At 60.4% G+C, this 60,948-nt stretch overlaps 2 protein-coding genes and 1 long non-coding RNA gene across 5 annotated transcripts; 1 reads left to right on the plus strand and 2 right to left on the minus strand.

The window, feature by feature from the left end:
• Positions 1-4,910: 4,910 nt before the first annotated feature.
• Positions 4,911-11,980, minus strand: LOC118628923. Its single transcript, XR_004959321.1, has 3 exons — positions 11,540-11,980; positions 5,274-5,376; positions 4,911-5,117 (listed from the first exon to the last, which is right to left on the minus strand). It is a non-coding gene; the product is annotated as an uncharacterized LOC118628923 (long non-coding RNA).
• Positions 11,981-16,712: 4,732 nt separating this feature from the next.
• Positions 16,713-25,913, plus strand: CXCR5 (C-X-C motif chemokine receptor 5). Its single transcript, XM_036258967.1, has 2 exons — positions 16,713-16,789; positions 24,713-25,913. Exons 1-2 carry the CDS (start codon positions 16,730-16,732, stop codon positions 25,772-25,774), a joined length of 1,122 nt encoding a protein of 373 aa, XP_036114860.1. The 5' UTR covers positions 16,713-16,729; the 3' UTR covers positions 25,775-25,913.
• A 1,337-nt stretch (positions 25,914-27,250) lies between these two features.
• Positions 27,251-53,021, minus strand: BCL9L (BCL9 like). 3 transcript variants are annotated; one of them, XM_036258042.1, is made up of 9 exons: positions 52,826-53,021; positions 38,368-38,468; positions 36,782-37,167; positions 36,014-36,133; positions 33,896-34,100; positions 33,685-33,769; positions 31,320-33,603; positions 30,634-30,912; positions 27,251-30,251 (listed from the first exon to the last, which is right to left on the minus strand). In XM_036258042.1, exons 2-9 carry the CDS (start codon positions 38,391-38,393, stop codon positions 29,161-29,163), a joined length of 4,476 nt encoding a protein of 1,491 aa, XP_036113935.1. In that variant the 5' UTR covers positions 38,394-38,468; positions 52,826-53,021; the 3' UTR covers positions 27,251-29,160. The 3 variants fall into 3 exon arrangements, with proteins under 3 accessions (XP_036113935.1, XP_036113936.1, XP_036113937.1); XM_036258043.1 differs by lacking the exon at positions 38,368-38,468; XM_036258044.1 differs by lacking the exons at positions 38,368-38,468; positions 52,826-53,021 and adding an exon at positions 37,309-38,352.
• Between the last annotated feature and the right edge of the window lie 7,927 nt (positions 53,022-60,948).

Here is a 60,948-nt window from a genome sequence, read left to right on the forward strand (position 1 = left end):
TCCAAACAGCCACAGCAGTCTGAAAAAGGAAGAACAAAGCAGAAGGAATCACAAGTCCAGACATCAAATTATACTAAAAATCCACTGTAATCAAAGCAGCCTGGTACTGGCACAAGAACAGGCATATAGACCAGTGGAACAGAACAGAGAACCCAGAAATGGACCCAAGGCAATATGCTCTATTAATATTTGACAAAGGTGGCAAGAGCATACAGTGGAGTAAGGACAGCCTTTTCAATAAATGGTGTTGGGAGCATTGGACGGGTACATGCAAAAAAAATGAAACTAGACCACCAACTGACACCATACACAAGAATAAACTCAAAATGGATAAAAGACTTAAATGTAAGTTGTGAAACCATAAAAAACCCTAAAGAAAATGTAGGCAGCAAAATCTCAACCATCACACATAGCAGAATTTTCACCGATACATCACCTAGGGCAAGAGAAACAAGGAAAAATAAACACATGGGACTACATCAAACTAAAAAGCTTCTGTACAGCATCAAAATTAACCACCTTTGGGAAAGCATAATTGCCAATGACACATCTGATAAGGGGTTAATCTCCAAAATATATAAAGTACTCATAAAACTCAACAAAAGGAAGACAAATAATCCAATTTAAAAAGTGGGTGAGGGTCCGGCTGATGTGGCTCAGTGGTTGAGCATCGACCCTGCACCAAGAGGTTGCCAGTTTGAGTCCCGGTCAAGGCACATGCCCAGGTTGTAGGCCCGATCCCCAGTGGGGGCATGCAGGAGGCGTGATGTTCTCTCTAATCGATGTTTCTATCTCTCTCTCCCTCTCTAAAATCAATAAAGAAAAAAAAATTTAGCCCTGGCCGGTTTGGCTCAGCGGTTAGAGCGTCCGCCTGCGGCCCGGAGAGACCCGGGTTCGGTTCCCGCTAAGGGCATGTACCTCGGTTGCAGTTTGTCCCCGGCCCTGGTTGGTCGTGTGGGTGGCAGCCACTCGATGTGTCCCTTTCACATCGATGTTTCCCTCTCTCTCTCTTCCTCTCTCTCCCTCCCACTCTGTCTGTACAAAAAAATGGAAAAATGTCCTCGAATGAAGATAAAAAAAAAAAAGAAAATCTTTTGCCCTGGCCGGTTTGGCTCAGCGGTTAGAGCGTCGGCCTGCGGTCCTGAGAGACCCGGGTTCGGTTCCCGCTAAGGGCACGTACCTCGGTTGCAGTTTGTCCCCGGCCCTGGTCGGTTGTGCGGGTGGCAGCCACTTGATGTGTCCCTTTCACATCGATGTTTCTCTCTCCCTCTCTCTCTGTTCCTCTCTCTCCCTCCCACTCTACCTGAACAAAGAATGGAAAAATGTCCTCGGGTGAGGATTAAAAAAAAAAAAAGAAAAAGAAAAAAAATTTTTTTTTTTTAAAGTAGAAATTTCTACAACCATTAAAAAAAATGGGCTGAAGGTCCTGGCTGGTTTTGCTCAGCGGTTAGAGCACCAGACCACGAACGAGTTGTGCGTTTGATTCTAATCAAGGGCACATACTTCAGTTGCAGTTCATCCCCGGCCCTGGTCAGAGTAGTGCATGAGGCAAAGAGTTGATGTGTCTCTCTCATATCAATGTTTCTCTCTCTCTCCCTCTCTCCCTCCCTCCCACTCTATCTGCACAAAAATGGAAAAACATCCTCAGGTGAGGATTAAAATTTTTTTAAATAAAATGAAAATGGGCTGAAGCCCAGGCAGTGTGGCGTCAACCCATGCACCAAGAGGTTACCAGTTCAATTCCTGGTCAGGGCATATGCCAGGGTTTCAGGCTTGATCCCTAGTAGAGGGTGTGCAGGAGGCGGTCAATCCATGTTTCTATCTCTCTCTCCCTCTCCCTTCCTCTATCTCTAAAAATCAATTAAAAATTTAAAAAATGGGCTGAGGACCTGAATAGACACTTCTCCAAACAGGAAGTGTGGGTAACCAAGAGATATATGAAAAAATGCTCTAAGTCACAGGTCATCAGAGAAATGCAAATTAAAATGACAATGAGGTACAACTTTACACCTGCCAAAATGGTTGCCATCAATAAACAAACAAACAAGTGCTGGTGAGGGTGTGGAGAAAAGGGGACTCTAGCACACTGCTGGTGGGAATGCAGACTGGTGCTACCACTATGGAAAACAATATGGAGATTCCTCAAAAAATTTAAAATGGAACTGTCTTTTGACCCAGTGACCCCACTCCTAGGAATACATCCTAAGAATCCGAAAACATTAATCAGAAAGAATGTATGTACCCCCATGTTCATAGCAGCACTATTCACAATAAATCTGGAAACAAACCAAGTGCCCATCAGTATATAAGTGGATAAAAAAGCTGTGGTACATTTACACAATGGAATACTATGCAGCTGTAAAAAAGAAGGGTCTATTACCCTTTGAGACAGCATGGAAGGACCTGGAGAGTATTATGCTAAGCGAAGTATCACATAATCTCACTTATATGTGGAATCTAATGAACAAAATAAACCGATGAATAAAATAGAAACAGAGGCATGGAAACTTGGAACAAACTGATGAATCTCAGAGGGAAGGGAGTGGGGCAGGAAGAGATTAACCAAAGAACGTATACACATATATGCACTGTCCATGGACACAGACAATAGGGTGGTGAAAGCCTGGGGTGGGCGGGAACTGGGAAGAAGAGGGCAATGGGAAATAAAGGGGAGACATTTGTAATACAACAACAACAACAAAAAATAGTATATATGCCCGTCTCATATACTATTTACCTAACATGCTATTTAATTTGCATATTGATGTTGTTTATTATGTGTCTTTCCCCATTAGAAAACAAGCTCCGCGGAGACGTGAGGATTGAGGTCTTTGTCTATTTTGCTCACTGATGTACCCTTTGACCGAGAACGGAACTGGCACACAGCAGTTTCCTAGTAGTAATTGTTGAATAAATTGAATGAATAAGTGCTGGCTCTGGTTATTATTTTAGCTTTTTGGAAACAGTACGAGTCAGAGAAAGAGCGACTTGAAGCATTGACACTTCGTGCTAAAGCCCTCCACTGTTGACGGGATCTCACTACACGAACCAGCATGCTACCGAACCACACGTGTTCCGTGATCACAGATTTGCAAGGTGTGTGTAAGAAAAAAAGATGGTGCACAAATGTGTATTAGTTCTCGTCATTGCAGTATGACTAATTTTTCCTGCAATCTTCCAATTCTATGTAATGTTGGTTCTAAGATAAAATCAGAAGGGGGCGCCTTGGCCAGTGTGGCTCAGCAGTTAGAGCGTCCTCACTGGTGAACTCCTGGTCAAGGGCAGGCACCTGGGTTGTAGGTTCGATTCCTGACCTCTCTCACATCGATGTTTCTCTCTCTCTCTCCCCCCTCTGCCTCCCTTCCTTCCACTCTCTCTAAAAAAAAAATAAAATAAAAAAAAAAGCATGGAAAAAATATCTTCAGGTGAGGATTAAAAGCAACAACAAAAAACAATAAAAATTTAAAAATAAAATAAGACGGGGCTGGGGGATGTAGGAGAGGGTAAAGGGGAAAGAGATGGTGATGGAAGGAGACTTGACTTGGGGGTGGTGAACACACAGTACAATATACAGATGATGTATAATAGAATTGTACACCTGAAACCTATGTAATTTTATAAACCAATGTCACTGCAATAAAGTCAATACAAAATAAGTAAATAATAAAGATAAAGTAAGATTTTAACTTGCTGAAACATGAACAACATGACCCCCTTTACGTAAAAACAAAGCCAAACCCCACGGTATTTTCTCCGGGTGCCTGGAGAAAGCTGGAGAGCACACCGACCTGCCCCGAGTTCCTGGGGACAAGAAGGGGCACATTGTTGGTGTTGATGAAAGGGTTTTCTGGGTAATGTTTAATCACTTATGCAAGTCATGTGTAATTCAACTTAAAAAAAAAACTAGAGCCCGGCCGGTGTGGCTCAGTGGTGGAGCATCGACCCTGCACCAAGAGGTCGCCGGTTCGATTCCCAGTCAGGGCACATGCCCAGGTTGTGGGCCTGATCCCCAGTGGGGGGCGTGCAGGAGGCGGCCAATCGATGTTCTCTCTCATCGATGTTTCTATCTCCCTCCCTCTCCTTTCTTCTCTTTCTAAAACCAATAATAAAAAAAATTTTTTTTTTAAAGCTAGAAAAAAAACACTTAAAAAGCTGTAACTAAAGACCTGCCAAAGCAACAGAATTCTCGTCCTGCCCTGGCTGTGTTGCTTCTCTGAGACTCAGGTGTGGGGCTGGACAGAGGCCTGAAGAGCTCCACCTCCCCTGAGGATATGGCTCCAGGTGACACGCCCCAAAGTCCTTGGCCAGTTATGGGGGACACCCTCTCCCCCTCCCCCTCTCCCCAGCCACTGGGAAAGACTCCCGTCAGCAGGAGAAGAAAAGAGCAGATGGCCCCTCTGAAGGAGGAAAACAAAACTAGAGAGACCGTGGCCCCCAGGACCCTCCCACTGAAAATCCGTCCCGCTCAGCGACCTCTGGGCAGCAGTGAAGCCAGCTCCTCTCAAGGGCACCCCACACTGCCCTCGCGGTGCCCTCACAGCCGAGCCCGTGCGGGGAACCCCTGCTGTCTGCTCAGGCCCGGACCTGGGTGTGCGAGAGCTGCTGGGGCCAGTTCGGGGCTCCTCACCTATTTCCAGGCACCTCCCCAGCCACTCAGCCCCACTGCCCCGCTGAGCAGGACGCAGGCTCCTGGACCAAAATTCCGGACAGCGAGTTCCACAGCCAAAAAGCCTGGGCCGATGTCCATTTTCCACGCGCTGTGCTCCTCTGTGGGGCTCGGTGCATTGTGACCTTGTCCTCCCCCCAGGCCCAGCAAGGGCAGAAAGCACCAGCGGGTTTTGGGGTCAGCCACTGCCCCGAAGGTGACCCTGAGCCCCCCAGGGCCCCGCAGGATCGAGGGCGGATCACCACCCAGAGGACAAGAATCCCGGTGCCTGAGGCAGAACATGGGAACAGCCACCGCACAGTTCATTTAGTCCCCAGAACACCTTGCTTACCTGGAAGTAGGAGCTTAGACTCCAGAGGCTGCTGGTTCCGTGCTCACGCAGGTTTATCCATCCGTCCACCAAACCTCTGTGGCCTGCTGACCCACCTGCCTGCACAGGCTAGGTTATAACCTGGTAGGAAAGAGTCGACCCGTAGGTAGATATCTCTGCTGTGAAGAGGAGTAAAGTAAATCTCCCCCGCCCCCCCCCACACACACCCCTAAAAAGAGAGGCTAAAAAATTTCTCTCACTTGGATATCTAGTCAACAAACTTTATTGAGCACTTACTGTTTCGAGTGTGTTCACGTATTGATTCTACATTGATCCTCACAATAATCTGTTTTTTTTGTTGTTGTTTTTCATCCTCACCTGACGACATTACTGCGTTTGCCTTCAAATGGAGCAGGAGGGAGAGAGGGAGAAAGAGAGAGAGAGAGAGAAACATCGATGCGAGAGAGACACTTCGACTAGCTGCCACCCACACGACCCCAACCGGGGCCGGGGACAAACTGCAACCGAACCAGGGACTCTCTGGTCCACGAGGCGACGCTCTAACCTCTGAGCCAAACAGGCCAGGGCCCTCACAATAATTTTTTAAGGTACATATTATTACATCACTTACACTTGAAAAAGACAGAGACGTGCCCAAGGTCACAGCGGCTGAGTAAGAAAGCCCAGATTCAGAGTTCATGTTCTCTTCTCTGAGCCAGCCCCAGGAGAAGCACTAAGACCCAGGCCACAGAAGGCCACCAGGGAGAGCCAAACCCCCCTGGGCCCCCTCCTAGACACCCCACCCCTGCTCCACTGGCCTCACCCTCACTCCCTCCCCATCCATCCATCCATCCATCCATCCCATCAGTCAGTCAGTCACAGCCATACTGTGAACCCACAAGGGGCAAAGCTCTCAGAGACAAAGGAGAAAGGATGAGTCATGAATGATCTTGTCACCAAAGACTCCCAGAGCCTAGCAGGAGAGTACAGTACATCGACAAGGATAATACGATAATGCAGGGTAAAAAGGGAGAGGTGTCGGGGAAGACGCTAGACCCAGCTCCGGGGAGGGAAACCTCTCGGATTTAGGAGAAGCTTCGTGCAGGAAGGCGAACCAGGATGGCGTGGAGGGTCCTTAGCTTCTGGTCCAGCACAGATGCAGGGAAGGGTGGCCGCTGTCAGGACACACCTTCGGCAGAGGTGAGGAGGCAGGCAGGGAGGGAGCAGGCACAGAGGACCCTGGGGGTGTGCCGCTGGGGGAGAGAGCACCTGAGGCGGACAGCGAGACCTGTCCGCAAAGACGCACTGTTGACGGTTCATAAACAGCCATTACCTGGGAAACAGACACAGTACATCGGACCAGATTACAGAGGCCTGGGAGGCCAACTGCAGAGCTGGCCCTGGCTGCCCAACAGGGATTGTCCAGGGCCCCTCTTCGGTGGCTAAGGGCTGGTGGCCACTTTGTCTGGGCCCCGCCCCGCTTTTCCCAGGGCTGGTCTGTGTCAGGAGCCCGGGTCCCTCTGCTGTGTCATCATTTACTCTCTCTCAAGTGCCTGGCCCACACCCAGCAGCCCCCATTCTGCAGCCCGGAGAGCTTCCTTCCTGGGGCAGCAGGGCCAGTCATTTGGAAACCTTTCTCTGATGAGCTCCCGGATGACTGTGCTGACACGGCAGGTGGGCCGGGCTCCCCGTCCCGGCAGAGTGGGGGTGAGTTTCGGAGGGCCGTCACCTCTGCCCTGGCCCGCCTCACTTTCACTGCTGGAGGGGGTGTTGAGGCCTCTGACAAGGCCTTTGAAGGTCCTGCCCCACCGGCTCCTGCCTTCGCCTGTCAGGGTTGCCGGGGCCACCCAGGCCTCTGAGCCCGGCCTGCTGCTGACCACAGTTCCTGGCCCGGACCTCGCTCAGAGGCGCTCATGGGGGAGATGACAGTTTGCCACTTTTCTTGCCCTCTCCTCCAGACGCAGGTAACTGCCCCACTCGGGCCAGATCAGCCCTGGCTCCCTGGAGGGAAGAGAGCCGGGTCCAAAGTCAGATCAGCCGGGGCTGCCTCCCCGTGGACTCAGGTAACTCGGGAGAGCTGCTGAGCCTCGGTCGTCTCGTGGGCGAAGAACTCCTGGCCGGCTCCCCCAGCAGCGCGCGAGACGGTGCAAGGACGGCTCGGGCCGTCAGTTAATCCGGCTGCTACGGCTGCGGTCACGTTTGTGGAGGCTGAGTTCACGTTCTTATTCGCTGTCTGGGCGCCCCGTTCTCTGCTGTCATCGCACTTGCAGTTTTTACCTTGTCAGATAAACACTTGCAGAATGATCATCGTGAAGTTCTGTTGCCGAAGGACCTGCCACACGTCCCAGTCGCACTGTCTGTGACCCAAATGCCCATCAACACACCTCCCTGGCTCTTAGCCTTCCCTCACTCGCTCCGGATCACTGCCCACCACCCTGTCCCCGAGGTCGGCGTGTACCACCTGCAGACCCCTGCTGGGCACTTCCCCTGCCCTCCAAGTCCTGCCTAGACGTCCTTCCTTTCCAAGCCCCTTTCTAGCAGCGTGTGCACGCACGTGTGTCTGTGTGCGTGTGTGTGTGTGTCTGTGTGTGCACACGCACACACTCACGTGCCGACTAGGTTGTGATGTAAAACATATTTCTCGCCCTGGCCGGTTTGGCTCAGCGGTTAGAGCGTCGGCCTGCGGTCCGGAGAGACCCGGGTTCGGTTCCCGCTAAGGGCACGTACTTCGGTTGCAGTTTGTCCCCGGCCCTGGTTGGTCGTGCGGGTGGCAGCCACTCGATGTGTTCCTTTCACATCGATGTTTTCTCTCTCTCTGTTCCTCTCTCTCCCTCCCACTCTACCTGAACAAAAAATGGAAAAATGTCCTCGGGTGAGGATAAAAAAAAACAAAAAAAAATCATATTTCTTGCTAAGGGCCACGGTCAAAGTGACCGGTTACGTGCCTGCCGAAGGTTAACTAGCTTAAGTGCCAGCCCTTGGTGGAGGCCGAGATGGGCCGGAGCGGCTGGAGGCGGGAGGCCGCCGGAGCCTGGGAGCCAGGAGCTAACCCTTAGCCCTGCCCGCTTGGGCCGCACAGGCCAGGTGTTCTGGGGAAACCAGTGTGGGTTGTGGTGCCAGTCGTGCGAGGTGTTATGACTTGTTCTAGGGGTGTGACAGCATGTGGTGGGGAAGGGGGCTGAGAGCACAGCTGGGAGGCTGGGAACCCCAGCCTGGGACACGAGCGGTGTGAGAGCGAGCCTCTCTGTGGGCCAATCCCGCGAAAACAGCAGCGGCGGTTCTCACGGTGCGGCTCTGGGCTGCGATGGCCGCATCACCAGACACTTCGAAGTGATTGGATTCTCAGGTCCCATGCAGACCTCTGGGAGCAGGCCCCTGAAGGGGGACCCCACAATCTGGGTTTAACAAGCCCTCCAGGTGATTCTAAGGAAGAGAGTTTGAGAGCCACGTTCTGGCTTTCTGTCCGGTGTGTCTCCGAGTATCTAGGAAGGGCTCTGTCTAACGGCAGCCTTGCTGAAGAAAGGTGTCGGGTCCGGTCCAGGTCTTTGGGGTGCAATTCAGTTCTTTCCACAAGAGTGAGCAGGCTCACGCACAGCGCTCGGGGTGAAGGAGCAGGGGCTGGTCCTCAGTCTGTGGGTTCATCCTCAGTCTGTGGGGTGGTCCTCAGTCTGTGGGGTGGTCCTCAGTCTGTGGGGTGGTCCTCAGTCTGTGGGGCTGGTCCTCACTCTGTGGGGTGGTCCTCAGTCTGTAGGGTGGTCCTCAGTCTGTGGGGTGGTCCTCAGTCTGTGGGGTGGTCCTCAGTCTGTGGGGCTGGTCCTCACTCTGTGGGGTGGTCCTCAGTCTCTGGGGTGGTCCTCAGTCTGTGGGGTGGTCCTCAGTCTGTAGGGTGGTCCTCAGTCTGTGGGGTGGTCCTCAGTCTGTGGGGCTGGTCCTCACTCTGTGGGGTGGTCCTCAGTCTCTGGGCTGGTCCTCACTCTGTGGGGTGGTCCTCAGTCTGTAGGGTGGTCCTCAGTCTGTGGGGTGGTCCTCAGTCTCTGGGGTGGTCCTCAGTCTGTGGGGCTGGTCCTCACTCTGTGGGGTGGTCCTCAGTCTGTGGGGTGGTCCTCAGTCTGTGGGGCTGGTCCTCAGTCTGTGGGGTTGGTCCTCAGTCTGTGGGGTGGTCCTCACTCTGTGGGGTGGTCCTCACTCTGTGGGGTGGTCCTCAGTCTGTGGGGCTGGTCCTCACTCTGTGGGGTGGTCCTCAGTCTGTGGGGTGGTCCTCAGTCTGTGGGGCTGGTCCTCAGTCTGTGGGGTGGTCCTCAGTCTGTGGGGCTGGTCCTCAGTTTGTGGGACTGGTCCTCAGTCTGTGGGGTTGGTCCTCACTCTGTGGGGTTTATCCTCAGTCTGTGGGGTTCATCCTCAGTCTGTGGGGCTGGTCCTCAGTCTGCGGGGTGGTCCTCAGTCTCTGGGGTTCATCCTCAGTCTGTGGGGCTGGTCCTCAGTCTGTGGGGTTGGTCCTCAGTCTGTGGGGTTCATCCTTAGTCTGTGGGGTTCATCCTCAGTCTGTGGAGCTGGTCCTCAGTCTGTGGGGTTCGTCCTCAGTCTGTGGGGTTCATCCTTAGTCTGTGGGGTTCATCCTCAGTCTGTGAGGTTCATCCTCAGTCTGTGGAGCTGGTCCTTAGTCTGTGGGGTTGGTCCTCAGTCTGTGGGGTTCATCCTTAGTCTGTGGGGTTCATCCTCAGTCTGTGGAGCTGGTCCTCAGTCTGTGGGGTTGGTCCTCCGTCTGTGGGGTTCATCCTTAGTCTGTGGGGTTCATCCTCAGTCTGTGGAGCTGGTCCTCAGTCTGTGGGGTGGTCCTCAGTCTGTGGGGCTGGTCCTCAGTCTGTGGGGTGGTCCTCAGTCTGTGGGATGGTCCTCAGTCTGTGGGGTGGTCCTCAGTGTGTGGGGTTCATCCTCAGTCTGTGGGGCTGGTCCTCAGTCTGTGGGGCTAGTCCTCACTCTGTGGGGTGGTCCTCACTCTGTGGGGTTCATCCTCAGTCTGTGGGATTCATCCTCACTCTGTGGGGTGGTCCTCAGTCTGTGGGCTGGTCCTCAGTCTGTGGGGCTGGTCCTCACTCTGTGGGGTTTATCCTCATTCTGTGGGGTTCATCCTCAGTCTGTGGGGCTGGTCCTCAGTCTGTGGGGTGGTTCTCAGTCTGTGGGGTTCATCCTCAGTCTGTGGGGTCCGTCCTCAGTCTGTTGGGTCCATCCTCAGTCTGTGGGGCTGGTCCTCAGTCTGTGGGGTCCGTCCTCAGTCTGTGGGGTTCGTCCTCAATCTGAGGGGTTCGTCCTCTGTCTGTGGGGCTGGTCCTCAGTCTGTGGGGTTCGTCCTCAGCCTGTGGGGCTGGTCCTCAGTCTGTGGGGTCCATCCTCAGTCTGTGGGGCTGGTCCTCAGTCTGTGGGGTGGTCCTCAGTCTGTGGGGTCCGTCCTCAGTCTGTGGGGTCCGTCCTCAGTCTGTGGGGCTGGTCCTCAGTCTGTGGGGTTGGTCCTCACTCTGTGGGGTTTATCCTCAGTCTGTGGGGTCCATCCTCAGTCTGTGGGGTTCGTCCTCAGTCTGTGGGGCTGGTCCTCAGTCTGTGGGGTTCGTCCTCAATCTGTGGGGTGGTCCTCAGTCTGTGGGGTTCATCCTCAGTCTGTGGGGTCCGTCCTCAGTCTGTCGGGTCCATCCTCAGTCTGTGGGGCTGGTCCTCAGTCTGTGGGGTCCGTCCTCAGTCTGTGGGGTTCGTCCTCAGTCTGAGGGGTTCGTCCTCTGTCTGTGGGGCTGGTCCTCAGTCTGTGGGGTTCGTCCTCAGCCTGTGGGGCTGATCCTCAGTCTGTGGGGTCCATCCTCAGTCTGTGGGGCTGGTCCTCAGTCTGTGGGGTCCATCCTCAGTCTGTGGGGCTGGTCCTCAGTCTGTGGGGTGGTCCTCAGTCTGTGGGGTCCTACCTCAGTCTGTGGGGCTGGTCCTCAGTCTGTGGGGCTGGTCCTCAGTCTGTGGGGTTCGTCCTCAGTCTGTGGGGTCCGTCCTCAGTCTGTGGGGCTGGTCCTCAGTCTGTGGGGTTGGTCCTCACTCTGTGGGGTTTATCCTCAGTCTGTGGGGTCCATCCTCAGTCTGTGGGGTTCGTCCTCAGTCTGTGGGGCTGGTCCTCAGTCTGAGGGGTTCGTCCTCAGTCTGTGGGGTTCGTCCTCAGTCTGTGGGGTTTGTCCTCAGTCTGTGGGCCCACCTGCCATTTGCGGCCAGCACAGGCTCATAAGGCGTTCACAGTGCTGCTTTGAAAAGGGTCTCAAGGTGCTTGTGTATGTGAGTGTGCAAACGAGTGTCTCTCGCTCCTCTGTGACAAAGTGCCCCGGGGCAGAGCCTGAATCCCTCCTCCCACGATCTCCCGTCTCCCCTCCAGCCGGCTCCGTTCCCAGGACTCAGGCAGCTGCCTCGCTCTCTAACCCTGGCCACATGGCCCGCCCCAGGCGGAGCTCACAGACTCTCTCGTGGCCCCTGTGAGCCTGAGGTGGACGTGAGGTACCCACCCTGCACCTGCAGCCCGTTTCCTCCCGGAGGACACCTACCTGTCCCGCGTGGGCTGGCTCCCAGCGCTGAGAACTCAGCCCCGCACTTCCTGTGTTGCTGCGCATCGGGCCTCTGGGTCCCCGGTGTCTGTGTGAGCTGTGAGCACTTGCAGCTCCTTCCCAGGACTGCTCAGTTTCCACCTGTGCGATAACGTGAAAAACAGCACCGAAGGCTGTGCAGAGAAGCAGAGGAAATGCTCGTGGGAAGAGCTTAGCTCCGGGCAGGCTCACGGTACGTGCCCGGTGAACAGCCCAGAGGGTGTGGGCACAGTTTCCCCTCCGACAGCTGGGTAGGTGTCGTTCCCTTTGCAAAACTCAATCTGTGAGAGAAGTCGTGTGGTCTGGTGCAGACAGTCCAGGTGGGCTCCACAGACACCCTGACTCTGCAGTTACTCTCTGTAGTCACGAGCGAGGAGGAGCCTCTGTTTCCTCGTCCCCTCCAAAGCATGGCCAGGAAGTGGGGGCCTCTGTGCTAGTGTCGACAATAAAAAACAATTTTTTTTTTAAGTATGGCTGGGGGTGATGCCATTACCTGCTGAAGGAGACAGTTGAGGATTAAATATAATTGAATGTGAAATTAACTTAAATACTAAGATTGGGTAAAACTAAAGCTCAACATTGGAGGCCTTTGTAGATGGGTAAATGCTATGCAAGTGTTATTGGTATTCTTTCTTTTTTTTTTTTTTTCTTTTATTGATTTTAGAGAGAGAAGAAGGGAGAGGGAGAGAGAGAGAGAAACATCGATGAGAGAGAACAACAATTGGCCGCCTCCTGCACGCCCCCCACTGGGGATCAGACCCACAACCTGGGCATGTGCCCTGACCGGGAATCGAACCAGTGACCTCTTTGTGCACAGGTCGACGCTCAGCCACTGAGCCACACCGGCCAGACTGTTACTGGTATTCTTTTTGGGGGCCTAGAGGAGTGCCCAACACTTCCTCCGGCTGACTCCTCGTTAGATGGGGACCCAAGGAGCTCTGTTTGAACAGTTGTGAGAGGCTCGGAGAAGGAAGAGAATAAGACCTCTGCCCAGGCCAGAGAGAGAGCGTCCCAGGTTCATGAAAGAAATGGTGGAGGGGGGCAGGGGGAACCCCAACCGATTCTCTGCACTCCAACACTCCGAGGAAAACTTACTTTGTCTGTAGAATGTGGGAAATGAACTCCAAGACTAGCGGCTGTATCTTGTGTCTGGAATAAATGGAAATGTAGTAGAACCCATGACCTTTGAAGTGGAATTACTGAGAAAAGTCCACCTGAGCCAGTGGTAAGCAGCCACCCACCTAGGCCAGCACTCGTGCCCATTCTCCGAAGAAGCACCAGGGACCAGGCCGGTGGGGCTCAGGGGTTGAGCATCGACCCTGCACCAAAATGTCGCTGGTTCGATTCCCGGTCAGGACACAGGCCCAGGTGGCAGGCCCGATCCCCAGTGCGGGGCGTGCAGGAGGCGGCCAGTCCATGTTCTCTCTCAGCGATGTCTCTCTCTCTCTCCCTCTCCCTTCCTCTCTCTCTAAAATCAATAAAGAAAAAAATAAATGAAAGAACACCAGTGGTCATTTTGATGAGAAGCCTGTAGAACAGTTTAACCTCAGGTCGGCTGTCCACTGGGTGGGGACCGGGATCGCGCGTGGTGGAAATATAAACAAGTCGCACATGGAAATAAAATTTGGGCTGCCTCACCTGGAAGCATCCTCCCCATCTGACTGTCCTAGGCACTGCCCCCCTGTACTGGTGGGTTTGAAGATTATACGATCATCTTCTCAGCCACAGGCGCTTACTCTCCGAACCTTCTAAAGCAACATTAGAACCCGTGGTCAGTAGGTATTTACCCATTTAGGGCAAAGCAAGTGGACCATCCTTTGATGTCAGTGCCTGAGACGAGTGGGCCTTGGGAACCTGTAGTATGTCCCAGCGTCTCCAGAGACAGGACGGGACATCTTCATGGGTCCACAGTACAAGAAGCACCAGGAAGTCAGGGAGCAGAGAGGAGTTCTCTCCATAAAAGCCGCCAGCCACCGAGAAACAGATGGCGCACTGGCCACACCACCGCAGCTAAGGCCACCGCCAAAGCTGCCGCACCTGAGAAGCCCCGAGCCTCCCCGCAACCCCTTTCCTGGGCCTGCAACACGTCAAGAGAAATGTCCTGCGGGAAGAAGCAGAGAGGAGAGGAGAGCGATTCCTACCTTCTCCAGAGCAGGTACTTACCTACCCCGCTGCCCCCTCACATCATCCTCATCGTCACTGCCGTAGCCAGGCCCCCCGATCCGGAGGAACTCTTTGCACACATTTCTCACGCGGTCCTCATCGTGCCCCATGCCCCCTGCCCCCTGCCACGCACCCTCCTCTCCGGGCGCGTCAGTGTCCAGCTCATGCCCTGCGTCCTCCACGAACTCTTCCCTGGCCTTTGAAAATGCCAGGTCTCTGGCGTGAAGGAGGGTTTCCACTTCAGCTCTGTCTCGTCCGTGTCCCCCGCAGGACTGGGGTAGACCCAAGGACTGCGTGCCGATCTCGCCATCAGCACACCACCAGACGACTGATTCGGGGTTCCAGAAGTTACCCTATGAGCTGATAGGATGGACCAGCACCATCAAAACGAAGTTCACGAGGCCTATTGCCAAGGAAGGTGGGAGCCCACAGGAAAGACCACTTTGATTGCAGTTAGAGAAGTATGGGATCTTCAATAAGAAAACTCTTATCTTCCTTTTTTTTTTTTTCTTTATTGATTTTAGAGAGCGAGGAAGGGAGAGAGAGATGGAAACATCAATGAGAGAGAACATCAACTGGCCGCCTCCTGCACGCCCCCCACTGGGGATCGGGCCCACAACCTGGGCGTGTGCCCTGACCGGGAATCGAACTGGCGACCACTTAGCGCAGGGTCAACGCTCAACCACTGAGCCACGCCGGCCGGACTTATCTTCCTGTATTTTGTCCTAGTCAGATGTGGACCACTAACCACAAATCACCCAGAAATCAGAGAGCAGGTCGTGTCCTTTGAAGACTGACTGAAGACACTGGGCTGTGTGTTCTGGAGACGAGAACAGACCGGCGACGGTGTGGCGTGTCTTCGGAGGGTGCGTCTTTGACGAGGAGTAAGACGGTCTGGACGGAAGGCAGAGCCGGGACCTCTGGCGATGAGTTACAGAGACGTATTTTGACTCAGTGTGAGGGGTAAGTTTACAATGATTAAATCATCCTACAGGAAAACACCATCTCTCGGAAGGAACAGTGGTGGTGTTTGTGTTAATACTGGATGACCACCCGCGGAGGATGTAGCAACAAGAATCTTGTATGCTTGTATTTCCTGCCCAGCCCGTGTGGCTCAGGTTGAGCGTCAACCCCGGCACCAAGAGGTCACCTGTTGTATTCCTGGTCAGGGCACATGCCCGGGTTGTGGGCTCCACCCCTAGTGGGGGGCGAGCAGGCAGGAGGCGGCTGACCGATAGTTCTCCCTCTCTCTCTCTTCCTCTCTGCCTAAAAACATATCAACCAAAACGTGTGTGTGTGTTTTTTTTTTAAACAAGAATCTTGTATTTCCTCTATGAATCATCCTCCGATTCCTATACGTTTGATATGCTCTGGCTCCTCCTGCTAGGCCCTCGGAGCGGCAGAAGCTGCATTAAATACCCGGCAGGTGGGGCCGGCAGGAATGTCGTGGGCGGGAGGAACGGGGGGGGGGGGGGGGCTCAGGAAGCCGTAGGACCAGGTGGTCCTCGAGGTTCAGGACTGGAGGTGAAGGGGGGAACACCCACACGTGTCCTGGGAGTTTTCCTCCTTGGAAGGCAGTGAGTGGATGGAGAGAGACCCTAACAACCCAGACAGAGGCTGAAACCCCCTCAGCTTGTTGAAACCCAAAAAGGTGTAACTGTTGGGGGGGCACGTGGGGGTTGCAAGCGAGGTGACTAGGAGAGAAGGGGAGCTGACGGGAGGAAAAGGTGAGCCAGGCACTGGAAAGGCTGGACCCCAGAGAGTGGGGTCGGGCGGAGGGCGGGATGCTCACAGGGCTGGGCGGGCAGGGTAGCAGCAGGCGGTGTGTGGGTTCCCCTGTGCGAGCAGCCATGTTCCCCCATCACCGTGGACCGAGAGAGAAAATGCCCTCTCTTGGGGAAAAGGCACAAAGAAGAGACTTGGGGGGAAACTGACAATGTCTAAAGGGGCTTCTTAAATGAAGGGGTCCTCAGACCAGGCAGAGTGGAAGGACAGGAAGGGGTTCCCTGAGCCTGTAGGAGCGGCAGCCTGGGCTGGAGCAGACACTGGGCATGGACTCGGGACTGGTGTCAAGTCCCGGCGCGGCCTCTGCTGAGCGGCGGGCCCTGGGGACGGCTCTGGACCTGAGCGCCCTTCTGAGCGAGAGTCCACCCCAGCTGGGGAGTCAGGCTACGGTTTCCGTCATCTGCATGCCAACCAAGTTCATTTGTCGCTGGATCATCACTCTTTTTTGAGTCAGAAAATAACTCTGTTTTTGCGCTTGGTAATTTGGGTAATTTCATTTTGGTCCCCTAGAATTATTTTGGTCTTGTTCCCTCTGAAAATGTCTAACCTGTTTCTTCTGAACTGGAGCTAAGAAGGAAGGGGGTCGAGCAGCCTGGGCGAGAGGCTGGTGCCCAGGAGGGTGGCCGTGCCCCAGGTTGCCCAGGACTTAGGGGTTTCCCGGGACAAGGGACTTTCAGCCCCAGGCCCGCTGGACGACCCGGCGCCCTGGCGGCGAGGAAGGTGAAGGTTTGGAGCCGGCTTGGAGGAGGGTCCCAGGAGAGCTTTCCTGTTCCCTTTCTACGTGGAGTTTCCCTCATCGCCCGACGGTGCGGTGGTTTTCATGACAAGACGCGACGGTCTCATTGGAAGGCGACGGAGGCACTGGGAGGAGGCGTGGGGGCAGCCTCCAGACCAGTGTCAAGCCCCAAACGAGGCACCAATGCCAGGAAAGAGCTGAAATGCTTGGCTAGCACTCAGGCTACGGGGATTTTCCCTCTTTCTTAAAAAAAAAGCACACGCACACACACACAGAAAAGACCCAGTGGAAAAAAAAAAAGTGATGAGTTGTGAGGCAGGCAGCCGGCCCTACGCAGCCCCAGGAGACAACGCACAGCTCATTTGCTTAAATGTGTAGCTGGCGGCTGCCACCTCGCTATAGGTACCAGGCGGGGAGTCTCAACATCACACAGCGAGCAACCAGCTGGGCGACAGAGAGCGACAGCTATGAACTACCCCTTAACCCTGGACATGGACCTCCTCCTCGGTAGCACCATGATGGACCTGGTGAGTAGGGACAGAGAGCTCATGGGTGCCCGGGCCCTGCTTGGAATTCTAAATATTTTGTGCCCAGAGCCCGAGGACGCGGGATAGCGGGGGAGTCCCCTCCCGCTCTGGATGGGCAGGATCCAGACCGGCCATTGGCCCACTGCTTGGACAAAGCAGATAAACAGCTATGCCTTGAACAGACATCCTTCAGAGGGAGCCGGGAGTGTAAGTCAGGTGTCACCTCCTCCCTGACTTGCTGTGTGACCTGGACCAAATCACTTAGCCTCTCTGTGCTCTGCTTCCTCGGGGCGGCGTGCGAGGCTAGATGGGAGAGACCTCTGGAGGTTTCCTGACTGTCAGGAGGCTGACACTGCTACTCGACCCACCGACTGTGTGACCCTGTCGTGGGGACCCTGCATTCTGTGTTAGATGGAGAAAGTTGAGGACCTGGTCTTAGCCCTTGAAATTGGCTTGTGGTCTGGCCAAGAAAAAACACTTCACTCACCGGAAGCTCTTAGACAATGATTATGTGCTAAACTGAGGAAGGGTGGGACCAGGTGGTCAGCAAGGGAGAGGACCCCGGGGAGCCAGAGGCGGGAGGTTCGGAGTTGGCGCGAGAACTCGGTATTAACCCCAGAAGTGTCTTAGGACGTGTTGTGGCCTCCCTCAAAAGACGGGGATCTCTAGAAATAAGTGTTCTTGGGTGGGCTATAAAGTGGTTTAGTTGGCTTGCTTGTCGCCGGGCTCCCCAAGAATGCGTGTGGGGAGCATCTCAGCCAAAGAGCCCAGGACTCTTGTTGGTACACAGCAGAGGACTGTTTTAAGGATCTTCTGGAAACTTCTTTGGGGTCTTTTCTTCTTTCCCCCCATGGCCCAGGGCACTTCTAGGGAAAGGACCCCTCTCTGAGCTGCATCTGGGCTGGGTGAGGAAGGACCCAAACCCTTTCTCCTGACCTTAAACTCGCCCTCCAGCTGCCTTAGCTGGAGTCTGTACTGGGAGCCCATCAGCCCTGCTCCCAGACTTGCCTGCAGAACCTGCCTCTCACGCGCCTAGACCGAGGCTGGGGTGTCTAAGTAGGACATGGGAGAAGGAGGTGGCGGGGAGGTCTGGGTCCTTCTCTCCTGGGCATTAGCAATCCATCTTAAGAAAATGGCCTCTCCCCAGGCCAAAGCAGAGCCAGAACCCCCGCCTGATCACACCCAGCGGGACGTGAACTGCGGCGCCTTCGGTATTAAAATCTCACGACAGCAGCCGCCGAGCACTGGGCCAAACACGGGGCTGTCCTCGGTGTGACCGCGCAGGCCTCATGACCATGAAGCGGGTCTGGGCAATACCCGACTCAGACCCAGAGCCCACCACCCCGGCCCCCAGTCCTGTCCCCTGGCCCTACTTGATTAGGTCACGGGGCGTCTTCCTCTGCCCGCAGCTGCAAGCTGACCATGAGCCCTGACCCAGTTGGATGGCACAGCACCGGCTCCAGGCCTAGTTGCTCCTAGTTTCTGAGAAACCTCAAGAGTTTCCCCGAACTGGCCGCCTCGCTCCACGGTGTGACCTACTGGAGACAGGTGGTGGCTGGGGGCAGGGAGACAGCAGAGAACACTCACAGCCCCGGGAGAGGTACTGGCCACTTGCTTCATGTCACACGTCAAAAGAGTGGTCTCGGACCAGGTGTCCCAGCCTGCCAGGACCCCGTCAGTGGGGGTCTGGCCTGGAGCCCCAGAGTCTGGGAGCCCGTGGGCTTTGGCGCCCTTGTCCAGCTCCCAGGGCCCAGCAGCACCTTCGCTGGCCTCCCTGCTCTCCTCCCGGGCTGCGCCCCAGACTCTCCCTGTACCCCCACCCGTCACAGCAGGGCCCCGAGCAGTCCTGACGGCCCCCTGCAGTCTCGCAGCCCAGGGTCCCGGGTAGCTGAGCAGAAGTCTTGCCCGGAGCAGCTTCTCCCTAAGTGTTGATTGATTTGCGATTCACCGCAAGTCTCAGCTCACCATCCTCTGGGAGGCAGTCGAGCTCCTATTCCTAGTCCCCTCCGTGTCCTTGTCCTCTTGACATCGAAGGTCAACCCCAGCAGCTTAAAAACGCCCATTTTCCTAAGATGGATTGCCGGTTCCCCAGAAAGAAAGACCCAAAGAGATACAAACTAGATGGCTAAAGAGACGGAACAAGGAGTCGGGCCCCTGGGGTGGGCCTGCCAGGGGCCCATCCTGCTGGGAAGGCAAACTAGAGAGACACAGAACAGACTCTGTCCGCGGGAACCTCCGTCTGAGGGCACAGAGCCTCCTCTGGGCCGACCAGGAGCTGGGCACCAACAGGGGGCGCAGTCATTACGGTGTCCCCAGCCCCACGCCGCAGACCATCCAGGTGCGGAAGCTGCTGTAGAGCAGGGAGAAGCTGGTCCATGCCCAGGCCTGGCTCCCCCGACCCCTCCCCAGTGACCGACCCCATGCCCTGACTTCAGTGTGACCGACCCCACGCACTATGACTTCAGTGTGATCGGCTGCAGAGCGCATCCACCAGTAATCTCATTTCATCAAGGAGGTGTGAAGAAGAGGAACCAAAACCAGTTCAGGCATTTCTGGGCTTTATCTTGGGGGAAGGGAGGGTGCCCCTCCAACTAGGTCAAAAGTCCCAGAAGAACCCCGGTGGTGGAGGCCCCAACTGGGTGTGATCGGAGGGGTCAGAAATGAGGGCGAGACCCAGGGCCCGCCGGGGGAGGGGGAGCGTTGGGTGGCTCTGGGCGCCGGCACACGTGGTCTCCATTGGAACTCGCCCTCCTGGGGCTGTTCCACTCTGGGGCAGCGGGGGACAAAGTGCCGTGGATTTCCCACTGAGAATCAGGACACAGGAATGAGGATTCTCTCGGAATCGAGGGGACAGAATATGGCAAGTCGCTGCCCCGGGTGGTGGTTTCAGGAGTGTGCTGTTCCCAGGAGACAGCTCTGTCCCTCAGTCTGCTTGGCTCTGTCTCCCAAGTACAAATTGATCGGGGGTGCCAAGGGGGACCGGACCCCTTTAACCTAAAGACTCCGTGCTGAGGTAGGGGTCGTCCACAGTGCCCCCTAGAGCCACATCGAGTAGCCCATGTCCCTGAGGGCGAACCCTGTGGGGAGAGATGGAAAAGGAGCCGGCAGGCTGGCTCCAGAGGGGTGGGGTCTGGAAGGGAGAAACTTACAAATGGCAAGTTCTAGAGGAAGGTGGTCTTTGGGGAGCGTAGCCCTCTGAAGCCTGGGTAAGGGATACAACCCTTCGGCGGGGCTCGTCCCTCCAGACCCCCGCGCCCCTCAGGCCACTGAAGGGTGGAAGGAGAAAGCCCTGGCGGGCTCCTCACAGCTCGACTCTTGGCTGGGACTGTCCAGACAGGGCCACGCGGCCCGCTGTGTGCAGACGCCTCGGGCCCTGGAGCCCCAGGCTCTGCCCGGGGGAGCGTCCACTCGGGAACCCCGCCCCCAAGGCTGAGGAGCAAGCTCGGGTGGGGGGTTCACTGGCTGCAGGACAGACAGGTGAGACCAGCAACCGTCCACCAGGTGCCGAGCTCACGAAGATCACGCTGAGATCAGCTCAGCCCTGGGCGGGGTGCTGCAGGCGGAGAACCCAAGCACCTAGGAGCTAGGAGCAGAGGGCATTTGAGGGCAGGGCTGCCCCCCCAAACAGGAATTCCTTCCCACACTGGGGTCACACCTTCCTCTCCTTCCCAAGGACCCCAACCCGTGCGGTATGTTCTACCTGTGAAAAGATTCTTTCTCCTAGGACTCAAACACCCCCGACCCCGACCTCTGCCCGTCCCCCAGGTCTGCCCTCTAGAACAGACCTAGCTGGCCCTCTTGCCCATGGGGGCTCTCGTCAGTCCTTGAAGAAGACAGCTCTCCAGGACTTGTGTCTTCTCTTCACCCCAGTACCTGAAAACACACCCCAAGGTGGGGAGATCAGGACCCCTTGGCAGACCAAATAGACCGGGCCGGTGCCCGATGCCCACCTGCAGGTGTTGGCTCACCTGGAGGGAGGTGACGCAGCGCTCTGTGGCCACGCCCCCCTCTGAGTGATCTCAGGTCCTTTTCTCACAAACTACCATTGAAGCAGAGCTTCCCGGACCTGTCCCCGCACAGCGGAGCCCTAAACCTGAGCCCCGCTCTGGGCGGCCCCCATCATTCCACCTGTCAGCTGGAGCTCTGCCTTGTCCTAAGGTGTCCTGCAACCGTGTCGTCCAAGGCAGGGCAGAGAGTGTGAAAGAGGCGGGGACCGGGCAGAGCCTGGGAATGCCCCAGACACCCCGGCCTCACCTGCTTTCCGAATCCCAGCCAGCAGGCGCTTGCTGACCCCACGCTACCGGGGCGGGGCAGCAGCTTCTGTACTCGGAGTCCGACTGAGCTCAGAGAACCCCCAGGAAGGGAAGAAGGGAAAGGCAGAGAAAGGAAGGAAAGGAAGGGGAAGAGCAACATTGTAACCCCTCTTCCCCTTCTCCTGGCACCCGGCACAGAGTGTTCTAGCCCCTTCCTGCCCCATCCCCAGTCCTCACAGCGATTTTCTACCATGTTCCTGGCCCTGTTCTCATCCATCCCGGTTACCACGCTTCCTGCCTTCTCTGGGCCATGGATCCCCAGTCGATGTGGAAGGTTGTTGTCCACCAGGTACCTGCACACACCCCACGCCACTGCGGCCCCCCCTGGGCACACCTGTCTGTGCACAGGTGTGTGCTGCGGCCAGAGTGCGCACACGCATGAGTGTGAAGAGGAGAGAGAGGGCCATGGGCACGGGCGCTCTGGGCGTGGGGTTTGGAGCCTGCCCCGCTGCCTCCGGCCCTCGCTGTTCAGAATCCCTGCCGCTTCACCTCCCGCCAGGCCAGAGCCAACCTTGCTTGGTGTGGGGAAGGACGGAGGGGCCGATCCCCTGGGTGTGGGAAGTAGTTCAACACCTGCCCCTCCCAAGCCCTCAGAACAGCTGTTTGATGGCTCCTGCTGAGAGGCACCGCCATGCCCAACACCTTTCAAAACAGCCTCCTCCCCTCGCCCCTCTGCTGCTGCCAAACAAACACCTGTTGTCAGGAGGAAGAAACAGTCCCCCGCCCCCAACCCTCATCTAAACCTGGGTCTTTGGGAGGTGGGACCTCTGGGTCCTGGGGACACATCCCCCCTCGTTGGCCTTCAATGCGAAATACACTCATCAACCTGGATGCTTTGGAGAGCGGGCTCGAGTGTTTGTCATAAAGGGCACCAGAGCCCTCCACCGGCAGTGGGCGGCCGGGCTCCCGCCCCCGCCGTGCGGCTGAGGCTGCCCACGGACTGCTCTGCGCTGTGCACCTGTCCTCCCTCTGAACTGCCGGCGTGGGGCTGCTGTCTTTCTGTTTTACTCCCTCTGGGTTCCAGTATGAGTCACGCGGTGGTAATCGGTGCTGATATGGAAACGGTTCTTACAGCAGAGGGAGGACCCAAGGCCGGCTCTAGGCTGTCAAAGGCGTTGGAGGAGGCCGGGACTGCAGAACATCTGGGTGTCACGGGGACGCGGAGACACTTGCCCAAGCTCAGAACACCAGGGCCCCGGCCTGTCTGGGAACCTGCTCTGAGCAGTGTGGGGAACAACTGTTGCATGTCCCCGGGGTGGAAAGGTGGCCTTTCGAGGTGCATACAGGGGCCTGTCTCCAAGAGCTTGTCATCTAGGGGGGAGTGGGTGCCAGGCCAGAGGGAGAGGTGGTGCCTGTTGGGGAGCACGGAACGTGGGAGGATCGTGCGGGGCGTGAAGGAGGCACAGGGATCCGTGTGCTGCGGTAGGAGGCCGGTCAGCCGGTGGAATGTCAAGCCGGGAGATGGGCGGTCTGCAGCCAGGAGGTGGAAGAGAAGTTTGAAAGGTCAGAGAATAGATACTTTGTTGCAATTTAAAGGCCCTTGGGAGGCAGTTAGACCGGCCCTGCGACTCCAGGGTTTTCAAAGGAAAGGAGAACATTTTCTTAAACAAAAGCCTTATCTGTGTGACACACAGGAGACAAAAGTGGAGAACCCGGGTTTAAAGGCAGAGTGGAGCCCGGCGGTGGGGCTCAGTGGTTGTGTCAACCCATGCACCCCGAGGCCGCCGGTTCGATTCCCGGTCAGGACACATGCCCAGGTTGTGGGCCCGATCCCCAGTGTGGGGCGTGCAGGAGGCAGCCAATCGATGATCTCTCTCATCCATGTTTCCATCTCTCTCTCTTCCTCTCTCTCTGAAATCAATAAAGAAAAAATTTAAAAATAAATAAACGAAGGCAGGAGCGGAGGTTGGAGCCTGCCCTCCCCCGCACGCCTGCCCCAGTGAAGGGCCCGCGGCATCGGGCTGCAGGAATGCCCGGCAGTGGTCCTGAAATCCAGCAACATGGGTGCAGGCTCTTCCCCAGGAGAGCACGGAGGTGGACCGATCCTGCTCAGCCGCGGGGTGTTCTGTGGCATGAACGCAGAGGGTGTCGCTCCCGTCCTGATGCCCGTACTCGCAAACGTGACCTCTTCGTGCCCCTGCTTTTGCTAGTTCATGTGACATTGGAAGGAGGAGAAGAAAAACGCTGTGTGTAGGTGAACTGGGAACCAGTGGGCTTTAGACAGGACTGGGGTGATGGGGGCTCGTGGTCAGAGACCGCACCTGCCCTCTGTGGGAGACTAGTGCAGCCCCAGAGACAGTCATCCTGAGCGTGGGGCGAGGCGCTGGACTGAGCTCACGGCACAGGGACTGGGGTGGGTGTGGACAGGTGGCTCTGCCATTGTACTGAGGTAGCCCCTCACCCACTGCTCCCAGGACGCCTGCCTCGGGGACCAGAAGGAAAAGACCCAGACTGGGGACTGGGTCTGCCTGCCACGAGGGAGTGTATGGCCCACGCCGGGGGGCCCTGGGGGCCACTGCAACCACCCCTGAGTGCAGGGACCCTCACTGTCCTGGAAGGAGGGCAGCAGGAGACCACCCAGAACCAGGGTGCAGAGTGCCCGCGGCCATCCACTCCTTCCCTGAGCTCACTGCTGATAGGCTGAGTGTCTTTTTGAACCGCATTAGCTGGTCACCACGGTTTGAATGCCTCGGAGAGGGTCTGGTCCGAGGACAGTGGGAAGAGCCAGCCGGGAAGCCAGGTGGGGCAGGTGCAGGCGGACAGCTGTGAGTGAAAGGTCTGAAAACAGGCACAGCCACCACCACCCCCTTCCTTTGCGGTTAGCGGGTAAACAACCTGAGCGCGGGGGAGGGGCGGGGGAGGAGGAGGAGGGAGCTTCCGGAGAGAGTGGGCACATCCCCTCCACGTGGACCGGGCGCCCTCCCTCCCCCCGTACCTGGTCTCCCTCCGTCCTTCTGCTTGAAGCTCTCCGGGCAGAGCAGAGAGCAGAGCCGGAGGGAAGCCCAGGTGCACTGCCTGGTGGTGGCGGCAGTGTAGGCCCTGGAGTGAGGTCAAATTGGTCCAGACAGACCTGGTCTCCAGGAGACACAGGTGCAGGAATGGTGCACACCTGAGCCTGCCGTGCCGACAGGAGGCCGCCACTCCCGCGTGGGCTGTAGTGAAGGCAGAAGGAATGGAGGGGCCGGTCAGCAGGAAGCCAAGGCCGCCTGGGCACCCACGCCATCAGTTAGAGCCTTTCCCAAACCGAAGTCCTGAGGGCAGCCCGGAGCCTGCCGCCATCCCCACCTGAGGACACACACGCAGATCACTTACAGGGACACAGCCCTTCAGAGTGTGAGACATGTCCACACGGGGTGTCCTTTCCGCTCCGTCGCTCTGTGGGAGCAGGGGCCCCTCTCACCATGGAACGGGAGGCGGGAAAGGCAACGCGGTGTGTCCAAGGGCGCGAAGGGAAGCTGGCGTTTGGCCCCGGGACACACTGGGGGTGCAGGGACAAGAGCAGTCAGTCTGGGGGATCAGAGCATCTGCAAGGGGGTCGGGGTCCGTCTTTGTGAGGAAAGGTGGGTGCTCAGTTCTCTACCTTCCTGTCTCCTTGCCCTTGCGACCCAAGGAACTAGGTAACTACAGCTACAGCACCGAGATCTTCCCCGTGGAGAACTACATCTGCTCCACCGCCGAGGGGCCCCTCCTCACCTCCTTCAAGGCCGTGTTCATGCCGGTGGCCTACGGCCTCATCTTCCTCCTGGGCATGTTGGGCAACATCCTGGTGCTGGTGATCCTGGAGCGCCATCGGCACACGCGCAGCTCCACCGAGACCTTCCTGTTCCACCTGGCGGTGGCCGACCTCCTGCTGGTCTTCATCCTGCCCTTCGCTGTGGCCGAGGGCTCCCTGGGCTGGGTCCTGGGCACCTTCCTCTGCAAAACTGTGATCGCGTTGCACAAGATCAACTTCTACTGCAGCAGCCTGCTCCTGGCCTGCGTGGCCGTGGACCGCTACCTGGCCATCGTGCACGCCGTCCACGCCTACCGCCACCGCCGCCTGCTCTCCATCCACATCACCTGCGCGGCCGTCTGGCTGGCCGGCCTCTGCTTCGCCCTGCCGGAGATCTTCTTCGCCAAGGTCAGCCGAGGCCACCACAACGACTCCCTGCCGCTGTGCACCTTTTCCCAGGAGAACCACGTCCAAACCAAAGCCTGGTTCGCCTCCCGCTTCCTCTACCACTTCGGGGGGTTCCTGCTGCCGATGCTGGTGATGGCCTGGTGCTACGCCAGCGTGGTGAACAGGCTGTGCCAGGCCCAGCGGCGCCCGCAGCGGCAGAAGGCGGTCAGGGTGGCCATCCTGGTCACGAGCGTCTTCTTCCTCTGCTGGTCGCCCTACCACATCGTGATCTTCCTGGACACGCTGGCGAGGATGAACGCCCTGGGCAGCCAGTGCGAGCTGAACGGCTACCTGTCGGTGGCCATCACCATGAGCGAGTTCCTGGGCCTGGCGCACTGCTGCCTCAACCCCATGCTCTACACGTTCGCCGGAGTGAAGTTCCGCAGTGACCTGTCTCGGATCCTGACCAAGCTGGGCTGTGCCAGCCCGGCCTCCCTCTGCCAGTTCCTTCCCAGCTGGCGTAAGAACAGTCTCTCCGAGTCAGAGAACGCCACCTCCCTCACCACTTTCTAGGTCCCGGCCCTTCGTTCCTACTTTCTCGGGGGACGCGCTGATGCTGGAACCCTCCCAGCGGACGCCGGGACCCTAGGAGCTCACCTGGGCCAGTGTCCTTCCGTGGGGCAGCTAGATGAATCGACGCTTCTATCCACGACATCCCTGCAGCTCCCCTCCTGCCCGGGGCTGGGCTGGACTCCGGGGAGCGGAAGCAGCTCAAGGGATCCCTGTGCCCATCTGAGTCACCCTGGGCTGGGAGGGCCTCACGCACCTCTCGTCGTAACCAGCCAAAGCTCGAGAGACAAATGGACTTCTGTCTTAGCTCCTATGGCCCGTCGTGCCCCTCCCCGAGGGCACGCCATCATCTTTCAGCCACTGACCTCCACAACTGCTCAGCGTCCCTCCCCCCACCTGCCGAAGGAAGCTAAATGCTGAGCGCCAGGGGGTGGAGGTGAAGGTGAAGGACAGGCCAGCGAGCAACCGTGTGGCCACCGCGTGTCTCCGTCTCCACACACACGCGTGTCGCCAGCCGGCAAGCCTGCAGCACTGTGGCCCCGGGAAGCGCAGACCGGCTCAGACCAGGTAGCTGGCTGTCCCTGGCTCCGGCTGAGATGGCCTGGGCCAGCTCCACGTCACCGGGCCCCGGGAGGTCTGCCGAGAGGGGCAGACCCCCGCGCCCTCGGAGACCGGCCCCCGTCCTAGAGAAGAACCAAGGCTGAGCCAGCACAAAGAGGCCCAGCCAGGGGAAGAAAGGGTTCTCCTTCCCCAGTCCCGAGGAGGAACAAGTGGAAAGCCAGCCACCTCCTCTGCCCAGAGTGGACAGCTCCAGGCCAGGCCAGGCTGGCAGGGTCCATGACCCTGGTGGGTCTGGGCACTGATGGAGGAGGCCGACTGCTTTCTCCCTGCCCCCTCCCAGTAGGAGACACAGCCGGGAAAGTCCCCAAGCTGGCCCCCACCGTAGAGGAAGCACTTGGCAGAGGCAGGCCCCTGAGGCCAGGCAGCTCCTGCAGCCCACCTGGAGGCCGAGCCCAGGGCAGACTCAGAGCACCTGCGGCGTCCCCGTGGCTACACAGTGTGAGAAGCAGCCCTGGGCAGGGAAGTCCCTTGCCCCCAGGAAGCGGGGCCCTGCCCTTGAGGGTACTGCTCAGATGGAACAGGGGAAGCTGCTCCACGCATGCTCACCCCCAGGTCACCTGCTCGCCCTCCCTCCACCCCGGCCTCCGTCCAGCTGGAGTGGACAGCAGGTTCCCCCTCCAGCCGGTCAGCCAAGTTCCCAGAGCTGGGACCCAGGGCACTGTCCCTTCCTCCTAGCAGCCAGCTGGGCAGTCGGGGAGCCTGGTGCAGAAGGAACACGCGAGAGCAGAGGTTTGATTTTCTCTTTAATACAAAGGCACCTATAAAACAGGGCAATACAGTACAGGCAGCACAGACCCCCGGAACAAGCCTAAAAATCCTTTCAAAATAAAAACCAAGAGGATGTCTTCACATATCGTATTTATATATTTATATTTATATATATTTATATAATGGTACAAAATGGCTGGGGGTGTGGCCACGGATGGAGGGGACGAGGCTGGCCTGTGGAGTTTTCCTTGAAAAGCGACTCTGGTGGTGCAGCGGGAAAATGAGAGCTGGGGCCCTTGGCAGTCTGACCCTCCTCTGGGGCGGGGACACTGAGTCAGTTTGGAGAGCTGGGGGTGGGGCGCCCGGGCCAGGGCCCAGGCTGAGGCGGGGCAGGCACAGTGCCCGGCTGGATGGAGGGCAGGTAGCTCGGGTGTGAGGCCTAGGTCCCAGCCCTGGGAGGTGCCGGGGGAGGCCGGAGCCAGCAGCCAGACCCAGGGGAAGCGCCGGACCTGGCGGAAGTGGACTGGGGACAGCACCAGACTGGGAGAAGTGGGGACACATTCCCTTGTGTGACAGCTGCCAGTGTGAGGACAGGCCCTGCCGGTCAGGAGGCTGAGGACAGGCCATGGCAGAAGACACCTGGTCTAAACCGGCCCCGGGCCCGCAGGCGGACACCACAGGCCTCAGCCAGGGAGCTGCCTGCCACCCGAGGCAGGAAAGGAAGTGAGAAAGGAGAAGTTTTGCTCCTGGGCCAGGGGTGCAGGATGCCCAGTCGTGTATGGCTTCAGCTCGCCCGGAGGGGCGGGGAGCTCTCCTGGGGCGGAGGGGCAGTGCTGTGCCTGGGTGGGCACACAGCCGGCCCTGGCAGGAGCTCTGCCCGTGGGCAGGTGGACGGGCGGGCAGAGGGGTTGGCAGAATGCTCCCCTGCTGCCCGTCCAACCCTGTCCCTGGTCTGTCCGCAGTGGGTGGAAGCTGGCAGGAGAAAGACCGACTCGGCCAAACCCTTTGGTGACAGAATTAGGGGGAGCCTCTGGAGGAATCGGGGCCCTGGGGATCCCGCTGGGCCACCATGCCACTCCGCATGGCTCCATTCCGGGGGCCACACGGCCTCTGCCTCTCTCCTCTCCTCCATCCCAGACCGGGGACCTCGGACCTCAAGCTCTGGCTGAGCTGCAGCAGCAGGGGACACCAGACATGCACAGCCAGGACGCCAGGGCCCGTGTCACTGTGTGGGACACACAGGCACACTCGTCCTGGGCCACCTGGCAGCAGGCCTCAGCCTGGGGGCACCAGGGGGAAGCCTAGCTGGTCTGGCCTCAGCTCAGGGGTGCATCTAGGACAGGTCACCGTTCAGGGACCAGGTTTCCTTTCCGGCCCCAGCGACGCCGTGACAGCGGACAGGTGCAGCAGCCTGCACACCCCTGGGTCCAGGAACAACGGGCAATCATTTGAAAGGGGGAAGGGTTTCTCTTATCCCTTTTTTGTGTGACTTCTATCAAAACACAGAAATACAGCACACACACAGACTGGCACAGAAGCGCAGCTCTCTATTTACAGCTTGGCTGGCACCTGCCCACCTGCCCAGCCGCCTGCAGGAAGGGGCACAGGGGTCAGCCACGTCAGCAGGGGGAGGGACGGGGCAGGAAGACGGAGGCCAGGTGGGAACAGCAAGGCCCAGAGGGGCACTGAAGACAGCGGCAAGGGCCGGAGAAGGGAGACGTCACCTCCCCGTCCTCCCCCAAGGGTTCCACGCAGGACTCGGACAGCACAGCTGAGTGGGGCTGGGTGTGGACAGGGAAACAGAGGCTCCGCAGGACTTGGGGGAGGGGGAGGGGCACTCTGATGGCCGAAATGGAACAAACCCCTCCCCAGAGCCCCCCTACTCTGCCATCCCCACTAAGCTGCCAGCGTATCTGGTTGCCACAAATGCCACTCCCCACACGAGCCCCTCCCACCCCTCCAACCCACCCCTGGACCCCAGGGCACCCCAACCCTGGAGGGAAGAAACGTTTTCAGGTTATCGGATTTGCGACCCGGCCCAGCTCCGCCCGAGCAAGGCGCTAGAAGGGCAGGTTGGCCATGCTGCCCGGTGCGGGGAGGTAGCCCATCTGGCTGTCCAGAGACACACTGCGCTGCCGCAAGGGGTGGGACACCATGAGGCTCTGCTGGGGCGGGGGGCCCATGAGCGGGCCCTGGGGGGACAGCATGTGGGGCGGCTGGCTGTAGACCTCACCCACACCCCGCTGCTTCATCAGCATGAAATTCTGCTGGGTCATGAGGCCTTGCGGAGGGGACATGACCCCCTGGTGCAGGCCGTGGGGCACCATGCCCTGCTGTGGGGGCACACCTGTCCTGCCCAGCAAGGACATCTGTCCGGGGTGGCACATAGATATGTTGAGCCCCCGCTGGACACCCTGCTGGCCTGGGAGGTTGGGGGCCCGTGAGGGGGTCTGCTCCGCCATCATGTTCTGCAGGTTCATGAGGTGCAGATTGGGGGGCTGCGCCTTGGGGGGCTGGTTCTCGCTCTTGGGGAAGTACTGGAGGGTGCTGCTCGGCTTCTCGGAGGGGATGATCCTCGACAGGTCGAACTCGGGGATCCCCGTTGGGGTGGGCCGGATCACCTCGCTCAGCTCGGGGTCGTTCAGCACGGATGCCACCCCGGGGAGCACGCCCGGTGGGTATGCTTCGCCCATGCGCCCAGCCATGCCTTTGCCCATCAGGTGCTGCTGGGGGGGCATGGGGCCGGGCGGCTGGCTGGGCAGGTCCTCTGGGGGCAGGGCCATGCCTGAAGGGTAGTGCTGCTGCAGGCCAGGCCCCCCACCCCCGCCCCCGCCGGGGGCCATGGCACCATGGGGCTGCTGCAGCCGAGGGGGAAAGGGCATCATCTGGGAGGAGCTGGGCACCGGGCCACAGGGGGCATTCAGGGCATCTGGGCCTCCTGGAGCCATCAGCATTGAGTTTTGAGGGGGTGCCCCTGCCCCCTGAGCATTGGGGTGCAGTGGAATGTTGGAACCCAGAGGGGTGGGGGAGGGCAACATGGGAGGCGGGGGCTCATGGGACAGGGGCTGCTGGCCTGGCAGGTGCATGCCCAGTGGGCTCTGGGCAGCAGCCGAGTTCAGGTGCATCTGGTTGGACTGGGTACTGCTGGCCCCTGTGGGGAAAGAGAAAGGGGGGTGAGGAGCTGCACGTGCCCAGCTGGTGCCAGGGGCGAGGACGCTCAGCGGCAGCCTGCCCGGGCTGCAAGGAGAGGGGCTTGAGGCATTCGGTTCAGAAGCCAAGAGACCCAGGTTCTGGCCCAACTTGCCATGGCCACATCGCTGGTGGCCGGGAAGACCACTCCAGTGCCCTGGGCTTGGTTCCACTACATGACTGTGAGCGGGAACTGGGTCCCAGGACGTCACATCCCCGCCCCGGGGCCCTCTAGAACATAAAGGCCGGTGTGACCACACGGGTGACTGCTGGCCACGCCCCCTCACGCCACCCCGAAGCCCACGCCAGCTCTTCTCCCTGCGGCCCCCTTCCTGTCCTCCCACCTGGCCCAGAGCCCTGCGGTGGTGGCGGGGGCAGCAGGGGCCGGTCAGGCAGCAGCTCGTCGTCTGAGGTGGCGATGGTCTTGATGGCATTGTGGTAGAGGGGGGTGGAGCTGGGCATGGCGTACTTGGACATCTGGGACATCATCAGTGACAGAGGGTTCTGGGAAGGTGTGGGATCTGGGGAGGAAGTGAATGGCAGGCTGGGGTTCATGAGGCCGCCGGGAGGGTTGGCGGGAGGCGCCGAGGAGCTGCTCCGGGGACCACTAGGCGGGAGGGCGCCTACAGAAGTGGGGAGACAAAGTGCAGAGGTGACTGGGGAGGGGACAGTCATCTAGCTGTTCGTATCGGGGTTCAGGAGGTCAGCTCCCCAATCTCCACCCGGCTCTTCTAGGCACCTCTATCCAGATGTCCCACCGAACACAGACCCCTCTCACAGCCCACCCTTCCTCAAGCAGTTCCTCCGGCCTCGGGGCCTCAGGCAACGGGGAGATGCCAAGCATGACCCCCCAGATGCCTGGGAGATTAGCACGTGCTCCTGCGAGAGCCCACACCCAGCTGCCAACATCGCCCCCTCAGGCCAGCCGCCCGCTCTGTGCAGATGCCTATCCCCCGGCCCCATCACGGACACACCACCTAGACGCCCCGTGCAGGGTCCAACGCCCACCTGCCCAGCACCGCGGACTCACCCTGCTCCATGTTGCCCAGGCTGGCAGAAGAGTTCATGGTGAGAGGCGGCTGCTTGTTCTGGGGGACCCCAGGGCTGGGCATAGCTGTCTTGGGCGAGGCGACCCAGCCTGGAGAAGGCGCCGCCATGGAGGGGGACTTGAGCCTGCTGGGAGAGCCCGTGGGCGAGCGGACACTGAGAGAGGAGCCGAGCACCTGGGGCGACTTGAGAGGTCCCGGCGGATTGGCAGAAGGCAAGGGTGCCATCTGGGAGGGAGTCTGGGGCGACTTCAGGTTGGCAGTGGGCGAGGTGACCAGGGGTGAGTGCACCTGGCTAAGGGTGGGCGACTTCAGGTGCCCCATGCCTGGCGAGCCCATCTGATTAATACTGATGGTGAGGTCCGAAGGTCGTCTGCCCAGCCCCCGGTTCGGGGCCGAATGCACAGACCCCGGAGGAGGGTTGGACGCAGGGGGCAGAGGCATGTGGCTGAGTCGAGTGGTCCCCACACTGCCCATGGGCATCGAGTTCTGGTCAGGGCTGAACATATCCTGGGTATTGCCCATGTCCTGTGGCAGAGCCTGGTAGGGTCCCTGGCCCCCCGAGAACCCCTGCTGGCCCTGGTTGGGGAACTGTGAGGGCAGGAGCATCTTCTGCGGGCCGCCCACCATGCCGCCGCTGCTCTGAGCCCGCACCCGGGCCATGTCCTCGGGGCTGAGGCCCTGCGGCCCCAGCATGTCCCCGGGGCCCCGCATCTTCTGCGACATCAGCATCTGCTGCTGGGGGGTCATCTGCACGTTCAGGTTCATGTTCATGTTCATGTTCACGTTCATGTTCATGTTGAGGTTGCCCGGCCCCAGTGGGGGATCCACCTCCCTCAGCCCGGACTGCCCGATGGGGGGGCTCAGAAGGCCCCGGCCTCCGCCGAACTCCATGCCCAGGGGAGTGCCCGCCAGGCCCTCGCCGCCGGCCATCTGCCCAGGGAACATGGCCGGGTCCATCTGCCGGTGCGCCTGCATCATCCGCTCCATCTCCACGCCCTGCCCCATGCCGCCGCCACCGGCCATGCCCAGGGGGCGCTGCATGCCCAGCGACCGCTTCTCCAGCAGCTGGTGCCTCAGCAGCTCCTCCCGGACCCGAGGGGTCATGAATCTTTCGGCTTCACTCTGCCCGCCTGGGTAGGGCACAGGGTTCTGGGCAAAAGTGCTGGGCCCCCCCATGGGGGGCAAGTCTTCAGTCCAGCCCATACCTGGCCTCACAGGCCTCTGCATGGCATTCATCGGCACCTCCATGGGCATGCCCTGCATGCCCCCAAACCCCGGCACCCGTTGCATCTGGTTGCCTGGGAAACGGGGGCCGGGGAAGGGAGGGCCACCCCGGAGCTGCATGGGGTCTTGGACATCCATGGGCCCCCGCAGCTGGGCGCCCATTCCAGGCGGCCACTGATCCCCGGGTTTGCTGTGGTAGGGCGGAGGCGGCCCCCTCACCATCATGGCCCCCATGCCCATCATGTCCTGCAGGGGGCGGCCCCCGTGCAGCCCGATCTGCTCCTCCTTCCGCCGCTTCTCCTCGTAGTACTCCTCCTGCAGCTTGCGCCAGGCCACCTGCTCCGGCGTCAGGCTGTCCTGGCCCAGCCTCTGCATCATCATGTTCATCGGCTGCCCCATCTCCCCGCCCGGGGGGTGCCCGGGCACGTCGTGCTCCAGCGGGGGGCCGCCCAGGCTCTGTGTCTGCGAAATCATGGACTGCAAGGGCTCCTCGTACTTCTTCAGCGCGCTGGGCGGGGCCGGGGGTGGCTGAGGGGGGGCAGGAGGGGCTGGTGCTGGAGGTCCCCCCTCACCTGCTCCTCCTGGGGGCCCCTTGAGGAAAGGCTCAGTCTCCCCGCTGCGGAGCAGCAGCCGCTCAATGTCGCGCAGGGTCTGGAGGGAGCGCTCGCGGTGCTCCAGCTGCTCCTTGGACAGGCCCTCGGAGCCCGCCAGGCGCGCGCTGCCCGTGGGGGCGGCCTCCCCGAGCAGGGCGGGGCCCGGGGCGCCGCTGGGGTCTCCTCCGGGCGGCAGCGGGTTGGTGTTGGCAGCAGCGGTCGGGGTGTTGGGGTGGGTGCCCCCGGGCCCTCCGCCCGTGCTGGCGGCTCCCACGGAGTTGGGCGTCAGGTCCTGGCTGGCGTCCTCGGGGGGCCCCTCCGAAGGCAGAGCAGGGGGCGCGCTGCCGGGGGCGGGGGGCGGCGGCAGCGCGGGAGGCTGGGACTGCGGCGTGCCCGCCGCCGGCGCGCTCAGGGGCAGCGGCTCTGGGGTGGACAGCACTTTGGGGGCCTGCAAGAGGGCGACGGAGAGCAGAGCGTGAGCAGGTGGGGGAGGCGCAGCCCGCGCGCCCAGTGGAGGCAGCGCACCCACCTGGTCGAGCTTGGCCCGGGGCACGTTCTGCTGGTGGTAGGCGAGGATGGAGTCGGCCCGGCCCTGCAGCACCGCCTCCGCGGCCCTGCGCAGGGGTCAGGCACAGGAGCTCAGAGACCCGCGGGGCCTCCGCACCCCACCCGCCCAGCCCCTCCGGGCCCCAGGCTGGGGGTGCGGGGAGAGCTCAGCCTGGTCGCCCTGAGGCACTTACGTGTTGGCCAGGTGGGTGGTGAAGACATAGACGAACTGTGAGGGGGGCTTTCCGGGGACACCCCCGCCCCCGGGGGCATCGGGCCGAAGGCCAGGCGGGGGTCCATGCGGGGGGCCTGGCGCACTGCTCTCACTGAGGGGAAGCTGGGCGGCTTGGCTGGGGCCCAGCTGCGGGGCCGCCATGGCAGGCTCTACTACATTACAATCTGGTGAGACAAGGAAAGAGGGTAAGAGCCCAGATCTAGAAAGGAGAGCGAGCTGCACCCATCACCGCACCCAGAGGTGCCCGGGGACAGAGGTGCACTGCTTCCAAGGTGGTGCCCACAGGGCCAGGCGTTGCCATCTGCACTCGCCCTAGACCAGGACGGTCACCGTGGGGACCACGTGGCAGGAAAGGAGGCAGTGTGAGCCCCAGGAGCAGGTGCCCACGTGCCTGGCACGCGGTTCCCGCAGGTCTGCCAAGCCCGGTCAGACCGCTCTGCCCCTCGCGCTGCGTCTGAGCGCCGGCGTGCACCCGGGCACCCTGGCCAGCGAGCGAGAAGCCCAAAGGCACACACGGATGACTCAGATGGTGACTGGTGCTCACGCTCCCTCTGACTGTGGCCTGGAACAAGGCACTGGTCCCTCTGAGCCTCAATTCTCCTGCCTGCGCTGGGCAGGTCCAAAAACCTTTTTTTTTTTTAACATTTTTTTTTCTTTGTTGATTTTAGAGAGAGAGGAAGGGAGAAGGAGAAAGACAGAAACATCGATGAGAGAGAACATCGACTGGCCGCCTCCTGCACGCCCCCCACTGGGGATCGGGCCCACAACCTGGACATGTGCTCTGACCGGGAATCGAACCAGCAACCTCTTGGTGCATGGGTCAAGCTCAACCACTGAGCCACACCGCCTGGGCAAAAAAATCTATTTTTTGTTAACAAGTTTGGAAATAGTCAGCAACTGAAAACTCCTTGGGGAAACAGAGTTAGAAAATGCTGACAGAGCCCTGGCCGGTTTGGCTCAGCGGTTAGAGCGTCAGCCTGCGGACCAAAGAGTCCTAGGTTTGATTCCAGCCAAGGGCACGTACCTCGGTTACGGTTTGTCCCCAGCCCCAGTTGGGGTAGTGCAGGTGGCAACCAATTGGTGTGTCTCTCTCGCATCGACGTTTCTCTCTCTTTCTTCCCCTCCGTCTTCCCTTCCGCTCTCTCCAAACACTGATGGGAAAACACCATCAGGTGAGGATGAACAGCAGCAGCAAACCCAGCCAGCCATAGAGGCTTCTTGGGCATTTGATCTCGTGCCCCCTCCACAGACATGGTCCACTCATTCCACAAACACCTGCTGACTTTCCCCCTCTGCAACATCCCATAACGCCCACCTCACTGGGCTGTCGTAAGGACTGGACACCACAAAGCAGTAAGTGTAAACAGCATCTTTTTTCTTCCTTCTTCCTAAGTCCCTGCTTCACCGAGCTCACACTTGAACACTCTCTGGCTAGTTTCTTATGCGTTCCACTGTTTCACCCCCCGCAAACAAAACAGACGTAAGTTTTGAGGGTTAGCACAAATGTGCCTGGGCCTCCCGAGGGCAGGGTTGTGTCTGGTTCTCCCCCATCACCTGTGGAAGGCCCAAATACATGCTGATCACTAAAAGAATGAGAGTGAGCATCCACCCGCGCCCACACTCTGCCTGGCGGTGTATTCTGGGCACTTGCCAGCAGACAGTTCAAGGTTAAGGAAGGCTGTAGCTCGGTCCAGGCTTAGCAAGGCTTTGACCACAGAGCCCAGGTTGATGCTGGACTCTTCCTGCCCTCCCTCGACTGACCAGTAGGTGGCAGCATAGGCCAGGAATTCATGGGAGGCGGTATAAAGCGCAGAGCCAGAAGGGGCCACCTGAGGTTCACCCCACCCCACCTGGTCCTTCGGAAGAGGGGGCCGCTGAGCAGCACCTGGACGGCAGGGGCAGAACTGTCACAATGCAGGGAGCATTCAGAGGTGGGGCCACAGAGGAGCCTGGGCTCCTGACCCTTGCTGCTTGCCCCAGCCTCTGAAGTCCCAGGTGAAGAGAGGCAGGCTCCCTCAGGGCAGCCATCCCCCAAGGGCGCCATGGGCTACAGCACCCTGGCATGATGGGCACTCACTGTGGGTGGCCCCGATGGGCTTGTCGTCCTCCTCGCTGTCTGGTCCCGAGCACCATTCGTCCCCGCTGTAGGGCTGCTTCCGCTCCAGCACACAGCGCCGCTTGCTCCGGGGTGCCACCTCTGCGGGCAGGACAGGCAGGCAGGGGTCAGCGTGAGTGCGCAGAGGCCCCGTCCTCCCACCCCCGGCCCGTTCTCCCCACATCCAGGGCAATGCCAGCTACGTGGGCACTGAGCCAGCCCTTGGCCCCCACCACACCACCATTTGTTTCTGATTTCTCTCTACAGCCCACTGCCTATCTCCCCTCCCCCACCCAGCACCAGGCACAACTGGTTCTAATTAGGGCTGGGGGGGTGGAGGGGGGAAGCTTCTGCTACTCTTCCAGGCTAGTGGCTGCTCAGATACCAAGAGGTTCCTGGGATGTGCTGGTCGGCTCCTCACCCCAGAGCACCTCCCTCTCCCCCTATAGGGGTTCTGGTAGGAGAGCAGAGGGGGAAGGAGACTGACCAGAAACCAACCCATCACTCTGTGCGGCCCCATCATGGGTGGCCCCTGAGGATGACAAATCTCCACCCTGGCCAACCCCAATCCTAAGAAAGTGGCCAGGTTGGTGGGTAAATGGGGTAAGAGAAAGATGTTCCTACATAAATGCTAGCGAGAAGCAGGGGACGAGGACTCGGCAAGGGGGACAGAGAGATGGTCTCCCAGCGGGTCTGGGCCCTGGACCGTAAAACATGCTGGAACTCTTGGGGGATCAGAAAATGGGGTACCTTTGGCCTCGGAATCCAGGGATGGAGTCCCAGCCTCTCGCTGTTCTCCAGAGTCCACAGACACACTCCGCTCCCTCTTCGCTTTGCCCTTGAGCGAGCTGAAAGGGGGCACCCCTGCCTGGGTGTTCTTCAGACTTGAGTTGCTAGGTGAAATCTGGTTGGCCTTGGCCCCATGGTTCCCCGCCCCCACACCCTTCGAGCCCAGGTTGCAGGTGGGTCCTTGGTTCACATTCTGGTGCTGGGATTGGGCCCCACCATTCCCTGTCTTGCCATGATTGGTCAACTTATTTTCTGGGTGCATTGGCTTGGATGGGGCAGGGGGGCAGTGGCCGCGGGGGGACAGTGGCGGGCTCCCCGGAGCTTCTCTCCTCCTGGGGTGGGGTAACCTGGGAGAGGGTGAGAGAGACATGGAAAGTTAACCTTGATAGGGGCTCGGGCGCCTGGATTTTAAGTGCCCGTCTTGCCTCACCTAGTGGTGGGGAGGTGAGGGCTGAGAGGCATCTCCAGACTACCCGCTCATTCCCTACCTCCTTTCATTGCTCCTCAGACGAGGGCGGATGCATTCGCCTCGCAGAGTGAAGAGGGGCAAATCCCTCCACCCTCAGCCCCTACAATTCAAATGAGAACCAGAGCCTTTCCTCGGCAGAACCCACCCACACCCCCAGTGTCCATGGGGCAGCCATCGGTGGCACAGCACCCTCACACACACTAGCACCCGCCCAACACTCGGCCACCCTCTCTTGTCTAGGGTTTCTCCTCCGGATTCCTTCCAAGGTCCCAAACCTCAACTTCCATGTGTCCCCACACCAACAGGGAAGGGGCACAGGACCTGAGTGACATGCCCCAGTCCCATTCCCCTGGGGAAGTGGGGAGACACAACACAGTGGTAGCCCCTGGCCCGACAGCTCCCCAGAGCAGGAGGGGGAGAGCCTGAAGAGGTTGGGGCGGGCCTGGCGGGCAGGCAGGAGCAGGAAGGAAGGGGAAGGGGGGCGGTGTGTGGAGCAGGCTGGAGTGCAGCTTAAAGCCAAGGATTCCTGCAGCCTGGGCTGTGGGCCCTTTAAGATCCAGCTGGCTCCCCCCCACCACCTCCCCCTCCCCGGAGACCTATTAATAGCCGCTGGAAAGATCACATCACTGGGAGAGGATATTTATCCCCCCTCATTCCACACCAGCTCAGATTTATTTCAGCTCTGCTGTCCTGCTGGCCGCCTGGCCCTGTCTGCAGGCTTCTCCTGGGGAAGGGGAGGAAGGAGGCACTGCCCCCCCCAGGCTGGGGCCAGAGGGAGCCATTGGACCCGACAGTGGGGTGGGGGGTGGGGGTTCTGCTCAAACTGTTCTGAAGAAGAAGGTTGGAAGGGACTGGGCAGCAGGCACTGCTGGTTGCCTGCCCGCCTGTCCCCTGGGCCCAGGCATAAGGCTCCGGCCTCGGGCAGGCCTTCCCATTCTGACCCCCTGAGCTCACTGGTGGCCTGGAAGCTAGCTGCCCAGGGAGGCTGGCTCTCCAGCCAGCACGGCTCAGCCCCATCACGGTGGGCCCTTCCCTTCCCGCAGCCACACACACCCCACCCTCCATGACACCCACACACCTTGTCTTGTTAGCCAGGATCCTCATGGCTCCCACACACAGTGGGGCTACGGCCCCCTGCGTGCCCAGGGCCCAGCCAGGTACTCGGTACTGGAGCACGGACTGCAGCAACAAGCCCCAAAGAGAAAACTTGTGACTTGGGGAGGGGTGTAAGGAGGGGAGGGGAGAAGGGAGGACCCAACAGCCCTGAGACTAGGGAACTGGATAGGGTGGGGTGGGGATGGAAAGGAACGACTACTAGGTGGGGTCTCGGTCCTAGAGGCCAGTCCTACCCCAGCCCTCCCTCCCTTGACCCACAGGGAGCTTGCAGTCTCCGGCAGGCCCCGGGCCCCAGAGGCAGAATGCAGTAAAAAGATAGGTTGCAACGGTGCCCACGTGTGGCGGGAGGGCCTGAAGTCTCTGATGGCACCCTGGGGAACTCTCTCTCCCAGGCACGCCCCTTACTTGGGGCAGGGAACCCCTCGCGACCCCCACACCTACCCCAGCGCAGCGCCCCGCCCCGGGCGCCCCAGGCGTGGGGGAGCCGGGGATGGGGGCCCTGCTCCGCCCTCAGCTCGGGGCCTAGCCCGTGCCCATCCCAGCAGGCCCGGGCGGGCAGCGAGAGGCCTGGCGGGGCCCCGGGGCTGCAGCTGGGCTCTTCTGGAGACCAGTAACGCTGGCTCAGATTCCTCCCCAACCGCAAGAATGCAGGAGCCTCCCCTCCCCCGCCCTGCACCCCACCCCACCCCCTCGCAGAGCCGAGCGGAGAGGCAGAGCGAGCAGACAGCAGCCAAAGGCGATGCAGCGGGAGGCGGACAGGACGCGGCGCCCCTCCGGGCAGCGCCGGGGGACAGACACGCGGCCCGGGCGGCCGAGCGCGGGCGCCGCCAGGCAGGGGCTCGGCCGCCGGCAGCCGAACTCTGACTCACACACTCACAGCTCACACGTGGACCGGGAGACAAAGACACGCACCGAGCCCAGGAAGCCAGAGGTGCGCCCACGCCAGGCTGGCGAGGTGCGCTGGAGGCGCGGGCCGGAGCCACCCCGCCGGCGCGGGCGCCTGCTGGGGCGCAGGGGGAGACTGAGGCCGGCCACGGGAGCCCTAGCAAGTTCAGGCCGCAGTCACAGACACAGCAGGACAGACACTTACACAGACACGGGCCTCACCCTGCCGCCCCCTGCCCGGCCCGGCCCTGCCCCCCACCCGGCCATCCCGCACCGGTGGGGGAGGGGAGGGGTGGAGTCCTGGGCCCCGAGCTTTGTACAGGTGACAGGCCCCCCAGACACCAGGCACGTCCCGCTGGTCCCGCTGCTCCCCGCCCGGCGGCTGGAGGCTGGGCTGGGACTGCGGGGTGAGGGGGCCCCACCTGTGACCCTGTGAGAATCTAACCCTAACTTAACCCCGGGGCACCCTGGCCTTCCGGCTCCAGATCTGGCCCTGGAAGGGAGGAGCCTCGGGAAATGTTTCAAAGTCCAGGGCCTGGCTGGGAAGCAGCCTGCAGCCAGCCCCCTGCCCCGGCCGGAGCGGATGGGCATGGGCGCAGCGCCGGGCAGAGGGCCGGCGGGGGCTGCCGGGGGTCTCCGGCCCCACCTCCGCCACCTCGGTCATCCTCACCACCTGCCACCCACTGGGAGGTAGTAGTTGGATGGTCCCCCTTTCACCATGAGGAAACTGAGGTCTAGGGAAAGGAAGTGACCAAGAAGTGCATCGCCAAGCCCGCGTCCCCCTGTGTTTCCCCACACTGCAGTGCCCCCCGCTGAGTGACCACGGCTCATCAGAGCCCATGCCGGAGAGGTGGGTTCCCCACGGGCCAGGGCCAGGGCAGGGGCCACCACTACCACCTGTGTGCACAGCTTAAACTGTTGGGACCTGTCATGATTTGGGGCGGGGGCGTTAGAAAGTTAGTCTTCTCCAGGGTCCCCAGTAAGGCGGGACTCTCTCCCCCAGAACACCACCTCCTCGCCCCCACCCGGCCGCAGGGCAAGCTGAGTCAAGCAGGAATGAGTCAGGACTTTCCCATCTCACAGCGCCCCCCCCCACACACACACACACACCTTTACCCCTCAGGAGTCTGCCCAGCCCCCAGAGACCCTTCTCACACACACAGTCCCAGGAGAGACTGAGGGCTGGTCCCTGGTGGATGCCGTTTTCATTTTTCTTAATCAGATGTAGTGGGGTGACATCGGTTCATAGGATCATGTAGGTTTGGGGTGTGGATTTATATGTTACAAGATTTGTATAAGACACTGTGTGCCCCCCACCCAAAGTCAAATCGTCTTCCATCACCATATACTAAAACTAAGCCCCCTTGATCCCCCAAGCCCTAACCCATGAGTGAAGGGGGCTTCCCAGCACCAGGCTGGAGCCCCTAAGATGGGTGGAAGGAAAGGGAGGGGCTGTGGGAACACACTGCTGCGGCCCCCTCTTAGGGGGTACGGTGGGTAGTGGAGACAGGCTGGCAAACAGCGCCCGGTGCCAGGCTCCTAAGTGAAAGGCCAAGAGCATGCCCAGGAGAACAGAGCCCAGGAGGCGCCAAGACAGAGTGAGATAGTTGCCCTCCCTATGCAGCTGGGGAGAGGGCAGGAAGCAGGGCCTGACCCGTGCTGGAGGTGGGAGACCAGGAAAGCGTCCATGGACGCCCAGAGCCTCCAGCTCCTTGCTCAGCACGGAGCTGCCGCAGGTACGGGCGGCATCCCCGGCCAGTGGCCATCTGCTTCCTTCCGGCCCCCCCACCTGGGAAGCCTCTGCTTGGTGCTCTAGCAAGCCCACCGGCTCTGCCTAGCTCAAAACCACCCAAAAGAGGCCGTAAGAAAGCTGCTTGGAGGGGCCATGCCCCACGTTCAGTGGGCAGATGCCTCTGGCGAGGAAGTGAATGGCTAGGACTCCCTGTGATGGCCAAAAGGACAGGGCCCCGCTGGGAGCAACAGAGGTGGCACCCTTGGCCTCTGGCTCAAGGAGATGCAGCCCCCAAGACAAGAAGGTCCTGAGTCCCCTTTCTCCAGGGACTCCTTGGTCCCTAGAAGCTCCTCTCTACCACCCAGGTCACTTCCTCTTCCTGCGGTGGTGACTCAGCTGGGTGGGGAGGTCAAGGATCCATCGCCCAGCGGGAAGTCTGCCCAAGGACCAGGGTATCACTCTGAGACCCTGTGTGTGGTTACTTCGAGGCTGGGGGGCTGGGGGTGAGGGGTTTCCCCTCGTCCAGCTTCCTAGCAGTTCTCCCCACTTCCCCCCATCTCCTGCCAAAGGAGATCATGCAAATCAACCCTTCTTGTCTGGGAATTTCCAGTGCCACCTGCGGCCCCAGGGTAATGTCAGGCAACCCCAGCCCTACGGGGAGGCGGAAACTCCAGGCCCCAGACCTTTCCCGTCTGGGGTCACTGAGCAGGCTGCTTCTACCCGGGATTCCGCCCATTCTGGTGCCCTCTTCCGGAGGCCGCGGGGACAAGTGGCACTGCCTAGACAAGCCTGAGGTCACCTCATCGACTCCTTCAGCCAGTGCCAGTGTGGCCAGGCCTCGGGAAGCAGTCATGCCCTGGCAGTGAGGTGCCCCCAAAGTCTGCTGCCCAATCCCTGGCTGCTCCCTCCCCCAGCGGGGAGGGGAGAAGGGGGGCACAATGAACCAAACAGGGCAGGAAGCCCGGGCAGGCAGCGGGCACTCTGGGCCAGGCACAAACAGCCCGCACAGGAAACCGCAGCCCACCCCCGCCCACCCCACCCACCCCAAGCTCTGGGAGTGAGGAGTGCCAGAAGTCTGGCGCCCCCACAGGGGCACGGGCCAGGGGTTAGCCCAGGGCAAGGAGGACCAGAAGCACAGGGCCCTCTCTCCCTCTCTCGGCCCCAGACCCTACCTGGGGAGGGGGAGAGGAAGCTGGCAGGGATGGTGCTGCCTCTTTAAATCCACCGAAATCCTGAGCTAGGCCCAACCCAGCTCTGGTTTCACAGGAAGGAAAGGAGCTGGAGAGCCAGTAGGGCAGGCGGTGGTAGCTGGAATTAGCCCCACCAGCCCAAATATATCTGGTCTCTGCCTGCCACCCCACTGGCACTTCCTGGTCCCTGGCTCCTGCACCGCGGTGGGGGCGGGAGAGGGTCTAGGTGCGACTCCCGGCCCTGGGGAAGCCCCCAGGCTGCAGCCCGGGGTGCCCTGGGGCACGGGAGGGGAGAAAGTGGCTTCCCGAGCCCGGGTCCCAGAGGAGAGGCAGGGCTCAAGGGCGACCTGTGGGCCCGCACCCAGCCCCTGGCCTCCAAGGGGTTAATCTGGCCCCTGTTTGGGGGTGGGGGTTAGGGGTGGCCCAGGCACCTCCTCCAAACTGCCTGGCTGCGGGAACAATGGGGCCATTGTGGGAGGAGCGCAGTGTCGGCAGCCTTCTGGGCCGCCAGCCTTCACCACAGGCAGGACCTCACCCAGGCTGCCCGCTTGGCTCCCCAGGTACCAGGAGAGCAGGGCCGTCTTCCCAGCCCCGCCCGGCCCGCCGGCGATGCGGCCCTGGCAGCACCTGGAGGGCCCTCCAGCTCTGCCTCCTTGACATCCAGACGGCCATGACCCCACAGGAAGCAGGGGCATGTGGGCCAGGACAGGGTGGGGGTGGGGCTGGCCGGGCAGGATGCCTGCCGCGCTCCTCCTGCAGGGAAGACAGGAAGGCCAAACGGGCTGCCGGTGTCAGTGCTGGCACCCTCGGGCACAGGGCTTAGGGGACTGCGAGAGAGAGAGAGGAGTGACCGGCAGTCCCCTGCCCCCAGGCCTCCTTCCCCACACTCATTCCATCAACCTGCGCCCGAGGTGGCCGGGTGCCAGGTGTCCAGCCGGTGTGAGAGGTGCAGTGAAATGGGAACGGGGTTTGCAGTCAGGGAGACAGGGTGCCGGTCACACCCCACCCCTTCCGAGCCACAGGCCCTTGGAGCCCCCGTTTCCTGTTCTGCAAAATGAGGACACGTTCCTGGAGTGAAATACTGTGAGCAGAACCATCTGACAGAATGCCCTCGACACACGCAGCCCTGGACACACCACCCCCGGCCGTGAGGTCCCCTCTGCTACTCCCTGAACAGCACCCAGACACACGGCACTTGGTCTATGTAGGCACTGCCCCTGCCCGGAGACTTGTCTGTGAAGGTCCGAGGGCTCCTGGGCATCGCGTCCATGGTCCTGAGTGCAATGACGTGGTTCCTCTGTGTTCCTTGCAGAGGCCGGTCCCTGGGCTAGCACTGGCCTGGGCACCCCCGGGGTGACGGCACAGTCGGACCCAGAGTGTGAACCCAGAGAGCACCTGACCACCTTCTCAGCCTCGGGTCTGTGTCTCAAAACCCCAGGAGGCAAGCAAAGGGGGGGCCCCTTCTCCCCTGCGGCAGGCATGCCTCTCCCTGCCTGCCCCCTTGACTCTCTCTGCGGGGTCTGGGCTTGGAGAAAGCTGGAGTCTGTGTTCTTGCCATGGACCTCTTTAAACGTGGGGGGGGGGGGTCTGAGAGTGACAGAAGAACCCCTGGGACACGGGTTCTGGAAGTTAGGGTCCATGGAGAAGACCTGTTCTCTTTTCATCCAGAGAAGGTTGTCCCTCTCAAGGTGGCTCCACCAGCCCCCAAAGGGTTAATAAAACCCTAAAAATAACCTGCTCCCAGCAGGACCCACTGAATGGAACCCACCAGCCATCTGTTCCCATTTTCTCCTGTTCACATTGGAACATCTGAAACCAGCCCCAGAGCCCCAGCCTGATCCCAAAAATAGCCCCAGCCTGCCCAAGGAGCAGGCTCCAGGGCCTGGGCACAGGCAGGGGTCACCCAGCAGCAGGCCTGGCCCAGGCCAACCTGAGCCTCCCCGGCCCATGCCAGGGCGGTGCTCCCGGCCATCCCCGGGGAGGCAGTGAGTAGAGCCCGGGTTCCAGCCCACCCCTCTTGGGACCAGGCCAGAAGAGGTACCTGCTAGCCAAGCCCAGGCCTCACACCCAGGAGCCCGGCATCCCAGGCACATCTGCCCCATTTTGATCAACTTTCTCCGGGGACTTGGACAGTCACTTCCCGGAAGATCCAAACCACCTGTCTGCAGGGCTGCCCTGGCTGTAGGTACCACCCGCACCCAGGAGCTCCGGAGCCTCAGCCCCTCCACCATCCCCTCCCCCTCCCAGGGCCACAGCAGCCTGCTCACCCAGCCTCACTCGGGCCTCTCCCCTGCCCCAGGGCACACAGGGCTGAAGCAGCCTTTTTCCAGACTGCCCACACTCATCCCTCAGCCCAGGAAAGGATTCTGGGGGTGTCCTCTGGACCCCACAGATGCTGGTATAAGCTACCCCTCCTCTGGGCCTCAGATGCCTCCTCCCTGCCCATCTGTGTGCAGCAGGTCTCAGGCCTGGTCATCTGGGCTTCCACACATGTCGCAGGCCTGAGCGCTGCCCGCCGCCCGGGGAACATGCCCAGGTGGGTACAGGGCACTCGGGGCTCTGAGGCTGGCCAAAGAGGTACCACCCATATCATAGCTCCATGCTGCCATTTTTTTCTCCCCAAGAAAGGTCCCGGACCCCTTGGCCAGGAAAGAAAGGGAGCAGCCATCCAGGGCGTCGAAGGACAGAATGTCTCCTTTAGCCTGGCGAAGAAACAGAGCAGCGAGGGACAAGGGACAAGGGACAAGGGACGGGATGGCTGGAGAGGGGCCGAAGCTCACAGCCTGGGGGAGGGAGGGCTCAGCCCAGCCGTGCTGGGAGACAGGGAGGAGAGACGTCCTGACCCTCCAGGGCCTTTCGGGGCCCAGCTGTTAAGCGAACTTGCAATCAAGGTGTCGGCCAGCACCAGCAGCGGGGACACTGAAGTTCCAGGTGGGTCTGGAGGGGCGTTAGGGTCCAGGAGGCTGAGCGCCGGCCAGACTGTCTCTTCCCGGGCCCCCAGTGCCCCTCAGTTCTCCCCCTGCTACAGCCCCTGGGGGTCAAGGTATGACGACGAATGACGAGGACGAGCTCTAACACCTATCGAGCATTTACTCGGACACATCAAGCTGTCCTGCGTGTTTCAGACGCATATCATCTCATTTAACCCTCCGAACAACCCTGTGCAAGAGCGCCCTTGTCCTCCCCACTTCACAGATACAGTCCAGAGTTGGAGAAGTTGGAGAAGTCAGGGTCTGAATCCAGACACCACCAGCTGGGTTCTTAACCGGTCACAGCACACAGGCCCTGGTACCGGCAGAGTGCAGGGGAAGGGTGGGCGTCTCCCTCACTCAGCCCCTCCCTCCACGCCTGCTGTGCACAGCTCCTGGCCCAGGGAAGGAGCAAGGAGCGGGCACCACACCAGCCCCTCCACACAGGCGCCCCGCCTGGCTGCCCCCAGCCCACCCACCCTCAATCCCTCTGTCCTCACTGATCCTGGTCCCTAAGAATCAGGGCAGGGAGCAAGGGAAGTTACCATGATGACAGCACAGCACCCCCCAAGTCTGCTGCCCCTCCCACTCTGCAGGTGAGGGGCAAAGGTCAAGGAGGGTGAAGTCCAAGCCCTGCCCCTAAACCTGCTCGGCCACACCTGTCACTGCGGCCCAAACCAGGACCACTTCCTCCCAGTCCCTGAGGGGTGCTGTCCTCCGCGGCGAGGGTGGGGGACTGGAGGCCCCGCCCCCCGGGAGGGTCTGGAACCGCCTCCTCCGGGTCCAGGGCTTTCTCCAGCTTTCCCCAGTCAGACCGGAGCTCAAGAAACTGTTTGTTGTGAATTCAGGGAGTTGTTGCTAAGTAAGGAAGGAGGGGAAGGAGGGAGGGAGGGAGGGAAAGAGGGGGAGGCTGCAGGGAGAGAGCTGTGTCTCTAGGGGCCGAGGCAGAAACCACACTATGGTGGCCGGTAGCCACCCTGGCTTTGACTCAGCCGGCTGGGGCCAGAGCCAGCAACGGAGAGAGGGCTTGGGAGACCCAGGAGACTGCACCTTGCCCTCCAGGGGCGGCTGGCAACGCCCACCGCCCACCTCGGGAACCCACCCAGGTCACAGGGGCTGGGGCCCTGAGCGGCTGCCTTAACCCTTCCTGCCCTGGCCTAGCCCGCTTCCTACCAGGTTCCAGGCTGCCAGGCCGTTGGCCCCCCTCCGCTGGGGGAAGGGGAGGAAAGGAGAAGTGGGGGCAGAGGGCCAGTGGGGCACCCAAGACCAAAGCCGAGCCGGAGACCATGGCCAACCGAGCCCAGCCAGGGGCTGAGGGGCAGGGGGCAGAGGGGCACCCCAGCAGACCCCTCACCTCAGGGGAAACTGTGTGGGCTCAGGCTCCGGGGTGTGGTCTGGGACCAGGGCTCCCTGTGCAGGGTGGGTCCCAGTGAGAAGCCCGGGCCAGCACTCCATGCCCCTGCTCCTCCCACAACCCCAGGCCCATCCCGACACACCACGTAAACATGCACACACACACATGACCTGCAGCTCCAGGAAGTCTGAGCTACCACAGCCACCACTACAGTCTCCCCACCCCCACCACCCCACCCCCTCCAGGACTTCTGTGGATTGGCTGGACGCCAGGCCGAATCAGCTCCCCTTCCCTGTCCTGGAAGCAGGAAAAGAAGGCCCGGGAAGGTGCCTTGGATCCCGGGGAGTTCAGCCCACGAGGAGAGAGGTGGGCCCACAGACAGTTCCCACAGCCTGGCCCGAGGCCCTGGGGGAGGGATGGGAGCGTGGCGCCAGCCACCCCAGGGTTATCCTGAGTCTGGGGAGGAATGGTGTGGGGCCAGTGCCCGGTGTGGTCTCCTGGGCTGTCCCCTTGTCCCCTGAAGATGCAAACCCTGGTACCAGATCAGGCTCACAGCTCAGCACGGGGCTGGGTGAGGCAGGCAGGAGGGAGGCTGGTGGCTGGGCTCAGTTTGTACTGGGGGTCAAAGGGGAGTTCTTTTCCAAAGAATTCTGGGAGAGAGGCCAACTAGAGCAAGCTGCTAACCACCCCTCCCGCGCTCTCTGGCAGGAGGGAGGGGTGTCCCTGCCAACCAGACTTAACCCTCTCCAGTCTGTGTGCTCCCAGGCCCAGGATGGGGAGCTGGGGAGGGGACCTAGGCTCAGCCTCTCGTTCTAGGGGTAGGGCAGGGCATCTGCCAGCACCGGGCTGGTTCCGCATGGCTCAGCTGGTGCTGCCCTGCCCTACCCCTGGGTGCTTTTCTGGGCTCATCTCCTGAGGTGTCTGCAGTGACGTGTGCATGCGTGTCTCAGAGACAGAGATTGGGAAATTAACTGAAAATTCCTTGCCAAGGCCCTCCCCACGCTGGGTCACTGAGCACTGTACCAACCTGTGCCGTTGGCCCTCCCTTCCTCTCCCTTCACCCTGGGACCAGAGGCCATGGGGGGCAGACGTGAAGAGGACAGCGGCTCCTGTGCCCATCCCCCGCTGCCGTCTCCACGAGCCCTGGACTCTCACAAACAGCCCTGCCTGGCGCTCTTCTTGCTCACCAGTCTGCCAGGGACGCTTCCAGAGGAAGGCATTGGGTCACAGCCTGGGATCCCAGGATGGCACAGTGAGGCACCGGGGTCTCGCTGCCAGCCTCCCGTGCAGACGCAACGCTATGGCCACCACCCTTGGTTTGGCCAAGAAAAAAAAAGAGAGAGAGAGAAACACCTGGCAACCTTCCCTCCTGTAGAACACTGTCTAACTGCAGAAGGGAGGCCTGAGATTGGACATCAAGACCTTCCCAGGCCCTGGCCGGGTACAGCTCAACTGGTTAGAGTGTCATCCTGATATGCTAAGGTTGCGGGTTCGATTCCCGGTCAGGGCACAAACAAGAATCAACCAATGAATGTATAAATAGGTGGAACCACAAATTGTTTCTCTCTCTCTCAAATCAGTAAATATATATGTTTTTAAACAAAAGGACCCCCCAGGATCGACTCTACAATGGCAGCTGGCCCCGCCCCAAACGCTTCACATTTCTGGGGTGGCACATCACCCCCTCAGGATGCCAGGCCCCTCTGTCCTCTCTCTGTTAGGCTGGAAAGAGGAGCATCTAGTCTTGTTTTGCTCTCGGCCTCTAGCTAGAGAAGTCACCTCTGTAAACCTTAAGTTAGCCACCAACTCCGGAGTCGGAGGCAGCCGGCTGTCTCTGTCCTCAGAACACAAGTGAGCCCAGAGGCACAGGGTTAACGCCCTGTCCCTGAGGGCACTGGGCTTCCCAGTGGCATCCACACTGCAGCCTCAGGACGGGAGGGTGGAGTGGTCGTGTGGGGATCCCTCGAGGTGCTGGGTGTCCATGAGGGACACAGGAAGAAAGCCCCACCCTGGGGACACTTTATCCCAAAGTATCCCCACTGTACCCCTTTCTCTCCAAGGACCACAGAGCTGCCAGGAGGCCTGGCCCCACTCCAGGAAAGCTCCCTATCAAAGGACCGAGGACTCCACGTCCCAGGCGGCGTCAGGGAGACATGTGACCACACACCCCAGACCTGTTCCCAGGGAGGAGGAGAGAGGCGGGAACACACACGGAATACACGCCTGTGTGCGCACGTGCACACTCACCAGAGCCACAGCCCTGGGCACACACACCTCTCAGCACTGCTCCCAGACACTGCAACTGAGATTCAGACACAACTCCCAAAGGCACGCATCCAAGGAACCTCCTAAAAATAACCCGAAACTCCCCGAGAAGGGCTCCTTAGACCACAGAGGCGCTCGTCCTCAGAGAGCAGGCCCAGGAACAGAGACAGGCCGGCTCGCTGCATGCTGACGGGCAGAGACACACCTCCCCTGGGACACACACGCAGCAGTACACACGCGCTCCGTGCTAGCACTCGGACTCACACCCGGCCATGCTCAGAGAGGAGAGCAGCCAGGTTCCAGGACTAAGTTCTGGGCTCGGGAGGCCGGGAGGCCGAGGGGGTGGAGGAGCACTCAGGGATTTCATCACAGTCCGGTTTCGAAATGCTGGCGGCAGAGCTGTTCCCAGCTGAGGCTGGTGGGGGGGTGGGGGGGTGGGCAGGCGAGTGCAGAGCCACCGACCAGCCCAGGAGGAGGGCGCTGGACTAACCCAGCCCCTGAGGAAAGGGGGCTCCAAAAGGCACCCGAGTTGGGACAGGCAGGTGCCCAGGCCCAGAAGGGAGGGCCTGGGGTGGGAAGGAGGCAAGGAAGAGGCTTCTGCTTCTGCACTGACTGGACGAGGAGACAGGGACTGAGAGGACGGGGCACCTGCATGTGTCCCTACCACTCACAGGCACGGGACCACCTTCTCCCCCACAGACGGGCGCCTCGGCACCCCTGCCCCACTGCCTGGCAGAGCCCCGAGGTGGGCCTAGAGCTAAGGAGTTGGGGTGAGGGTAGCAAGAGCCTGAGGGTCAGGGGCCTTCCACACTGAGCAGGGGGGGCAGCTCCCTGAGAACCCTCCTCTGGGGGGGCGGGGCTTTGGGAAGACTGGGGCAGTGCAACATGCCCCACACCCACGAAGTCACCCTTCTCGGGGTAGCAGAATGCCCTCACTACCCTTTCCCCGACCTCCAGGGAAAGTGGGCCGTTCTGTCCCAGAGAGGGGTGCTCTCAGGCCAGTCTGGAGGTGGGGGTCTGGAGGACTAGCCCAGCACAGGGCACAGGGCAGTCCAGGCTCTGACCCAGGCTGCTGTCTCCAGGGCCACCCATCCAAGTGCCATGCCACGCCGGAGCCTGATTCCGTGGCCTTCCCTGGCCTCTGGCTCCCACTACTTGCAACTCCAGCAGGCTCCAGCCCGGCTCCAGTAGTTACCGGCCGGGACCCAGGAAAGCTTATCACTCTCTGGCCCTTCCTGGCCCATCCGTGGCCAGGCAGCCTCCTTTCCCCAGAGCCCTGGGGACAGCCTCATCGTGTGGCTCTAGGTGGGCAGCTGGCAGGGCTGGCAGTCAGGGGCACCGATGCCAAGCTCGTGCAGCCAGGCACTCAACAGGTTGAGCCAGTCCCTGAAACAGCCCCACCCCGGGGAGGGCAGGCCTGGCAGAGCTTCCCCGCCCAAGGCACCCAACCTGTACCCACTTGGCTGCCCACTTTCCCACGCTGCCATCCCCCTCTGTCTCCTCCCCCTAGGTCAGCACCCGGGCAATGCCCACAGCTCTTGGTACAAGGAAGGGATGCTATTTCCCCATCACCCTTGGGTGCCCAGGCTCTTGGAGCACCCCGCTATGAGCAACCCAGAAGCCCCAGGAAGAGTAAACATGGCATGAGGGCAACAAGAACCCCAAAGTGCCCCCACCTGCTTTCAGGCCTCTGGTCCTGGGACACTCAGACATCCTGGCTCCCCACAGCTGCACCACCTCCCCACTGTCCCCAGGCACTGGGACAGAATTCCAGCCTGTGGTGCCAGAGGCAGTATGGGGATGCCCCCAGCTCCTGTCTGAGGCTCCCTGGAGGGGCTGCAAAACTGGGTGACTGCTGGCTCTCTCCACTCCTGCTAGAACTGCTGCTGTGTGCACCCCACTCCTGGACTCCATGGAGCTCCACCCCAACCACTCCCCCACAGGCAGGCAGCCCCTCTTGGCAGGCATCGCCTTATATCTAAAGCAGGTGCCAGGCACTCCAGCCCTTGCTGAGTCGACACTGCCACCCACCAGGCCTCTACCTAGACGGCTGTTCATGGAGATTGAGTCCGCAGCCCAGGACCCCTCCTTAGCCCAGGTACCCAGAGCTTGGGAGGCAGGAACTCCCCAGAGTCATGGGTGCCCAACACATTCAAAAAGCAAGTTCACGAGGTCCCACAGCATGTTGGCTCGTCCCAGGTTTCCAGGGGCCACCAATCCCTCTCCAGGACTGTTCTCTTCCAACTCTGACTTCCGACCACAGTAACTACAGCCTCCTTCCGGTCTCCATGGGGACCTCCAGAACCCATCTCCTGCTACACCGAGCACAAGAGCTCCTTGGAATCCAGGACTCGGGGTATTCTAGCCCTCACACGTACCTTTTCCAACGTGAATCCCTACCCCACCCCAGTCAGGAGCGACGCAGGTAAGCAGGGAACCTCTAGACCGGTGGTTCTCAACCTTCTGATACCGCGGCCCTTGAATACAGCTCCTCATGTTGTGGGGACCCCCAACCGTAACATTATTTTCGTTGCTACTTCATAACTGTAATTTTGCTACTGTTATGTCCTAGGCGACCCCTGGGAAAGGGTCGTTCGACCCCCAAAGGGGTCGCGACCCACAGATTGAGAACTGCTCTAGAGGGACACGATCTTCAGACCTGATTCTTCTCCAAGGCCAGGGGGCCTGATCACCTAGGGAAGGCAGCATCCTCCTTCCTGGCACCAGACTCCCCCTACCCTTCACCTTCTCTGCCATCCTCCCCCCGTCCCAAGGCTCTGTGAGCAGGCACCTCAGAGTTGACACCAGAAAGACAGGGCCTGAACACGGTCTTCGCCGGGGGCCATGAAATCGTGGTCCAGACCGGGAGAAGGCAGCCTTGGCCGGGGGGTGGGCAGCAGCGGGGCCAGACAGCCCTAGCCCAGGAGGGGTAGCTGCTCCCTGGAAAGGCTGAGGAGCAGGAGGAAGGGACGTGGACGCCCACCCACCTTGGGAAGCTGCCGATAGACGTCGGTGGAGTTACAGCAGATCGTGGGAAGACGGCGTCCTAAGTGAGCCCTTCCCCGGGCCTCAGTCACATGCCCTGCTCACCTCTCCCGGACCAACACTCTTCCTCCCCACAGCAGAGGCCTGGCCCCCAGACCCAGACGCAGACAGACATACACCCCAAGCAGCAGACAGACAGAAAGGGAGGGAGGAGGAAGTGTCAGAAAAACCCGGGAGGAAGGAAGCTGGACAGACAGAAGCTGATCCTGGCTTTACTGTTCCAGAGAGACAACCCCCAGATTCCCAGACTGTAAGGAACACTCTCCTCGGCGCCCAGGTGGGAGAAGGGAGAGGAGGGACCCCCTTCCCTCCTGAAAGCAGAGTCCAGCAGCCCTGGGACAGAACACATCTCAGCCCCCAGCCTCGCTTCTCCTCACCCACTGCCGTTGGACCAGGGCAGGGCCACTTCGCCTTCGCAGTGCAGGGACACCTCCAAGGCACGGTGTGGCTGCCCCACCCCCACCCCAGGCAAGCCCACACCACTAAGAATCCTCGGCTGGGGAGACTCCTCCAGTCACAGTCCCTGCTGCTCCTAGGCAGTGCTTGGGGGCAGAGGGTGACCCCAGCAATCCCCAATCCCCATGCACCTCCTCCTGGAGGTCCCATCAGGCAGGGAGGGGTGCTGGGACCCAAGGGGTTGGTAACCCTGGGAGGGGGACTACAACTCCCAGAAGCCCCCAGGGCAGGGTTGCTGCTCCAGCTGGCCCAAGGCCGGCCTTGTTCTCCGCTCTAGGGTGGCAGGGTCCCCCGGCTGCCCCTAAGCCCTCCCCACTGTGCTCTGGGGCTGCCTACCTCACTGGGGGCCCAAGAGGAACCTCCACTGATCCTGGGGGCGCCCCTGCCCGGTGCACAGCGCGGCGTGCGGACCAGCGGGCCAGAGGCGTCCGGCTGTGCTCCCCTCCCGTGTCGAGCTGGTGCCCCCTCCTCGCGCCCCTGCCGGGCGGGCACGACTGTCGCCGCGGCCCCAGCCCACCCCTCACCTCTCGCGGGTCGGGAGTCCTCACACCAGGCCGGAGCTGGACGCCATGACCAGGTCAGGGTCGCGGGTGGGTCGGATCCTCCTGCTCGCCACTCGGAGGTGCGGAGGGGGCGGGCAGGGGGTGGTCGCTGGATCCTGGGGTCTGGATCTCCGTGCGGCCCGGCCCGGGAGAGGGGTCCGGGGTCGCCGCGCCTAGGTGCCTGCCTCCCAGTCGCGGAGCATGGTCGTGGGCGCCGGGCAGCGGCGGAAGGGCGCGCGCCGTCCGCCCGGACTCGGGCTGGGGTCTCGGCCGCAGCTCAAGGCTCGCGCGCCGGCTCCTCCTCCCTTCCTTCCTTCCTTCCTCGCTCGCTCCGCCGCCTCCTTTCACTTTCCCCCGGGCCGGCGGGGCCGGCGGGCGCGGGCGCGGCGGGGGCTGTCTGGGCGCTTATTGTTGGTCGGGCGCCGAGGGTCGGGGTCGCAGCCCCCGGGGGGCGCGGCGCAGGGGGACCCAGGCGTGCGGGCGTCGGGCCGGCTGGCTCCGGGCGGCGGCGGGGGTGCAGCGGCCCCGAGCCCGGGGCATGTCCGGCCACTGGCTCCGCCGCGCGCCGCCTCCCCGGGCTCCCCTGCGCTGCCGGAGCCCCGCTCGCCCTGCACTCGGCGCGGCTCCCCAGCCTGAATAAGCATCGGGCGCTCTGGCTGCCTCCTTCTGCCTTCATACCAGAGCCCGGAGAGGCCCCTGTCAAAATAAGAGCTCCCCCATCTCGCCCGCCTGCTCGCCAAGCGGCTCCCCAGCCTCCCAGCGGCCTGACTCGGTACGGCGCCGCGCGGCCAGCGGGACGCAGGCTGGTCCGCGGCGGGGAGGGGGCCGCTACCTTCCCTCCTCCCCGGTGGGGAGCAGACGCGCCACCAGCATCCCACGCTGGGGAGACGTTTGACAGCCTCCCCTCCCCTCCTACCTACACTGATTGGAAGAAGCGGAATGCCCGGACTCCCTCAACCCCCAGCGCACGCACCGCTGGGCCCCCTCTTCCTTGTACCTACCCACATTCATTATGCACGAAACATCGCCTTTCCGCCTCGCTTTCTGGGTAGACCGTGAAGTTCTTGAGGCTGGGGTTTTTGTTTGTCTTTTCTTCTTTTTCTCGATTCTCAGTGCAAAGTGGAGGCTAAGAAAATGTTTGTGGCCCTGGCCTGGGTGGCTCCATGGTTAGAGCGTCGGCCCTCGTGGAAGGGTCGAGGGCTGGGTTCCTGGTCAAGGGCACTACCTGGGTTGCAGTTAAGATTCCTGGCCCAGGTAGGGGCACATGTGGGAGGCAAATGACTGATCTGGCTCTCCCCCATGCCCCCCCACTCTTTCTAAAAAGCAATGGAAAAAATATCCTCGGGTAAGGATTCACAGTAAAGAAAGAAAGAAAATGTTTGTGGAAGTGAAACCTTTGTCTTCTCCAAACCTCCTAACCTCAGAGGGCTACACACAAGCCCCTACGTGACAGTCCACGCAACAAAAAGGAAATTGCAAAGTACTTTTTTAAAGCATCACATATGTTATTTCAATGTTCACCGCAAACCCCGCAAACCCCTGAGAAAGATGTTATGGCCCCATTAAACTGGTTTGCACCAGTGGAGGCCTGCCTCTGGGTTTCGCAGCTAGAAATGGTAAGCCCAGGACTGGAATTCGAGTCTCCAGGTCCCCAGGCACCCTCCCTGCACCCCACTGCCCTTGCCCACCCAGAATTCATGCCACAAGTAATAAGCAGTGGCTGTTTTGGAAGGGAAGAGCACTGGCAAGCCTGTTTGCTCCTGCTATTTGATTCCCCTGCTCACAGAGGGTCCCCAGAGAGCTCTGGCCCCTCTCCTACCTCCCTCTCTTCTGACCACACATTATATCTATGTCACTCATGAGGTGCCTGCTTCAGTGTTTTCTTTCCAAACGGTTCTTGAGGGCCCAGACCATGCCTCCTATGCCTCTATATTCCCCACAGTACTCAAGTTCTGGGGTTATAGGAGAGCTTCAGTAAACTACGTGATGGTGATGGGTGGATGGTCCCAGCAGCCGGGCGCTGGGCCAGGGCTGGGGATATACAGGCGAAGGGGGACAAACCCTGAAAGAAGATGACATAATAACCCCTGTGGACGCTAAATATCACAGTTTACAAAGCATCTTCTTACATGTTATATTTTGATCATGCTTTGATTCAGTCAGCCAAACTTCCCCAAGTGCCTACTAACTGCTGTGCCAAGCTCTGAGCTGGGCTTGGGGTTGACTCATCACAACCCTATGGACTAGGTATTATCTCACTTAAAGGAGAAAAAAACTGCCCGGCTGCTGTGCTCAGTGGATTGAGTGTCAACGCATGGACTGAGAGGTCCTGGTTCGATTCTGGTCAGGAGCACATGCCCCGTTGCTGGTGTTGCTGGCTTGATCCCCAGCAGGGGGCGTGCAGGAGGCAGCCAATGGATGTTTCTCTCTCTCTCTCTAAAAAATCAATAAAAACATATTTTAAAAGGAAAAAAGAAAACTGAAGCCCAGAGAGGCAAAGCTCTAGTGTGAAAGAATCCCAGGGCCTAGGATACCTGAGCCATGGAATTAGGGTTTAATGTCCTCTCCCCTCTCCAAGGTCTTGTGAGTATAATAATGATCTACAAGGCAAGAAGGCCGTTTCTCAAACAAGGTGCTTGTTATAAGGAGGGATCCACCCCATTCATGTGGATCAGTCGCCTGTTACATACACGACAAGCCACAGATCCGTCTGCCACAATGCCCAGTAGGTTCAAACAAGGTTAGTAGGGGCGACAGCGTATTGCAAGCGGTTTTGTAAATGTGATGCACAGTCAGTTCAAGTGTATTCGGCATGTCCTGTGGAGCAGCCATGTGGAGCGCTCCCCTGGGTGGGGCTGTGACTCATTGCGCCAGCGTAGGTTCCAGGTTGGGATGTGGAGCTGAGCTCCAGGCAGCCACGAGTTCTGGGTGGACCGAGGCCGGCGGCCCGTTGATGGAATCGAGCGGCTCCCTCTACTGGCGACTCGAGGAACCACCGCGTGTTTCTGTGGCTCTGTGGTCACAGGTGTGTCAACGACGGTCGCTGGAAGTGCCGACGGTACAGGTGTGTGGGGATGCCTGCTGGTGGCGTGGTGTGGGGGTGCCAGCGCCACGCGCGCCTGTTCCTGAAATCACAGGGTGTACACACAACCACATCTTGTAATACAATGGACTTGGGGGCTGGGGAGTCGAGGGGGCGGGGCCGGGGCTGCTGCAGATCCGAGACGACTTCCTGCAGAGACTAGGAGACGGGATCTTCCCGCTGGTGCCCCTCACGGGCCGTGCAGGTGGGAGGGATTCCGGACTAGGACGGATCCGGCTCCTAGGAAGGGACTCTGGTAACGGGGACCCAAGGAAGGGTTAACATTGAGCCACACAGGGACTTCCATCATTGGCTCAGGGCACTGTCAATCAGAGCTCTGGGGGCAGGGTTTGCGGGGGCTGTCTCCCGACCGCGCGGCGCCCCTCACTTGCCCCTCGACCCCCACTTGGTTTCCCTCTGGTGCACCCACGGCCCCATCTTGGTGCAGACAACTTCCTGGGCCTGGAGGAGGACCTTCCGGGCATTCTGGCTTCCCCTCTCAGCCCAGCGGCCTGGCTGCCTGGTGGATGCTGATTATTATATAATAGACCGTCTGGACCGAACCGTGCCAGCGCTCGGAACACGTTCTCCTCCTCGGAGCCTGCCCGGGGCCTGGCACCAACCGTGCAGAGCCTGCTGCCCAGCGCTGCCGGCGCCCGCTGCTTCGCCTCCATCCCGGCGGGAGACCCGGGCCACCTCCCCCGGGGCCCTGGGGGCCCTGCGGCCCAGTCCCGGGGCGGGGCGGGGCGGCGCCGGGCTGCACCCCGCAGGGCTCGGGTCGGCCTGCAGAGTATCGTTTTACCAGCGCTTCTCAAGGATCGTGAGACCCGCTTGGCCCCTCCAACCTGAACTTGGCACTCAGGAGCCCGGAGATGGGGACAGGCCCGTCATGGGGAAGACGTTTGGGAAGGGTCCTGGGGCAGGAAGGGGAGCCCGGGAGAGGGGGCCGCAGAGCCGTGGGGGGGACTCTTATCCTGACAGGGCTCCCGCCTGCCCCGACAGGAGGGTTTGGAAAAACTGCGCCGGCTGCCAAGGCTTGGCTGGGAATCCTGCAGCCCACCCTCCGGGGGACACAAAGCTGGGAGCGCGGGTGGGGCGGGAGGGCGCGCGACCCTGGGGAGGGCGGGGCCTGCCGGGACTCGGCCGGGCGTCCCGGGAGGGGGTCCTGGGGCTGTCTCCCTGCAGGCGGTTTCCCCTTCTTCTCTGCCCACCCCCTTCCACTTCCTCCTCCCGGCTCGTCCTGCCCCTTTCGCGACTTAACTCCTTCGGTGCCAGCGCCGCGCAGGCGGTGACGCGAGGGGACAGGGCGGGACTCCGGCCCCACGCCCACCCACGGTTTAACCCCTGGTGGCCCGGAACACGGTTCAGGGCCCCGGACGCTGCCTCGTCCCCGACCCCGACGAGCGACCCCCGAAACCGGGCCTGGGAGCCGGGGGAGCCGCGGGACCCAGGCCGGCCTCTTGCCGAGTCGTGGCTGTCGGGAACTGCAGTTGTTGCAAAGGGTCCTGGAAGATCGGAGGCTGGGGGACCCGGAAGTGGGTTCTGTGGCTGCCTGGGCGACCTCCCCAATACCCTGCCCGCGGCCCGGCCTCCCGCACCCAGGGGCGCGGCGGGGGGAGCCCCCCACGCGGGCAGGTGATGTCCGCCTCCCCCAGCCTGGCAAGGGCCACGGTGATTGGGAAGGCTAGCTTCACCTGCGCCCTAGCCCCTCTCCTCTGCTACACCCCCCCCCCCCGCCCTAGCCCCTCTCCTCTGCAATACCCCCCCCCCGCCCTAGCCCCTCTCCTCTGCAACACCCCCCCCCGCCCTAGCCCCTCTCCTCTACAACACCCCCCACCCTAGCCCCTCTGCAACACCCCCCACCCTAGCCCCCTCTCCTCTGCAACACCCCCCACCCTAGCCCCCGCTCCTCTGCAACACCACCCCCCCGCCCTAGCCCCTCTCCTCTTCAACACCCCCCCCCGCCCTAGCCCCTCTCCTCTGCAACACCCCCCCTAGCGCCTCTCCTCTGCAACACCCCCCCCGCCCTAGCCCCTCTCCTCTGCAACACCCCCCCGCCCTAGCGCCTCTCCTCTACAACACCCCCCCCGCCCTAGCGCCTCTCCTCTACAACACCCCCCCGCCCTAGCCCCTCTCCTCTGCAACACCCCCCGCCCGCCCTAGCCCCTCTCCTCTGCAACACCCCCACCCACCCTAGCCCCTCTCCTCTGCAACACCCCCCCGCCCTAGCCCCTCTCCTCTGCAACACCCCCCCCCCGCCCTAGCCCCTCTCCTCTGCAACACCCCCCCCCCCCCCGCCCTAGCCCCTCTCCTCTGCAACACCCCCCCCCCGCCCTAGCCTCTCTCCTCGGCAACACCCCCACCCCGCCCTAGCCCCTCTCCTCTGCAACACCCCCATCCCACCCTAGCCCCTCTCCTCTGCAACACCCCCACCCCACCCTAGCCCCTCTCCTCTGCAACACCCCCCACCATCAGATTTGCCCTCCGATTATTCTACGAACAACTGCCTGAGGCAGTGCCTCAGACCGGGCAGGAAAAGGTTAAGGGGCGCCGGGCTTTAGAGCCAGGTGAGGCACCGCCCTTCTTGGCCCTCAGGTGCTTGTGGGTGGGGACTTGGAGGGAGAGTGACCCCGGGGCTGCATTTTTTTTTTTTGCCCCCTGGTGGACAGATGTGGCTTAGCCATCTGCAAAAGCCAGCTTGGGTGGAGATTGGTAGGGCTATGGAGAGAGCCCCACACTCCTGCCACACCTTTGGAGGGAAGGAGACACCTCTGGGTGGGCTGATGGGGGAGCTCCCACAATTCCTGCCATCCCATCCCCACTCAGCAGGCTGCCTCAGCCACTTCCAGATCCTTGCCTTAGGGATGGACTCCACCCAGAGGGGCCTGGAGGAGGAAAGGGAAGACATAGGCCCTGTCCTCCCAAGGTTTCAACCTAGAGGCTCAATGGAGGAAGCTGCCCCTCACCTTATTCTTCCTGTGCCGCAGGCCTTCCCAGAACTCCCGTTCCCTCCAGACCGCAGCCCCAAACCCCAGCCTCTGGCCAGGCTTCAAAGCTCCTACTGAGAGACAGGCCAGTAAGCCAGGACAAGTGGAATAGGGAAACTGAGGCGGGTAGTTAAAAGGTCAGCAGTTTACAGCCATCTCGAAAATCACAAAATTCTATCTTCTCTATACCAGGACACTTAAGAATAAAAGGTTTATACTTCTCCTCCCCAACCAGAGGGTAAATAATTTAAATCACCTATTTGGAGAGACAGACAGCAGAAATCCAACCAGTGCCATGTGTACCAGCCACACCCACAGACAGATGAAGTCGGGAATACATCTCATTTTGTCACATCAGCATAATATTCTATTCTATTAAGAATATTCTAAATATTCTATTAAGAGCCTCTTGTAAGACCTCCCCTAAACTCCCAGCCTTTATTGTTTTTTTAAAGAGAGAGGGGAAGGGTGAGGAAGAGAGAAACATTGATGAGAGAGAACACTGATTGGCCGCCTCCTGCTTGCCCCCAATGGGGATCAGGCCCACAACCTGGGCATGTGCCCTGACTGGGAATCAAACTGGCAACATCTTAGTGTATGGGCTGATGCTCAACCACTGAGCCACACCGGCCGGGCAAAACTCCCAGCCTTTAAAACCTTCAAGGCTAAGAAGACAGGGCTTGCTCTCCCTCGGACGAAGCTCACCCCTTCCTTTCCTCTCAGGTGTGCGTCTTCTAAACACTAAGGGTCCCCATGAGACTGGCAACCAGGGGAGCAATCCCTGCTAACCCCCTGAACCTGTCTCTGAGGTCCCTTTTCTCTGACTTTCCAATGAGCCAAGGCAGCCCCTCCTGGGCTCTCGTGGCCTCTTCTATGCTAACCCCTCCCTAGTTTTACTCTCCCCAGCTTTAATAAACATACTCTCGAAATCACCTGGACTTGTCTTGTGACATCTTTCCTGCACGAAGTCAAGAACCCACACACTGCAGGTCGGCCAAGGCAGATCCCTCCAGGCCTTGTTCCTGTTTATTAACACTACCAGCTACCCTGCCAGCATCCTTCCCCTCCACCCAGGCTGCCGTCTGGCTTCCTCCCCATACAAAAACCCCTCTCGAGGTATTCTAGGTGCTCACAACCACTTCCTCTTATCCTCAGCAGGGCTGAGATCCATTCCCTCTATCCAGAAGCCCTCCTCGGTTAGCTAAGGCCATGATCTTGAAGGGTTCCTTTCTTGTGTTGTTTTTTTGTAAACTGCCTTTCTTTTCTCCAGCTCCCCACTTCCCATCATTATCCTCGGATCTAAGACTTCCTTTTGCCTGGACAGTTCTGTCCATGTTGACTGTGACAGCCGAATCGACTGTACCATTGTCCTCCGGGAATCCTTTCTAACCAATCCCACCTACTCATTTATTCAGCAACGGTGTGATGTGCTGGGACACTGGGCTAGACAAAAGGTGTGTGTTGGTAGCCGCGACAGATGTGGTCCTTGCCCTCAAAGAGCCTACAGTCTAGCTGGGGACAGACCACAAGTGAATAGGCCATTTCAGTTCAGTGTCATGAAGGCTTGGGGAGCACTGTCAAGACTCCTGGGGGTGGGAGTCTGGGTGAGTGTCCTGCAGGCAACGTGGGAGCTGAGACTTGTCCAGCCTGCGGTGTGGTTCTGTCTGAGCATAGTCCCATCTCCCTAGTGGTCTGAGGAACAGCTTCCCAGCAAGGCATCTGGACCAGGTGATCTGAAAGATCTCTAAGGATGCATTCTCAAACAACCCCCTTTTCATGAACTCTCCAAGTCCCAGAATAAAGAAGACTGGTCCGAGAGTCCAAAGGGTGTCACCTCGGCCTGGGCCTGCCTGTCTTCAAATGTAAAAAGGAGGGTTGGTGCCCTGGCCGTCTCGCTCAGCGGTTAGAGCGTCGGCCTGCGGACCAAAGAGTCCTGGGTTCAAATGCAGCCAAGGGCACGTACCTCGGCTGCGTCCCGGCGGCCCCGGTTGGGGTCGTACAGGTAGCGGCCAATCAATGTGTCTCTCTCACATGGA

This window comes from Molossus molossus, unplaced genomic scaffold, assembly GCF_014108415.1.
Source record: "Molossus molossus isolate mMolMol1 unplaced genomic scaffold, mMolMol1.p scaffold_m16_p_13, whole genome shotgun sequence".
NCBI classification, from domain to species: Eukaryota; Metazoa; Chordata; class Mammalia; order Chiroptera; family Molossidae; genus Molossus; species Molossus molossus.

What these genes read in the sequence shown, in the direction of transcription:
- CXCR5 (XM_036258967.1), top strand. Translation starts at nt 16,730, where the DNA reads ATGAACTACCCCTTAACCCTGGACATGGACCTCCTCCTCGGTAGCACC. An exon ending in GTAGCACCATGATGGACCTG is followed by an intron (nt 16,790 to 24,712) that starts GTGAGTAGGGAC and finishes TTGCGACCCAAG; the next exon opens with GAACTAGGTAACTACAGCTA.
- BCL9L (XM_036258042.1), bottom strand. Translation starts at nt 38,393, where the DNA reads ATGAGGATCCTGGCTAACAAGACAAG. An exon ending in ATCCTGGCTAACAAGACAAG is followed by an intron (nt 37,168 to 38,367) that starts GTGTGTGGGTGT and finishes ACCCTCTCCCAG; the next exon opens with GTTACCCCACCCCAGGAGGA. An exon ending in ACCACCCACCTGGCCAACAC is followed by an intron (nt 33,770 to 33,895) that starts GTAAGTGCCTCA and finishes ACCCCTGCGCAG; the next exon opens with GGCCGCGGAGGCGGTGCTGC.